The sequence below is a fragment of the Triticum dicoccoides genome, chromosome 3B (assembly GCF_002162155.2).
Source record: "Triticum dicoccoides isolate Atlit2015 ecotype Zavitan chromosome 3B, WEW_v2.0, whole genome shotgun sequence".
Taxonomy (NCBI): domain Eukaryota; kingdom Viridiplantae; phylum Streptophyta; class Magnoliopsida; order Poales; family Poaceae; genus Triticum; species Triticum dicoccoides.
The window spans coordinates 72,703,077-72,768,259 of NC_041385.1; the positions used below are offsets into that span (position 1 = coordinate 72,703,077).

Genomic DNA, 65,183 nt, shown 5'->3' on the forward strand with positions numbered 1-65,183 from the left:
CACCCTTTCGAGGGGTGAAACGATTCGGAGTTAAGGGAAAATTAGCCCTGAGGTTTGTAGGACCATATCGTGTTTTGGAAAGGATGGGAGAAGTTGCCTACAAGCTAGAATTACCTAAAGGATTGTCAGGAGTTCACGATGTGTTCCACGTCTCACAGCTAAAGAAGTGTCATGCTAAGATGGCTGATATACCTTTAAGAGATACCGTACCTTTGGAGCAATTCAGCTGGACAGTGATTTGACGTATGAGGAGAAACCAGTGAAGATTCTTGAGTTTGCCAGCCGAGTCACTCGCAGCAAGGTTATCAAATTTTGCAAGGTTCAGTGGAGCCACCATACCGAGGATGAAGCCACCTGGGAACGAGAGGATGATCTTCGCAAGGACCACCCGCACCTATTTTCTGACCAACCCGAATCTCGAGGGCGAGATTCATCTTAAGGGGGTAGGTTTGTAATATCCCAAATTTTCAATTTGGAATGTTATACATAGATCATCCATGCATATCATATTTTATTGTGTTTCTGATCCGAAAATCCTCGAAAATCCTAAGCAACTCAAGGACCCTCGGAGAGAGTTGGGGATTTCCCCGGTTTTCATATTTGGTTTCTATCAAATAGTGAAATGAGGATTTCGATTTTAATTATTTTTCTCTCCAAAAAATATATATTTCTTATAAAATATATGAGAGGAGATAATATTACTTCTCCAAAACAATTGAAATATTGGAGGAAAAATATTAAAATCATTTGTTAGATTTTATTTGAGTTTATTTGGATTTTATTTGCATTAGAAAAATATGCACATTTTCAAAATTTACATTTTAGGGCCAAGAAAATGTTCATCTCGTTCTAGATATTTTATTTAGACGGTGAAAATTTGTTTTGGAATTTTTAGATTTGAATTTTATTTTATAGGAATTTTTTCCGTCGACGGAACTATTTAAAAAAAATGCGCGTGCCCGCACCCGAGTGGGCTGCAGCCCAGCCAGGCCAGGCCGGCCCAAGCCGCGCCGCCATCTTCCTCCCGCGCGCGATCGCCGTCGCCAGAGTCCGGCTCGGACTCCGCCGCCGCCTGCCCCTTCCCCAAGGCACCAACCCCCCTCCTATAAATACTGCCCCCCTCTAGCCACTACCACCACCGCCGCTGCCTCCCGCCGCCCGGAGCCGAGCCCGAGTAGCCGCCGCCGCCTTCCGCCGCCGCCGCCGCCCGTCGCCGGAGCCCCGCCGCCCACGCCACCGCCTGCCGTAGCCCCGCCTCGCCGGACCCCTCGCCGGAGGTATCCGCCGGAATCCGAGACCGATGTTTAAAAAAATGTTTGGTTTATTTTTTTTCGAAACCCTAGTTGCATTTTTTTATATAGATCGGTTTATTTCTCCGGTTTATTTATTTAGTGAGCGTTCCCTCGATTGTTAGTTTTAACGAACGCGTTCTTCGTTTAGTCTCAGTTAACGAACGTTCGTTCGTTAAACTGTTCGTCGCTTTTCTTTTATCGGATTTATTCCACGATTTTTCTGATCACGATTCCTGATCCGATGTTCGGACTAGTATAACTTCTCGCTCGTGTATCGGAATCAGGCGATTCAAACGCCTAGAGTTTCGTCTCGAGACCCTCTTTCTGTTTAATCAACTTAAACAAAGTTTTGGTACTGTAAAATTTGACCTTAGTCTAGATTAGTAAACGGATCTTGTTTCATTCGCCGTTTGAGTTTCGTTGCTCCGTTTGATTTGATTCTTTTTGCAAACCGGAGTTCTTAAGTTGAACTTTCTGGTCAATCTCTTTTATTTGGAGTTTTGTTTTCGCATCTTAGCTAGTTGCTTATGTGTGTTATTGTTTGTTTGCGATAGAATTCCCGGAGTGTGAAGCGTGTTACTACGAGTCTCTAGGATTCACAGATCGTCAGCAAGGCAAGTAACACATTGATCATACTCTTTCCATACCCAGTTTTCATTGCATTAGTTCAAACCTCAAACACTTCATGTTTAGGATGTCTTTAACTTGTGGGTTGGGAAGTAGTTGATGAGGTAGAACCTATTGCCATGTTTATTATCAAACCCTTGGGAGTTACTTCTACGTTATGCTTATATTGCCATGCTATGCTCGTAGACGTGGATTGGGTTTGAGTGTTTTCCATGACAGATGTGAGATTTTTAGTTAATGGTTTACTTAAGGTGGAAACTTAAATACACATCTGTGTGGATTGAGGCACCTGGGGTATCCAGTGTTGCCTGTCTTTTTGGAAATCCCGGGGTTACCGTGTGATCTTCCTATGGACCACCACCCAGGCTCAAAGGGAACTAAGATTATTCATGCTAGAAACTTCCGTGTGCAGCCACAAGCTATTATGGGCTCTAGCATAGTTGAGTAAGTTACGTGAAGCTCTTGAAGAGGTAGATTAGCAGGTAGTGGGTTTTGTAGGTTTGGTATGGTCTACCCGGAGTAGAGAGTTAATGTTTCTGAAAGGTTGTGTCTCGGTCATCCGTTTCTCAAACATCACTTGATGTATGTTTTGGTGATCAACTTGCGGGTTCCGTGACCTTGGGAGTCAATGCATAGGGGTTGCCACACGTTCTCGTCTTGACTCTCCGGTAGAAAATTTGGGTCACTCTTTGAAGTACTTTGTGTTGGTTGAATAGATGAATCTGAGATTGTGTGATGCATATCGTATAATCATGCCCACGGATACTTGAGGTGACAATGGAGTATCTAGGTGACATTAGGGTTTTGGTTGATTTGTGTCTTAAGGTGTTATTCTAGTACGAACTCTATGATAGATCGAACAGAAAGAATAGCTTCATGTTATTTTACTACGGACTCTTGAATAGATCGATCAGAAAGGATAACTTTGAGATGGTTTCATACCCTACAATAATATCTTTGTTTGTTCTTTGCTATTAGTGACTTTGGAGTGACTCTTTGTTGCATGTTGAGGGATAGTTATATGATCCAAGTATGTTATTATTGTTGAGAGAACTTGCACTAGTGAATGTATGAACCTTAGGCCTTGTTTCCTACCATTGCAATACCGTTTACACTCACTTTTATCTCTTGTTACCTTGCTGTTTTTTTGATTTCAGATTACAAATACCCATATCTACTATCCAAATTGCACTTGTATCACCATCTCTTCACCGAACTAGTGCACCTATACAATTTACCATTGTATTGGGTGTGTTGGGGACACAAGAGACTCTTTGTTATTTGGTTGCAGGGTTGCTTGAGAGACACCATCTTCATCCTACGCCTCCCACGGATTGATAAACCTTAGGTCATCTACTTGAGGGAAATTTGCTACTGTCCTGCAAACCTCTGCACTTGGAGGCCCAACAACATCTACAAGAAGAAGGTGGTGTAGTAGACATCATGCCTCTACTTGACTAGCTTGTTAATCAAATATGGTTATGTTTCCTAACCATAGACATGTGTTGTCATTTGATGAACGGGATCACATCATTAGGAGAATTATCTGATGGACATGACCCATCCGTTAGCTTAGCATTATGATCGTGTTAGTTTCATTGCTACTGCTTTCTTCATGACTTATACAAGTTCCTCAGCCTATGAGATTATGCAACTCCCGAATACCAGAGGAACACTTTGTGTGCTACCAAACGTCATAACATAAAAGGGTGATTATAAAGGTGCTCTACAGGTGTCTCCGAAGGTGTTTGTTGGGTTGGAATAGATCGAGATTAGGATTTGTCACTCCGTGTTTCAGAGAGGTATCTCTAGCCCCTCTCGGTAATGCTCATCACTATAAGCCTTGCAAGCATTGTAACTAATGAGTTAGTTGCGGGATGAAGTATTATGGAACGAGTAAAGAGACTTGCTGGTAATGAGATTGAACTAGGTATTGAGATACCAACGATCGAATCTCGGGCAAGTAACATACCAATGACAAAGGGAACAACGTATGTTGTTATGCGGTTTGACCGATAAAGATCTTTGTAGAATATGTGGGAGCCAATATGAGCATCCAGGTTCCGCTATTGGTTATTGACCAGAGATGAGTATCGGTCATGTCTACATAGTTCTCGAACCCCTAGTGTCCGCACGCTTAACGTTCGATGACAATTTGTATTATGAGTTATGTGATTTGATGTACTGAAGGTAGTTCGGAGTCTCGGATGAGATCATGGACCTGACGAGGAGTCTCGAAATGGTCGAGACGTAAATATTGATATATTGGAAGGCTATATTCGATCATCGGAAAGGTTCTGACTGATTCGGGTATTTTTTGGAGTACCGGAGAGTTACGGGAATTCATATTGGGCCTTAATGGGTCATACGGGAAAGGAGAGAAAGGCCTCAAGGGTGGCCGCGCCCCTTCCCCATGGACTGGTCCGAATTGGACTAGGGAAGGGGGCCGGCCCCTTCCTTCCTTCTCCTTCTCCCTTCCCCTTTTCCTATTCCGTGTGGGAGGTGGAATTCTACTAGGACTAGGGAGTCCTACTAGGACTCCATACTTTGGGCGCGCCCTATGAGGGTCGGCCTCCTCCTCCCTCCATCCTTTATATACGTGGCCTGGGGGCACCCCATAGACACAGAAGTTGACATTGTTTAGCCATGTGCGGTGCCCCCCTCCACAGTTACACACCTCGGTCATATCGTCGTAGTGCTTAGGCGAAGCCCTGCGCCGGTAACTTCATCATCACCGTCACCACGCCGTCGTGCTGACGAAACTCTCCCTTGGCTTCAACTGGATCAAGAGTACGAAGGACGTCCCCGAGCTGAATGTGTGTTGATTGCGGAGGTGCCATACATTCGGTGCTAAGATCGGTCGGATCATGAAGACGTACGACTACATCAACCGCGTTGTCATAACGCTTCCGCTTTCGGTCTACGAGGGTACGTGGACACACTCTCTCCTCTCGTTGATATGCATCACATAGATAGATCTTTGTCAGTGCGGAGACGACACCTATGGGATCACAAGCATCCCTCCTACGATTGTGGGGCGCGGGATGGTGAGAAGAGCGGGATCAGCAGTCAGTACAAGCACACGGGTCGTTTACCCAGGTTCGGGCCGCAGAGATGCGTAATACCCTAGTCCTGCTTTGGTGTGTTTATTTGTGTTCTTGAGGTTCTTGAACTAGCTACCAGGAGCGTAACTTGTTCAAAAGTGTGAATCCTTCTCCTAGGTGCCTCGGGCCTCCTTTTATAGGCAAGGGGATCGCCACAGTGGCACACATGAGGTGGCATCGAGGCACTGTAGCTAAGCCCATCGCTAGCTATTACGGGACAAGACGCATTTAATGCGCCCCCTGACGTGTCCCCTCCACTTTATTGCCACCTTGCCCTGCCTTGACACGCGCCTAGGCCCGCGAGGCGGTCAGCGCCATGTAAGCTAGTAGGCAGCTGAGGTGACAGGGCCTTCATGAAGGTTTGCATGCCACCACGTAGGCACGTGCTGAGTTGGTCGAGGAGCCTTGCATCGACACGCAAGCGCCTGCCCAGCTGGTGGGCTGGTAGTCCCATGGGGGCGGTGGCAGAAGCTTGGCGGGCGCGGGCCTGGTTGCGGCCTCGCAGACGCCCTCGGCAAGAGCCTTGCCGGGGCCTTGGCAAGGGTCTTGCCGTGGCGTTGCGGTAGTCCCCGGCAAGGATCTTGCCGGGGGTCTTGTGTTTTTCGTCGGTGAGAACCTCACCGAGGTTCATCGTCTTCTATTCCTCCTCTGATTTGGAGTGTATTTTGTCTTCACAAAGATCTGCATGCCATCGTGGAGGGCCTCCCGAGCCTTGGTCCCAACGCGGTTGGTGGCGCTGGAGGAATTGGGGTTCAAGGGAGGTGCGCTTTGCTGGTGTGAGTTTGGGCAAGTTGCCCTGGCAAGGATCTTGCTGGGGAGAACCACCCTGCCATCTCGGCCTTCTGGTCTTGGCGTGGCTTCTGATAGTTCTGTGGTTCTAACTCCTCCCTCTATCTTGCCCAGTGTGGTTGTGGGCACGGCTCTAACTGCCCGTGGACTTAGTAAGGGGTACAAAGTAGTGCCCCTACTTTAGTGCACCGAGAGGAGCCCTCGGGCCTGGGCCACACATAAGCGCGGCGCGTTTGTTGGGCCAGGCCCAAAAATGGTGCGCGGGAAGGGGGGCGGTTTTTACCGCAGTAACTTTTCGTCCGCTGCGCTTCCCCACGACCTGCGTTGAATGTGTGATGTGGGGGTTACGCGCGCGGGTGATCGAAGCATGCTTGCATCATCCTGTGGTGAACAATAAAGAGGCACCTTGCGTGTCCCTTCGAGACCGCGGGGCCGCTGCTCATTTACTGTTCTTACCTGGGAACCATCGCTCCACGTGTCCCATTACGCCTGTTTCTTGCACCACGTATGTTGCATGCACGACGTAGGGCAAATGACAGGTGCGTGGAATGCGGGAAGGTGTGTGCGCATGGGTCGATTCCCAAGTGCCTTCAATTGGGCGGGGAGGACGGTCGACAGCCTCGCCCGCTATCACTTTAATGGGACGGATTGGCTGGAAGGGGCGGCCGAGCCCCGACCCCGTCCTTTATAAGGAGGGGCGGGAGGAACGGTGCCTCTCAGTCCTTCGTCATCTGCCTCTCCCCGTTCCTACTCCTTCCTCTCTCTTGTCATGGCGAGAGGGCGTGGTGATGCTTCATCGGTGGCGGCGAGGGTCTCCACTAGACAACGCGTCACACCTCCCCAAGAGCTCATGGTGGCGGAGCCAGCTGTTAGAGGAAGGGGGAGGGGGCGAGGTCGAGGATGTCGCGGTGCTCGGGGAAGAGGAGGGCGGGGCGGCGTGTCGGCCTCACCTCCGCCAGCGGCCCCTCCCCCGGTGGAGGGGCATGTCGGGGATAACCCTTATGAGTTCTTCATCAGGCTGCGCCGACCGACGTGCTATCGTCTTCGTCTCCCGACCCCATTTTCTTGGGAGATGGAGCTGGACCCGCCGCAGGCGCTAAGGCTGCACATGAGGGGTTGTGGAAACAGCGGCACATGGGCCGACGTCGAGTTCCCAACCCCTCACGTCATGTACCTTCGGCGTGGGTGGAAGACCTTCGCTCGCATCCACAGCCTAACGGAGGTGCTCACTCTCCATTTCAAATTAATGGAGAGTGGGCTACTCTCCGTCAAGGTCTTCGGACTCTTCGGGACTCGCGCAAGGTGCTGCTTGGAGAGCCCCTCCGACGACGAAGATTCTTCCTCGAGCGGGAGTGACGAGGAGGACAACGGCAGCGACGACGGGAGCGCCAAGCGGGAGGATGGCGGGTCCGACTAGGCGTCGGGCACGCCGCTCCAGGGCGACACCGGCGACCCCATCATCCGTGTCGCCGGCTCCTTGAACTTCTCGGGGTTGCCTCCTTGGGCGGCTGGCGTGGGGAGGCCGGAGAAGGCGAAGAAGGCGGGTGGCGGGCCATCAAGTCGGAGTACAATGGCATCGATGCCTTCGTAGCGTATTGACGGACCGCTGCCTTATCTTCCAGCCCTTCCTCCGGCGCCACTACCGCCAGCCCTCTCCTAGGCGTTCGCCAACATGTTCTCTCGGCGCCTTCTGCTGCTCGTACCTCTCCTAGGAGCTCCTTCTACCCTTTTCACCTTCTTGTTTCATTTCCTGAAGAGAGGGATAAGAAAGGGATTACGGGCACCTTATCTTTTTTTTTAGCTTGTAAGCCTACGGGCCTTGGTTAGATCTAAAACCTGTAATCTCCCTGTTCATGTTTACATTCCATACGAGTTGTACCTGTATGGAACGTATTAATGTAAAAAGGGTGCTTGCCGGGTCTTGTGTGTGTGTGAGCAAAGCCCATACGAAGGAACAAATCCATTTTATTTTCTATATAAACACTGTAGCCCGGCAGCAGACCTTGCTGTTCCCTCACTCCGTTAGTCCACACCCCCGCCCTTGGCGGAGGCAGGGACGAAGTGGGGGCGGGCCCTATGCTTGCTTCCTTGCCGCCGCGGCTACAACCATGTTCTGAACCAAGAAGTCCTTGGGTAGTAGGAACGAGGGGAGCACGACAGCCTTGGAACAAAACGAGGTTCCGTACATCCCAAATTTCTTACGGAAATGCATAACAAGGGATGGAAAAACTTATCTGGATCTTCAGACCCCGGCAGCCTTAGCTTGCCATGGGTGGACCTTCATGTCTTCAGCCCTCAGCAAGCTTGGCTTGCCGGGTTCCGAGCGCCGGCTTGTCCTATTCCTTCCGCTCGGCTTGGCGGAAACATTTATGTATCCTACGAACCAAAGAGGATGGATAGGAACAAAGAGACGCAAACTCGACCTCTATGCTAGGGGTTAGTCGCTGCTAGGCACTATCAACCCTAACCGAGGGAGAGACTCAATCTAGCATGCATGCTATAACTTAGGGTGTCAGCGCTTCGTCTATTTATGCTCAGGGTCTGTGCCTGGCTTTGTACAAAGGGTTACATGCCTTGCCGGCAAGGCTTGTACAAAAGGTGGCTTGCCGGGGGGCCCGGCAGCCGCGCCTTATGGGTAAAACTTGCGAAGGTGCTCGATGTTCCAGGAGTTGCTCACTGGAATGGCATATTTGGTCTCCAGGCGGACTGCGCCAGGCCTGGTGACCCGTGTTACCTGATAAGGGCCTTCCCACTTTGGCATCAACTTGTTGGAATTCTTGGCCGACTGAACGTGCCGAAGAAGAAGGCCGCCTTCCTCAAAGCTTCGGGCATGAACCTTGCGGCTATGATAGAGGCGCAAGGCTTGCTGGTAGCGTGCCGCTCTCATAGCCGCCCGAAGATGATCTTCCTCAAGGAGCGTCGCGTCATCTTGCTACAGTCACTCTTGCTCAAGCTCATCATAAGCGAGCACTCGAGGTGACCCGTATATGAGTTCCGTGGGGAGAACTGCTTCAGCCCCGTAGACCGGAGCAAAGGGTGTCTGGCTGGTGGCTCGATTTGGCGTCATTCTGATCGACCAAAGAACCGTCGGTAACTCGTCAATCCAGCGCCTTCCACTCTTGCGCAGCCTATCAAAAGTCTTTGTTCTTAAGCCTCGCAGAACTTCAACATTTGCTCTCTCTGCTTGGCCGTTGCTTCGTGGGTGTGCCACGGAAGCAAAACAAACCTTGCCGCCGAGATCCTCGATGTACTGCATGAAGGCGTGGCTTGTGAACTGTGTACCGTTGTCGGTGATGATCCTATTGGGTACACCAAAACATCAAACTAGCCCCTTGAAGAACTTGATGGCTGACTGCGCTGTCACCTTCCTCACTGCTTCCACCTCACGCCACTTTGTGAACTTGTCAATTGCAACGTACAAGTACTCAAAGCCCCCGACGGCACGAGGAAAAGGGCCCAATATGTCGAGCCCCCAGACCGAGAAGGGCTAGGAGAGAGGGATGGTTTGAAGGACTTGAGCTGGTTGATGAAGCTTCTTCGAATGGAACTGGCATGCTTCACACTTGGTTACTAGTGCCGTCGCATCCTGGAGGGAAGTGGGCCAGAAGAACCCCTGCCGGAAAGCCTTGCCGGCAAGGGCCCTCGACCCTATGTGGGAGCCACATATGCCCCTATGTATTTCTGCCAATAGCTCCAGTCCTTCCTCCTGGGGAATGCATTTCAATTTCACACTGTTCGATCTTTTCCTATACAGAACGTCATCAACTATCTGATACATGGCAGACCGACGGGCTACTTTCTCTGCTTCTTCCTGCTCTTCAGGAAGTTCCCCTATCTGGAGGAATTGGACGATGTGTTGTGCCCATGCCAGAGCCTGGGGCTCGACGGCAAGGACTAAAGGCATCTCTTCTGCCATGGGAGCGGCCATATCTACGGCCATGGCCTGAGGCCCTGCCGGAGTCGGTTGCCCCACGGCGGGACCGGCATCCACCGCAACATCTTCGCCGGCGGCTCCAGGGAGCTCGGTGGGGAAGTACTTGCCGGGGCCTAATCTCCTCCGCCTTCTTTGCCATGTTGATGGTTCGATGGAAGGTTGAGTTAACTGAAGCACAAAAGTACTTGGTTCCACATGTAGCTTGAGGGCAGCACGCTTTGACAGATAGTCGGTGATGTCATTATCCACCCGGGGGATATGCTCCGCTTGTATTCCGTCAAAGTGCTCCTCCAGTTTCCTCACTTCATCGACGTAAGCCTCCATCAACGGGCTCTGATAGTCCTTGTTGATCTGTCTGAAGACAAGCTATGAATCACCCCTGACGATGAGCTTTTTGACTCTGAGGTCTGCCGTGATCCTGAGACCGGCAAGCAAGCCCTCGTACTCGGCGCTGTTGTTCGTTGACATCTCCTAGGGAAAGGGCATTTGGACAACATACTTGAGGTGCTCTCCGGTGGGTGCGAAGAGCAGCACACCAGCATCGGCGCCTTGTAGCGAGAAAGCCCCATCAAAGTACATGACCCAGTTGTGGCTCATTTCCTTGCCGGGGAGAGTGGTCTCCTGGACCTCTTCGTCAGGCGTCGAGGTCCACTCTGCAATGAACTCCGCCAAAACTCTGCTCCGGATTGCCAAGGTACTTTCAAACTTTAGACCAAAACTTGACAACTCCAAGGCCCATTCCACAATCCTTCCCGTTGCATCTGGGTTATGCAGTATCCATTGTAACAGAAGGCGGGTAACAACGATGATCTCGTGTGCCTGGAAATAATGACACAGCTTCCTCGAGGCCATAAGGAGGCCGAAGAGCAATTTCTGCACACTAGAGTACCTTGACCTAGCCCATGCAAGAGGGAGCTGACAAAGTAGATCGGGTGATGCATCACCTTCTTCTTCTGCACCACTTCACCTGGCTGCGCAGGCCCTGTCTTGCCGGTATCAGACTCTGCCGAGTGCCCCGCCCTGCCGGGATCAGGCCCTGCCGGGGGGAGCTTCGACTTGCCATCCACCAAGCCTGCCGTCGTGATTTTCTCTTCATTGACCTCCCTCTGCGCCACTAGCGCAGCGCTGACCACTTGATTCGTCGCTGCTAGATACAGCAGCAACGGCTCTTGTGGTTTAGGCATAAGTAGTATCGGCGTGGAAGAGAGGTACTCCTTCAAGTCTTGCAGCGCCGCCTCGGCCTCTGGGGTCCACTCCACTGGGCCTGCCTTCTTCAAAATTTTGAAGAAGGGGAGGGCACGCTCGGCAGACCTGGAGATGAACCTGCTCATGGCGGCAACGCAGCCAGTGAGCCGACGCACATCCTTGATCCGCTTGGGTGCCTTGATCTGTTCGATGGCCTTGATCTTGTCAGGATTCGCTTCAATCCCGCACTGCGACACAAAGAACCCGAGAAGCTTGCCAGATGGCACGCCAAAAACACACTTCTCAGGGTTCAGCTTGAGGTTGATCTTGTGCAGATTCGCAAATGTTTCCTCCAGATCTTGCACAAGTGTTGCCTTGTCCTTGGTTTTGACCACTATGTCATCCATATAGGCTTCATATTTCTATGGAGCTGGGGCTCAAAACCAATTTGGACTGCTCTTGCAAAAGTCGAGCCAGCACTCTTCAACCCGAAAGGCATCCGTAAGAAGCAATACATACCACATGGGGTGATGAATGATGTCTTCTCCTCATCTTCTCTTGTCATGAAGATCTGGTGGTATCCCGAATAAACGTCGAGAAAGGATAAAAGGTCACACCCGACTGTGGAGTCGACAATCTGGTCAATGCACGACAACGGGAAAGGGTCTTTTGGGCAAGCCTTATTGATGTCTGTGTAATCAATACACAGCCTCCACTTCCTGTTCGCCTTGCGCACTACTACCGGATTGGCCAACCATGCTGGGTGGAGCACCCCTCTTACCAAACCTGCTGCTTCTAGCTTCTTGATCTCTCCCGTGATGAACTCGTGCCTCTCTAGAGCTTGCTTCCTGACCTTCTGCTTGACGGGCTGCGCATGAGGACACACAGCAAGATGGTGCTCAATCACTTCCCTTGGAACGCCAGGGATGTCGGATGCTTGCCATGCAAACACATCGACATTCGGCTGCAGGAAAGTGACGAGCTCGCTTTCCTATTTACCATCGAGGGTGGAGCTTATGGTGAAAGCTCCTCCCGTGCTATTCTCCTTGACGGACACCTTCTTGGTCTCTGGTAGCGTAGCTCTGGACTTCTTGCTCTTGCCGGTGGAGCTCTCCGGCACGTCCTCGACGGAAGCGCAACACCCCGAAGAGGTGCGCTTGCCGGAGTGGGTGCAAAGAGTCTCGCCGGTCTTCTTTCCTCCCGGGGCTTCGACGGCAAGAGCGGGCGCCTTGGCGGCAACTGACGCAATCGCTTCCCGGTAGAGTTGGCCAGTGCAAATCAACGTGTCTTTCTTGTCGGAGGGGACGGTGATGATGTTCATCGGCCCGGGCATCCTTAGTGTGTTGTAGGCGTAGTGAGAAGCCGCCATGAACTTGGCTAGCGTCGGGCGGCCGAGAATCCCGTTGTAGGGCAAGGGGATCTCGGCTACATCAAAGACAATCCTCGCCATCTTGTAGTTTAACTCACCCCCGAACGTCACGGGCAGCGTGACCTTTCCCTTCGGCTGGCTCCTCCCTGGGTTGACCCCTTGGAACATGCCCATCTCCTCGAGATCTCCGTCAGGGATCTGCAGTTTCTTGATCACAACAGGTGAGATCAAGTTCAGACCGGCCCCACCGTGAACTAGCATCTTCGTCACCTTGAGGTTGCAGATTGTTGGTGAGACCAACAACGGCAAGCACCTGACCGCAGTAGTGCAGTCAGGGTGGTCCTCGGTGTCGAAGATGATACGCGTGCTGGACCACTTCAGCGGCTTCTGTGCGTCGAGTGACGGCTCCGCTGCTGTGACCTCACGCGCCCACTGCTTGAGCTGGCGGTGGGATTCATGCAGCGAGGCGCCACCATCGACGCACATGGCCTCCGTAGCCTTCTGAAACTCGTGGTCCCCGGACTCATCGTCCTCGTCATGATCATCATCTTCCTGCTTCTTGTCGCGGCCCCGGGCGGGCCTCTCCTGTTGATTATCCTTGCCACGGCAGCCCCCTTGGCCGCCACGCTTCTTGCCGGATCCTTCGGCACCCTCTTGGCCTTTCTCCTTGTCCCGCCGCTCATACTCGGCTTTCTGCTTCTCAGCGAGCAGCTCAACTTGCCGGCAGTTCTGGAGGTCGTGGCTCTTGGTGCGGTGGATCTTGCAATACTGCTTGTCGGAGCCCCCTGGCTTGTCGGCAGTCGCCAAGGCCCGGCAAGCAGTACACCCGGCAACCTCCTTGCCGGGGTCGCTTACCTTGGCCTTTTTGGCAGTGCCGGTGTCGTTGGACCCCTGAACGGCAAGCACGGTCTTGCCCCTGTGCTTCCTGTTATAGAGCCGGCCCTTCTTCACTGGGGCGGCAGTATCATATGTGGAGTCGGTTTCCGCACTGGCGTCTTCGCCGGGTACTTCCTCTCCTCTTCAGCCCGAGCGCACTTGTCAGCCAAAACATAGAGTTCGGCCACATCTTTGACCTTGTTCATCGCCAGCTCTTCACGCATCTTGTGGTTGTGCATGTTCTGGTGGAACGCGCTGATCACAGCGGCAGGATGAACTTCTGGGATGTTGTACTGCACTCGGCTGAACCTCTAGATGTACTTGCGCAGGTTCTCTTGTTCCTTCTGGGAGATGATATGCAGATAACTCACCTGGCCATGAGCTTGGTGGCCTCCAGTAAAGGCCCCAACAAACTCATGACACAGATCCGCCCAAGAAGAAATGGAGTCCACCAGCAAGTGCATCAACCATGACATAACATTGGGCTTGAGTTCCAACGGGAAGTAATTAGCAAGCACCTTATCGTCGCGAGCCCCTACAGCTTGCATCATGATGGTGTAAATGCTGAGGAACTCCGACGGGTGAGTCTTGCCGTTGTACTTCTCGCCAACATCGGGCTTGAACGTGCGGTGGGAGGGCCACTGGAACTGCCGCAGCTCACGGGTGAAGGCCGGACAGCCCACCTCGTAGGGTAAGCCATCGTAGCCTCCCGGTGCTGGGTGGTCCATAGTGGGCCCTGCTCGCCTGTCCGACTGGTGGCGCGCATCGCGTTAGCGCTCAATGGTGGTTCGAGCATCTTCATGAGCTCGCTCCCGAAGAACTTGGCGTTGATCGCGGTGGGTTCGCGGGTCGGACGAGCTATGGAGATATCATCATGAGCGTCGTCGCGACGGATCGACATCCGCGGTGGCTGGTGTGGAGGAGGAGAATGCACCTTGGCTGCATCGCCCCCGGCCCGTCCATCGCTGGCATGCCATGGCTTAACGGAACGACGACATGCGGGACCCGCCGGTCGTGGCTCATCTTTGTTGGCGATGCCGATGAGGCTCCGGACGATGTCTCTCCATTTGTCGAGCTTCTCCGCAGCGGGAGGGAAGTCGAGGAGCAGTTGCGCGCGCGCCAGAGCTTCCAAGGGTGTGGGCGGTGGCGAAAGCTGCGTGGACCGCGACGCGCTTCGACTTCTAGCTATGTTAGAAGGAGCTCCATCACGGCCCTGCGGTCGTCTGCCATTTCCGTCAACACCTCGGCGCATGCTGGCCCTCCTCGTTATGTGAAGGGTGCACGGGACTCTTCCCAGGGCAGCGCCCAGGGTCACTAGCGGGGCGGCGCTGCTCATCGTGCACGACCTGAGAAGAGCGCGCCATGGGCGCCGGTGTTGGTGTCTTAGACGTCGTCGCCCCGCCGTCTGGCGGCATGACGACACCCCTGGAGGGCCCCGCGCTGCCTGCGGGGGGCCCAACTCTGTCTCTGGAGGTTGTGGCACGTGGCTTGTCGCCTGACGCACGAACGACGCCGCTCATCGGGCCCGGACTGCCATGATGATGTGGGTGTTCAAGGGCCTCGCCATGGGTTCTTCCCGCGACGGGCCCGCTGCTGGTCCGCACTGGTACAGGCAGTCCGGTCCCAGATGAACCGGTCGCCATGGTCGTCTTTTTCTTGGGAGCCATGGCAATGAGGAGCTGTGCTACTGGCCGCTAAACCAGATTCTCACTACTGCGCCCCCTACCTGGCGCGCCAAAGATGTCGATGCGGAGACGACACCTTTGGGTTCACAAGCATCCCTCCTACAATTGCAGGGTGCGGGGTGGTGAGAAGAGCGGGATCAGCAGTCAGTACAAACACACGGGTTGTTTACCCAGGTTCGGGCCGCAGAGGTGCGTAATACCCTAGTCCTGCTTTGGTGTGTTTATTTGTGTTCTTGAGGTTCTTGAACTAGCTACCAGGAGCGTAACTTGTTCAAAAGTCCGAATCCTTCTCCTAGGTGCCTCGGGCCTCCTTTTATAGGCAAGGGGATCGCCACAGTGGCACACAGGAGGTGGCATCGGGGCACTGTAGCTAAGCCTATCGCTAGCTATTATGGGACAAGACGCATTTAATGCGCCCCCTGACGTGTCCCCTCCACTTTATCGCCGCCTCGCCCTGCCTTAACACGCGCCTAGGCCAGCGAGGCGGTCAGCGCCATGTAAGCTGGCAGGCAGCTGAGGTGGCGCGGTGGCAGGGCCTTCATGAAGGTTTGCATGCCACCACATAGGCACGCGCTGAGTTGGTCGAGGAGCCTTGCCTCAACACGCAAGCGCCCGCCCAGCTGGTGGGCTGGCAGTCGCATGGGAGCGGTGGCAGAAGCTTGGCGGGCGCGGGCCTGGTTGCGGCCTTGCGGACACCCTCGGCAAGGGCCTTGCCGAGGCCCCGACAAGGGTCTTGCCGTGGTGTTGCGGTAGTCCCCGACAATGATCTTGCCGGGGGTCTTGTGTTTTTCCTCAGCGAGAACCTCGCCAAGGTTCATTGTCTTCTATTCCTCCTCTGATTTGGAGTGTATTTTGTCTTCACAAAGATCTGCATGCCATCGCGGAGGGCCTCCGGAGCCTTGGTCCCAACGCGTTTGGTGGCGCTGGAGGAACTGGGGTTCAAGGGAGGTGCGCTTTGCTGGTGTGAGTTTGGGCAAGTTACCTCCAGCAAGGCTCCTGCTCGAGCCGTGGAGGCTGCCCCGGCAAGGATCTTGCCGGGGAGAACCACCCTGGCCTCTTGGCCTTCTGGTCTTGGCGTGGCTTCTGATAGTTCTGTGGTTCTGCCTCCTCCCTCTGTCTTGCCTAGTGTGGTTGTGGGCGTGGCTTTGACTGCCCGTGCACTTAGTAAGGGGTACAAAGTAGTGCCCCTACTTTAGTGCACCGACAATCTTGCGTGATCGTAAGAATTTTTTTGAAATTATCGCGTTCCCCAACAGTGGCATCCGAGCCAGGTCTATGCGTAGATGTTATATGCACGAGTAGAACATAAAGAATTGTGGGCCATAATAGTCATACTGCTTACCAGCATGTCATACTTTGTTTCGACGGTATTGTTGGATGAAGTGGCTCAGACCGACATTACGCGTACGCTTACGCGTACTAGTTCTACCGACGTGCTTTGCACATAGGTGGCTGGTGAGTGTCTGTTTCTCTAACTTTAGTTGAATCGAGTGTGGCTACGCTCGGTCCTTGTTGAAGGTTAAAACAACACACTTGACGAAAAATCGTTGTGGTTTTTGATGTGTAGGTAGAACGGTTCTTGATAGAAGCCGTAGCAGCCACGTAAAACTTGCAACAACAAAGTAGAGGATGTCTAACTTGTTTTGGCAGGGCTTGCTGTGATGTGATATGGTCAAGCATGATGTGATATAAATTGTTCTATGAGATGATCATGTTTTGTAACAAAGTTATCGGCAACTGGCAGGAGCCATATGGTTGTCGCTTTATTGTATGCAATACAATTGCCATGTAATTGTTTTACTTTATCACTAAGTGGCAACGATAGTCATAGTAACAATAGGTGGCGAGACGACAACGATGCTACGATGGAGATCAAGGTGTCGCGCCGGTGATGATGGAGATCATGATGATGCTTCGGTGATGGAGACCATGAGCACAAGATGATGATGGCCATATCATGTCACATATTTTGATTGCATGTGATGTTTATATTTTATGCATCTTATTTTGCTTAGTATGGCGGTAGCATTATAAGATGATCCCTTACTAAATTTCAAGGTATAAGTGTTCTCCCTGAGTATGCACCGTTGCTACAGTTCTTCATGCTGAGACACCACGTGATGATCGGGTGTGATAAGCTCTACGTTCATATACAACGGGTGCAAGTCGGTTTTGCACACACGGAATAGTTGGGTTAAACTTGACGAGCCTAGCATATGCAGATATGGCCTCGGAACACTGAGATCGAAAGGTCGAGCGTGAATCATATAGTGGATATGATCAACATAGTGATGTTCACCATTGAAAACTACTCCATCTCACGTGATGATCGGACATGGTTTAGTTGATTTGGATCGCATGATCACTTAGATGATTAGAGGGATGTCTATCTAAGTGGGAGTTCTTAAGTAATATGATTAATTGAACTTTAATTTATCATGAACTTAGTCCTGATAGTATTTTGCAAATAATGTTGTAGATTAATAGCTCGTGTTGTTGCTTCCCTATGTTTTTATATGTGTTCCTAGAGAAAACTAAGTTGAAAGATGATAGTAGCAATGATGCGGACTGGGTCTGTGATCTGAGGTTTATCCTCATTGCTGCACAGAAGAATTATGTCCTTGATGCACCGCTAGGTGACAGACCTATTGCAGGAGCAGATGCAGACATTATGAACGTTTGTCTAGCTCAATATGATGACTACTTGATAGTTTAGTGCACCATGCTTAACGGCTTAGAATCGGGACTTCAAAGATGTTTTGAACATCATGGACCATATGAGATGTTCCAGGAGCTGAAGTTAATATTTCAACAAATACCCGAGTTGAGAGATATGAAGTCTCCAACAAGTTCTATAACTAAAAGATGGAGGAGAATTGCTCAACTAGTGAGCATGTGCTCAGAATGTCTAGGTACTACAATCACTTGAATCAAGTGCGAGTTAATCTTCCCGATAAGATAGTGATTGACAGAGTTCTATAGTCACCATCACCAAGTTACTGGAACTTCGTGATGAACTATAGTATGCAAGGGATGACGAAAACGAATCCCGAGCTCTTCGTGATGCTGAAATCGAAGAAGGTAGAAATCAAGAAAGAGCATCAAAGTGTTGATGATTGACAAGACCACTAATTTCAAGAAAAGGGAAAAGGGAAAGAAAGGGAACTTCAAGTAGAATGGCAAGCAAGTTGTCACTCCCGTGAAAAAGCCCAAAGCTGGACCAAAGCCTGAAACTGAGTGATTCTACTGCAAAGGAAATGGTCACTGGAAGCGGAAATGCCCTGAATATTTGGTGGATAAGAAGGATGGCAAAGTGAACAAGGGTATATTTCATATACATGTTATTGATGTGTACCTTACTAGTGTTTATAGTAGCCCCTGGGTATTTGATACTTGTTCGGTTGCTAAGATTAGTAACTCGAAACAGGAGTTACAGAATAAACAAAGACTAGTTGAGGGTGAAGTGACGATGTGTGTTGGAAGTGGTCCCAAGATTGATATGATCATCATCACAAACTCCCTATACTTTCGAAATTAGTGTTGAACCTAAATAAATGTTATTTGGTGTTTGCGTTGAGCATAAATATGATTAGATCATGTTTATTGCGATACAATTATTCATCTAAGAAGGAGAATAAATTGTTATTCTGTTTACATGAATGAAACCTTCTATGGTCATACACCGAATGTTGATGGTTTATTGAATCTTGATCGTAGTAATACACATATTCATAATATTGATGCCAAAAGATACAAAGTTGATAATGATAGTGCAACATATTTGTGGCACTGCCGTTTGGGTCATATCAGTATAAAACGCATGAAGAAACTCCATAAAGATGGATTTTTTGAATCACTTGATTATGAATCATTTAATGCTTGCGAACCGTGCCTTATGGGCAAGATGACTAAAACTCCGTTCTCCGGAACAATGGAATGAGCTAGTGACTTACTAGAAATAATACATACCAATGTATGCGGTCCAATGAGTGTTGATGCTCATGGCGGGTATCGTTATTTTCTGACCTTCACAGATGATTTGAGCAGATATGGGTATATCTACTTAATGAAACACAAGTCTGAAACATTTGAAAAGTTCAAGGAATTTCAGAGTGAAGTGCAAAATCATCGTAACAAGAAAATAAAGTTTCTACGATCTGATCGTAGAGGAGAATATTTCAGTTACGAGTTTGGCCTTCATTTAAAACAATGTGGAAAGTTTCACAGCTCACGCCACTTGGAACACCACAGTGTAATGGTGTGTCCGAACGTCGTAACCGCACTTTATTGGATATGGTGCGATCTATGATGTCTCTTACCAGGTTACCACTATCATTTTGGGGTTATGCATTAGAGATAGCTACATTCACGTTAAACAGGGCACCATCAAAATCCGTTGAGATGACGCCTTATGGAACTATGGTTTGGCAAGAAACCAAAGTTGTCGTTTCTTAAAGTTTGGGGTTGCGATGCTTATGTGAAAAAACTTCAACCTGATAAGCTCGAACCCAAATTGCAGAAGTGCGTCTTCATAGGATACCCAAAGGAAACTATTGGGTACAACTTCTATCATAGATCCAAGGGCAAGATATTCGTTGCTGAGAATGGATCCTTTCTAGAGAAGGAGTTTCTCTCGAAAGAAGTGAGTGGGAGGAAAGTAGATCGAGCTTGATGAGGTAATTGTACCTTCTCCTAAATTGGAAAGTAGTTCATCACAGAAATCAGTTCTAGTGATTCCTACACCAATTTATGAGGAAGCTAATGATAATGATTATGAAACTTCAAATCAAGTTACTACAGAACCTCGTAGGTCTTCCAGAGTAAGATCCGCACCAGAGTGGTACGGTAATCCTGTTCTGGAAGTCATGTTACTAGACCATGATGAACCTACGAACTATGAGGAAGCGATAATGAGCCCAGATTCCGCGAAATGGCTTAGGGCCATGAAATCTGAGATGGGATCCATGTATGAGAACAAAGTGTGGACTTTGGTGGATTTGCCCGATGATCGGCAAGCCATAGAAAATAAATGGATATTTAAGAAGAAGACCGACGCAGATGGTAATGTTACTGTTTACAAAGCTCGGCTTGTTGCGAAAGGTTTTTGACAAGTTCAAGGAGTTGACTACGATGAGACTTTCTCACCCGTAGCGATGCTTAAGTATGTCCGAATCATGTTAGCAGTTGCCATATTTTATGAAATCTGGCAAATCGATGTCAAAACTACATTCCTTAAATGGATATTTCTTAAAGAAGAGTTGTATATGATGCAACCAGAAGGTTTTGTCAATCCTAAAGTTACTAACAAGGTGTGCAAGCTCCAGCGATCCATCTATGGACTCGTGCAAGCATCTCGGAGTTGGAATATACACCTTGATGAGTTGATCAAAGCATATAGTTTTATACAGACTTTTGGAGAAGCCTGTATTTACAAGAAAGTGAGTGGGAGCTCAGTAGCATTTCTAATGTTATATGTGGGTGACATATTGTTGATTGGAAATGATATAGAATTTCTTGATAGCATAAAGGGGTATTTGAATAAGAGTTTTTCAATGAAAGACCTCGGTGAAGCTGCTTACATATTGGGCATCAAGATCTATAGAGATAGATCAAGACGCTTAATTGGACTTTCACAAAGCACATACCTTGGTAAAGTTTTGAAAAAGTTCAAAATGTATCAGTCAAAGAAAGGGTTCTTGCCTGTATTACAAGGTGTAAAGTTGAGTTAGACTCAAAGCACGACCACGGCAGAAAATAGAAAGAGAATGAAAGTCATTCCCTATGCCATAGTCATAGGATCTATAAATTATGTTGTGTTGTGTACCAGACCTATTGTGTACCTTTCCATGAGTTTTTGCAAGGGGGTACAATAGTGATCTAAGAGTAGATCACTGGACAGCGGTCAAAATTATCCTTAGTGAGGACTAAGGAAATATTTCTCGATTATGGAGGTGATAAAAGAGCTCGTCGAAAAGAGTTACGTCGATGCAAGCTTTTACGCCAATCTAGATGACTCTAAGTCTCAATATGGATACATATTGAAAGTGGGAGCAATTAGCTAGAGTAGCTCCGTGCAGAGCATTGTAGACATAGAATATTTGCAAAATACATACGGCTCTGAATGTGACAGACCCGTTGACTAAACTTTTCTCACAAGCAAAACATTATCACACCTTAGTACTCTTTGGGTGTTAATCACATCGCGATGTGAACTAGATTATTAATTCTAGTAAACCCTTTGGGTGTTGGTCACATGGCGATGTGAACTATGGGTGTTAATCACATACAGATGTGAACTATTGGTGTTAAATCACATGGCGATGTGATCTAGATTATTGACTCTAGTGCAAGTGGGAGACTAAAGGAAATATGCCCTAGAGGCAATAATAAAGTTATTATTTATTTCCTTAATTCATGATAAATGTTTATTATTAATGCTAGAATTGTATTAACCGGAAACTTAGTACATGTGTGAATACATAGACAAAACATATAGCCCCTAGTATGCCTCTACTTGACTAGCTCATTAATCAAAGATGGTTATGTTTCCTAACCATAGACATGTGTTGTCATTTGATGAACGGGATCACATCATTAGGAGAATGATGTGATGGACATGACCCACCCGTTAGCTTAACATTATGATCATGTTAGTTTCATTGCTACTGCTTTCTTCATGAATTATATAAGTTCCTCAGACTATGAGATTACGCAACTCCCGTATACCGGAGGAACACTTTGTGTGCTACCAAATGTCAAAACGTAAAAGGGTGATTATAAAGGTGCTCTACAGGTGTCTACGAAGGTGTTTGTTGGGTTGGCATAGATCAAGATTAGGATTTGTCACTTGTCACTCCGTGTTTCGGAGAGGTATCTTTGGGCCCTCTCGGTAATGCTCATCACTATAAGACTTGTAAGCATTGTAACTAATGAGTTAGTTGCGGGATGAAGTATTACAGAACGAGTAAAGAGACTTGCCGGTAACGAGATTGAACTAGGTATTGAGATACCGACGATCGAATCTCGGGCAAGTAACATACCGATGACAAAGGGAACAACGCATGTTGTTATGCGGTTTGACCGATAAAGATCTTCATAGAATATGTGGGAGCCAATATGAGCATCCAGGTTCCGCTATTGGTTATTGACCGGAGATGAGTCTCGGTCATGTCTACATAGTTCTCGAACCCGTAGGATCCGCACGCTTAACGTTCGATGACGATTTGTATTATGAGTTATGTGATTTGATATACCGAAGGTAGTTCGGAGTCCCGGATGAGATCATGGACATGACGAGGAGTCTCAAAATGGTCGAGACGTAAAGATTGATATATTGGAAGGTTATATTCGGACATTGGAAAGGTTCCGAGTGATTCGGGTATTTTCCAGAGTACCGGAAAGTTACGGGAATTCGTATTGGGCCTTAATGGGCCATACGAGAAAGGAGAGAAAAGCCTCAAGGGTGGCCACGCCCCTTCCCCATGGACTGGTCCGAATTGGACTAGCGAAGGGGGCGGACCCTTCCTTCCTTCTCCTTCTCCCTTCCCCTTTTCCTATTCCATGTGGGAGGTGGAATCCTACTAGGACTAGGGAGTCCTAGTAGGACTCCACACTTTGGGCGCGCCCTATGAGGGCCGACCTCCTCCTCCCTCCATCCTTTATATATGTGGCCAGGGGGCAGCCCATAGACACACAAGTTGACATTGTTTAGCCGTGTGCAGTGCCCCATCCACAGTTACACACCTCGGTCATATCGTCGTAGTGCTTAGGCGAAGCCCTGCGCCAGTAACTTCATCATCATCGTCACCATGCCATCGTGCTAACGAAACTCTCCCTCGGCCTCAACTGGATCAAGAGTACGAGGGACATCCCCGAGTTGAACATGTGCTGATCGCGGAGGTGCCGTACGTTCGGTGCTAATATCGGTCGGATCATGAAGATGTACGACTACATCAACCGCGTTGTCATAATGCTTCTGCTTTTGGTCTAGAGGATACGTGGACACACTCTCCCCTCTCATTGCTATGCATCATATAGATAGATCTTGCGTGATCGTAGGAATTTTTTTGAAATTACCGCGTTCCCTAACACGGGGGTGTCGGAGTCCTAGGGTTACCGGAAGGACGATAAGTGGAACCGAAAGTGACGCGGCGACCTAGTGGAGTGACGGAGGTCGTGGGGGTTCAACAAGGGCTTGACGAACGGCTGACATGGCATAACAGCGGCGTCGGACAGGGAGGAAGCGGATGAGAGCAATGGGAAGAGAAGCAGACATCGGCTCCGGGTTTGTTTTTGAGTGCGCCAAGGTTGTCAGAGTTCTACGTGGAGGAGGCCCGGATTCCCGGATACCCGAGGAATGACTTGTGTTATCAAACATCACTTCGTAACTGGGTGATCATAAAGGTGCTCTATAGGTATCTCTGAAGGTGTATGTTTGGTTGGCATGGATCGAGACCAGAATTTGTCACTCCGTAAGACAGAGAGATATCAACGCCCCTGGTTTGCTTGTGATTTGTGAAAAAACGGACGCACAGACGTGTCCACAGACTGATGCATGACAACGTTGGATGACTTGTAGCGTTCGGACAGTTCAGTCCAAACGTTTGCGGACGATTTGAGGGTCCGATTTGGAGATGCCCTCAACCTCCAAACATGTATAAATTATATTTTTAATGGTAATATGTGTCTCATTTATATCATAAGTGCTATAGTATCACATACACATCAACGTGACAAAATTGGAAAGACAACATAACGTTAGGCTTTGCGCAAAGGAACACCAAAAACACAATCAAGACTAAAGAATCTTGTGAGCTTGACACCAACGCTCGTCACCTGTTGATACGTCTCCAACGTATCTATAATTTTTTATTGTTCCATGCTATTATCTTATCTGTTTTAGATGTTTATGGGCTTTACTTTACACTTTTATATCATTTTTGGGACTAACCTACTAACGGGAGACACAGCCCTGATTGCTGGTTTTTTTTGCCTATTTCAGTATATCGAAGGAAATGAATATCAAGCGGAGTCCAAACGGAATGAAACCTTCGGGAGCGATCTTTTTGGAACAAACGCAATCCAGGAGACTTGGAGTGGACGTCAAGAAGCAGCCGAGGAGGCCACGAGGGTGGCCGGCGCGTCCTAAGGGGGTGGGCGCGCCCCCTGCCTCATGGGCCCCTCGTGGCTCTACCGACGTACTTCCAAGGCCTCTCCGATGAGTTGTGAGTAGTTTACCACAGACCTTCGGATTCATAGTTATTATCTAGATGGCTTCTCTCTCTCTCTCTTTGAATCTCAATACATTGTTCTCATTAATATTCTTGGAGATTTATTCGATGTAACTCTTTTTGCGGTGTGTTTGTCGAGATCCAATGAATTGTGGATTTATGATCAAGTTTATCTATGAGAAATAATTGAATCTTCTCTGAATTCTTTTATGTGTGATTGATTATCTTTGCAAGTCTCTTCGAATTATCAGTTTGGTTTGGCCTACTAGATTGATCTTTCTTGCAATGAGAGAAGTGCTTAGCTTTGGGTTCAATCTTGCGGTGTCCTTTCCCAGTGACATTAGGGGCAGCAAGGCACGTATTGTATTGTTGCCATCGAGGATAAAAAGATGAGGTTTATATCATATTGCTTGAGTTTATCCCTCTACATCATGTCATCTTTCTTAATGCGTTACTCTGTTCGTATGAACTTAATACTCTAGATGCAGGCAGGAGTCGGTCGATGTGTGGAGTAATAGTAGTAGATGCAGAATCATTTCGATCTACTTGTTGTGGACGTGATGCCTATATACATGATCATGCCTAGATAATCTCATAACTATGCGCTTTTCTATCAATTGCTCGACAGTAATTTGTTCACCCACCGTAATACTTATGCTGTCTTGAGAGAAGCCACTAGTGAAACTTATGGCCCCGGGTCTATCTTTTATCATATAAATTTTTAATCTACTTTTATTTGCATCTTTAACTTTCCTATCTATATCATAAAAATACCAAAAATATTTATCTTATCTTATTATCTCTATCAGATCTCACTTTTGCAAGTTACCGTGAAGGGATTGACAACCCCTTTATCACGTTCGTTGCGAGGTTCTTGTTTGTTTGTGTACGTACGAGGGACTTTTGAAGAGTTTCCTACTCGATTGATACCTTGGTTCTCAAAAACTGAGGGAAATACTTACGCTACTTTGCTGCATCACCCTTTCCTCCTCAAGGGAAAATCAACGCATGCTCAAGAGGTAGCACTTACCTCTAACGCCACCACAACAACCACCAAAGAAGAAAAAGACGAATCACCTTCTCACCCGAACTTGGCGCGACTCCATTGCTGATATGCAGCTTTGCGGACTTCCAAAGTGGCTCGCCATAGGCGAAACCATTACCGTTGAATGAATCAGACAGGGGCAACACTCCAAAGTCCGGACATAGCATCGAACTTTAGATCTGGCACCCCCGCACGACTAAGATGCCAGAGGAGGAAACCACACCTGCCAACAACGAACCATGAACCCAACACACGATCCATCATCTTCCAAATGTCGTCGATGCAGACCACAATCCGCATCTGCTTCTGGACACCTCCCAAGCTCCGCGCGAATGCTGGAGCAAACGTCGTCGAACGACGGAGCTCGAGGACACGGGTCCACCATGAGAATGTCGCCGTCATGCCATCCTTACTTGAACAGACTGGTTTCCAAATTCATCCTCAATCATATGACCGATCGCCTCGTCGGGAAATGATATGAAGAATCTTTATTCAACGTCGTCATCGTCACCGTTGAAGCAAGACGATGAACAACCTAAAAACCTAGACTACGAAGGCCTAAAAACGATCCATCCACACGTGGATCCGACAACCCTCCTCACCACCAATGATCGATATCGTCGGCGGATGGCGCCGGAGGACGGCGATGGAAGGAGACGCCCCGTCGGCTGCCGCAAAATCGCCCGGTCTTTCTTCCTGAGAAAGAAAGAGCTTGGTACGGTGCGCATAAATCATCTTTGTCCTTGCCGAGACACGTGGTGACCTGAGGTAACATACGGCTTCCATACAGTACAGCTACTAGGCTCCGACGGAATCGTCGCGACAGACACACACACCCTTCACTTTTCTCTCCTCCCCCTCCGCAAAGGCCTCGACCTCCGCCGGAAATGCTCTGCCTCTCGCCGCGCGCGCCGTGCCTCCCCGGTCCACACGCGAAGGCCCCGCCCCCCGCCGGCGCCGCCGGCAATGCGCGCCGCACGACGCTGCGCGCGGCGCCGCGGCGGTGGCGGCTCGCGAGGCCCCGCGGCTGCTCGGCCGCCGCGCCCGTGCCCGTGCCGGCGCCGCGGACGACAGCGGAGCGGTGGGGGTCGCTGCGGGAGATGCGGCGGGTGTGGTGGGTGTGCGGGGCCGGGTACTGGGTGCAGGGCTTCCGGTGCTTCCCGTGGCTGGCGCTCAACTTCCACCTCACCCGCGGGCTCGGGCTCAGCCCCGTCGCGCTGCAGCTGGTGCAGAACGCCGGCAGCCTCCCGCTCGTCGCCAAGCCGCTCTTCGGCGTCCTCTCCGACGCCGTCTACATCGGCCGCGAGCACCGCCTCCCCTACATCTCCATCGGAGGTGCTTAACTTCATCCGCCCCCCTTTTCCCCCTTCCGCTTTGCTACGATTACGACCCCTTCTTCTTCCTCATTTGTTGGAAATTGTTGTGTCTGTTTACTTTTCTTTAGATTATTTATCGAAACAAATGTGATAATTGAGGTCATCTCGGCTTAAAATTCTCAGCTCAGAAGTACTGAGAGCCCAATGAATATACCTGCCAATAGTTTCAGGTATCTGTCTGAAATTGGAAATTCTTATGAGTACAAGGGTTCAACAGCGGCAGCTATATTGTCCAATTTGACAGGAGCTGTGAAAACTAGGGAGCTCCTGAGCTCACTGATAGTGACAACGTTTGATTTCACGTATTGAAACCGCATATTCTTATGGGTACCAATTTCACTGTGTGATTGGGATTGCCATTTGTCTCAATTTCTCTGTATTATATTTCTGACCAACAGATTGGTCGAACTAATCCCTTGATAGCTGGGGGTCAGCTGTTGTAGTTTAAGCAGCTTCCACTAGAGCAGTCGGCACTTGTTCTAGAGACAGAATTGTTTGGAAAGCAACATGGGTATATACCAGAGTAGTCGGCACTTGTTCTTCCTAGAAGAAGACTTGTCTGCATCATGGGTATCTACAGTAGTCGGCACCTGCCGGAGAGAAAGATACGTTTAGGAAACACACTGCACCTTCCTGCTCAGTGTGTGTGTACGCCACTCTTATTGCTAGTCACACATTTTGAGCTTCGCCAAGTTGGTAAATCCCAGAGATGACTTACTCCTATTCTGGTGGCTCCTGATACATGCATGTTTTACTCAGAATGATTGGTGGTCACACGATCTGAGCCTTGCCAAGAGAGTTCTCCAGAGGGCGCCCCGTGCCCTCTGGGGTGCTTGTGAGAAGTTGCTAGAGGCTGTTTTGTGGTCCACTAATCTCTGAAAGCTGCCTCTAAGATTCCCCACCCCCCATGCTACGCCGTACCGTGATTGGGACAGGTTCTTTGTGATGTTTGTCCTAGTTTAGGAGGATGATCCAAATGAAATGATGCCGATTTGTTTGTTTGTTACCTGCTGGTTTCATATTTCCTGTCCGTGACTATGTAAGAATGCTTTGGTCCTACAACTTTTACTGTCAAGATATAAAACCTGCTGCTGGTAAATTTCTGACAAACTGAATAACAATCATATTCCATTTTCAGTGGTTATCTTTCTATGCAAGCAATTTGTATTCTGAAAATTAAATGTTATATACTGCACATGATTTTTTTAGGAAATGAAGCCTTAAAATCGAATGAATTCTTCAATTGGTTTATGCTAATATTGGCTACTGCTGTGAACTTTCAGCATTACTTCAGCTTACTGCTTGGGGAACACTCGCGATCATGCCAGTTACGGGCGACACATTTCCAACTCACATGATATGCATTCTGATTGGAAATCTTGGAGCATCCGTGACGGAAGTTGTAAGCGATGCTGTTGTCACGGAGTTCAGCAGAACACAGAGGACCGGCGTGCTGCAATCTTATGCCTTCATAGGTCTGGCAGCTGGAGCCCTCCTAGGAAACTTGTCGGGTGGATACGTTCTGTTGAGAACTCAGGAACCAAAGATTATGTTCACGGCATTCTCTGTCCTCCTTGGCCTCCAACTAGCACTCTCCGTAGGCACAAAGGAAACACTGCCAAGCTCCCATGGAAACTCCAGAAGCCTTCTTGTCAAAAGCTCTTTGCCGGCGAATCTTCGTAAGCAATTCTCAAACCTGATGACAGCGGTCCGCGAGGAAAGGATATTCTACCCACTTGCATGGATCATGACCTCGTTTGCCGTCGTGCCTGTTCTCTCTGGAACCATGTTCTGCTTTCAAACACAGCATCTGAAGCTCGATTCATCGATCATCGGTCTTTCGAAGGTCATGGGACAGGTCATGGTCGTCTCCCTAACCGTCCTCTACAACCGCCATCTCAAAAGGATCCCTTTGAGGCGCCTCGTGTGCGGAGTTCAGATAATGTATGCTTTCGCGGTGCTGTCAGAGTTGATCCTAGTGAAGCAAGTGAACCTTATGCTGGGGATACCAAATGAGGTATATGTGCTTTGTTTCTCGGCTCTCGCCGAAGCGATCGCGCAGTTCAAGGTCCTGCCGTTCTCGATCTTGTTGTCAAGCCTCTGCCCCCCTGGCTGCGAAGGTTCGCTCTTCGCCTTCTTCACCTCTGGATTGGTCTTTTCAGCGATTCTAAGTGGTGTGTTTGGGGTTGGACTGTCTGCCCTGATTGGGCTGTCCTCTGGGGGCTACTCAAGCTTGCCTCTGGGTATTCTGCTGCAAAGTTTGGCCGCATTGTTGCCTTTGGCGTGGCTGTCTTTTGTGCCTGAAAACTGGACTGCCGACGGGAAGATTGTAAAGCAAAGATGACGAGCGTATTGACATCAGAAGTAGATCTTGTTAGGTACTGAATGGCAATGTACAGGAATTTCTTCTAGCCCAAGCAACTCAATGTATAGGTATCCAAATGTGTTCTTCAGTGTACACAACACATACACACACACGCGCGCGCGCGCACACACACACACAGATTCCAAAATAGTAAAATACATCCAACTGCAAGGTGTAGGTACATCTATGTCAGTATATACTTTCATTGGGTATATATGGTACTCTCTCCGTCCCAAAATAAGTGTCGCTGGTTTAACATTTATTTTGAAACTTATTTTGGAATGAAGAGAGTACTTTATAACTTTGAGTATGTTCATACACTTCTATTTCTAGGATACTTCCATGGTGAGGTACATGATTTTTTTTTACAACCAAGCCCATAGTTTTTAGTGGGTTTCTAAAAGATCTTCATATTTGAACAAGTTTGCTACAAATGTGGTACACACTATGTAACATCCTGGCTTAATAATAATGATAGACTACTTGTATCAACAAGGTGCACCTTTTATTTTCGTAAGTCGATCTTCGAAGAACCCCCAAAGTTAAGCATGATTGGCTTAAATTGCGTGATAATGGTGTAGGAGTAGTATTAATTTAGTTCCGTTTTATATGTGAAATGTGTGAAGTGTGCTGCATTTAGGGTGATAAGGCCACCGTATTTGAAAGCGGCGAGTAGAACAACTACGTGCGCGTGGCCAAACAACTGTGGTTTACATCTGCTCAGCACAAACGCAGGAACCAGACAGCAGTCCTTAATATGTCCAGTAATGTAATGCATGTTAGCAAATGATGTGCACAACATGATTTTTAGCCCGCATTAGCTCAACTAGGCCCAGTTGAGTCACACATGCAATGGGCCAAAAGATTGTGCGATGGGTAACTAAACTGGCGTTGATTGGCCGACGTTGAGTGGCAAATTAAGTCACCGACTGACTTAGCCTCTCATCCACCATGCAATCTCCATCCAAGGCCAACCAGACCCCTCATCTTGTAGTCCAAGAAGTGAAAATTTTGAAGTTAAAAAGAACTCTGCGAAACAAAAACAAAAAATATATGAAATGAAAAGTGAAACTTGTGTGTGATACCAAGCGGCATCTCTGTGTAATAAAAGCCCAATTCTATTAGATTAGAGAAATAAAAGGTGAAATTTATGTGTGATAGCACTTGACATCTCATTGTTCATATTTCAGAAAATTCACTTTTTATTACTCTCTCTCCGTTCCTAAGTACAAAACGTTTGTTCAATCTGAACTGTCAAATCGTCTTGTACTATTTAGAAACGGACGGAGTACTTTATAACCTCGCTCATTGTTATTTTTCGGGAATAAACTTTCATTAATCAAACCATTATAATGTAAGGCAGAATGCAGTTTTCTGTAGCGAGTGAACCATCAAAATGCAACGCAAGAAGTTACAACAGTCGTTGGATGAAGATTGTACGGTGGATTAGAAAAAAGTTCATGACTTAGCCACTCCAAAGTCAGCGAGTCCTCTCCAGCGCTGTACATGTGACAACTCTCGGGCGTACGGACGTGCTGCGGCAGTATTTTCTCCTGGCGGATGTCGCGACCATCACCAGCATTCGCACGTCGCCCCGCATCACCGACGACGTCATCGCATGGGCCCCGGAGAAGAACGGTATCTTCACCGTTCGCTCTGCATATCGCCTCGCCATGGACGAGCGCGAGCGTTCATTGGCGACCGCAACGAGCAGGGCACCGGATGGTCATCGCGCCATCTGAAATATCATATGGGGGTGCCCTGCTCCCCCAAAGGTACGAGTCTTTGCATGGAGGCTAGCTTCCAACTCGCTCGCTACTTGGGCAAACAAATTCTCTCGACAATTCGAACTCTCTGATGTGTGTCCTCTTTGTGGTGTGGAACGAGAGGATGGTTTCCACGCCATGTGCGGGTGCCCTCTGGCAAAAGAGTTGTGGCGTCCTATGGCGCGTGACTGGCCCATACCCAAGGTGGAGGACGTCATGCACACCGGCCCAGAATGGTTGTTCTCACTTTTGGAGCCGCTATCTGAGACTACACGTATGATTGTCCTCATGACCATGTGGCGTGTGTGGTATGTGCGGAATGAAATTACTCATGGCAAGTCCCCATCCCCAACGGAAGCATCACGCAGATTTTTACAAGGCTACATCAATTCCTTGTTATGCATCCACCAATGGCCCCAAGGTAACATGAAGAAAGGGAAGATGGTGGTTCAGGTTGATGCTTTCGCGCCACCACAACATGTACAACAGAAGGCCGAAGTGAGGTGGGCGTTACCTCCAGCTGGCTGGACAAAATTGAATGTTGATGGTAGCTATGTACCGGCAACAGGAGCTGCTGGAGGAGGCATGATCCTGCGGTCAAACCGAGGAGGCATAATTTTCATTGCTTGTAGGGAAAATTCGCACATGTGATAATGCCCTGGAAGCCGAGTTGGCTCGCAAAATAAAGTTAGCCATGCTCTTGTGAACTACGGCAGGAGTACCCCCGTACTGTGGTATGGCTAGCCTCGAGTATGCGTGACATTGTAAACTGGGTTCTGGCTGATTTGCTTGGCAAATTTGACCATTTTGACCTATGGACGAAATCAATTCACGGAATGAACTGACCGTGAAACTATTTCACAGCCCTAACCTTTTTGTGTAGCGCCCGCCACGATGGTGCCACACCCTACTGTGCAGCGCCTAGCACGGGGGCGTTGCACACCAGTCCACCGTGGCAGCCCCTGGGCCCGCACCCAGCAGTGCAACGCCTCCGTGCTAGGCTCTAGCGCTCGGGCGCCACACTTGTAAAGTGCAGCGCCTAGCGCGTAGGCGCTGCACTGTGACTTATCCAGCCACTCGGCTGGGCCCCCCTCCCCCACCCCCACACCACACACTCTCCCACTCTCCTCCCCGAGCTTTGCCCCCTCTCCCACTCTCTCCCCCTCTCAAATCCTCTCCCAAATCTTGCAAATTTGAAGAATTTGTCCGTGGATTTCGAAGTCAAACCCTCCCTCAAGGTAATATTCTCCATTCCCCTTGTTTTGATCCAAGTAAAGTTCCCATTGCTCATTTGTTGCTTCTTTGGGGAAACCCTAGTTTTGTTTGGATCTAGAGATTTGCATGGAAATGTGAGATGTTTGTTTGCCAATTTCTATGGTTAGGCTTTGTTAGTATGCTAGGGTTATTCTTATGGGTGTTCTTATGTTGGTGCTAGGGTTAGGTTTAGGGCTAGGGTTATGGTTATGGTTATGGTTATGGTTATTGTTATGGTTATGGTTGGGGTTAGGGTTGTTGTTTGATATATATATTAGGGTTTCTATTCCGTGTTAATCCTTGTATTAGTACTCATGGAAGCAATGTTACCTTGTGTTATTGGAATGCTTATAGGGATGGGAAGAACATGTGTGTTTGTTCATCATGGGGACAAGGACGCCTTTTTGAAAGGCAATGTAGAACCGGACCCGGATGAGGTTGACATGGTGTTTGATAGTAGTCCTAGCTATGCGGAGCTCTTGCAACAAGTTAGGGAAGATTTGAATTGGACGGACCCTGGTGATATCATAGAGTTGGAGGGAAGGCATAATGTTGGTTTTGGAATGCACATCCATTGGAAGACAATGCGTGTCAACTCGGAGCAACGTTGGGTTGCATACAAGGAGACGGTGGCCGAATCACTAGACAATGCTCTTGAGTTATTTGCAACGAAGAAGGTTGATTCAAGTTTGCATTTGGACTTGAACCGGAACCCCTCCCCTTTGGTTGCTAGTAGCCCCACACCCTTGAAGCGAGATGAAATTGTTGAACCTCTTTTGACCCAAGAAGTGAGGCCATCATTGAGCCCGTTTACAACCAACCAAGATGAAGCTTTGCAAGAGGACAATGATGAGTATGCGGACGATGACAATGAAGTTGATCTCCATGACAACAATGTGGGTGATCTCGACAAATATCACTTGCAAGAGACAATGGACCCTTCCATCCCTTTTTCCCGTGCATATGCATCGGACTCGGATGAAGATGGTCCCGATGAACAAGTTGATGCGGAGGGGTTCACGGTGAAGGAGGCCGAAGCTTTCGAGAAGGTATTTGGTCGGGATCATCGGACTACATTGTTCAAGGATGTTAGTCTCGCGGATGAAGCCGTGGTAGATGGTGGCCAATGTGTACCTCTTGGGGTTAGGCCAAGCTCTTATCGTGATTTGGGAGACGACAAGAACCGCATTGCTAAAGGTTCTAAGTTCGACACCTTCTTGGAATTGAAGATGTGGCTCGACAACTACTCGGTTACGCATTATCGTCCACATAAGGTGGTGCACTCGGACGTCAAAGTGCGCTACATGGTTGCATGTGCATGTGAAGATGAAATATGTCCATGGATTGTGCGTGCAAGACCATGGAAAGGAGGTCCCACTTGGCACGTAGTGAGTTGTGTGCCAACTCACATGTGCCAAGGCAAAAGGGTGGATGGCAAGATTGTGTCCCAAAACCACAAACAACTCACGTCCGAGTTCATCGCTTACAGGCTCTCCAACTCAATATCCACACTTCCAACAATGAGCGTCCAACATGTCATTGACCTTGTGAAAGCCATCTTTCACTACAAGGTGAAGTACGGCAAGGTATGGAAGGCGAAGCAAGCCACATTTAAGATGTTGTATGGTACTTGGGAGGAAGCATACAACCGAATCCCTAGGTTGTTGTTAGCCATGGCCGCGACAAACCCGGGCATGGTTCATGTGGTCGAGCCTCATGGGCACCAAACAACGGTTCATGAAGGAAGGAAAGTCAGAGTATTTGGCCGTGCTTTTTGGGCGTTCGAGCAATGTGTGAGGGCTTTCGAACATTGTAGGCCGGTCATCGCAATTGATGGCACGTTCTTGACCGGACAATACAAGGGCACCTTGTTGGTTGCGATAGCAAGTGATGCCAATAACCGGGTGTTGCCATTGGCATTTGCTTTGGTTGAGGTGGAAAACAATGTCAACTGGGAGTGGTTTCTGCATCTTTTGAGGACGAAGGTGTTACTCGCTCAAAGGGAAATTTGTGTCATATCGGATCGGCATCAAGGAATTCTTAACGCGGTGGAGATTGACATTCCCGGGCATGCTCCGTTGCACCATCGATGGTGCATGAGGCACTTTTGTTCGAACTTCTATAGGGCATGTGGCCTTAAGGAGTTGGCCGATGATCTTCAAGATTGTTGTCTTGCTTTCTCCGAGAAGCGCTTCGCCACTTTGTACCACAAATTGCTCGCACACAAAAAACTTGATGCCGGGGGTCAAGACTTTCTCAATAGGCACATTCAATACCGGAACAAGTGGGCACGTGCCTTTGATGAAGATGGCCGGAGATATGGTCAAATGACAAGCAATATGGCGGAATGCTTCAATAGGGTGCTCAAAGGTGCACGTGGATTACCCGTGACGGCAATAGTTCAATACACATTTGACAAGATGAATGCGTACTTTGTAAAGTACTCGATGGAAACCGATGCACAAATAGCGGGTGAGAACCCACGGAAGTACAAGTACAAGTTCCCACCCAAAGTTGATGAATGGTTGGTATTTCAATCACGGAAGGCGGACTCAGAAGAAGCTATATTATATGACAATGAAGAGTGGAAGTACAAAGTGAAAGAGCCAGGAGGAACCACAAACGATGGCCGGCAACATGGAGGTCGGGCTTTCAAGGTGTCGTTAACACAATGTGATTGCACTTGCGGGAGGACGTTGTTGCTTCATCTCCCATGCTCACACTTGTATACCGCCGGTCGCGTTAGGAATGTGGACATCAATCACCCACGCACCGTGAGGGAGTCCGAGTTCTCAATCATGACGGTCAAGAAAACATGGGATCCCCGCTTTCACCCGTACTTTGACCAATCGCAATGGCCGGAGTATCATGGAGTTCAACTATGGCCGGATCCGGAGTTGAAGGTTGTTAAACGGGGTAGACGTCAGACAAAGCGTCTTAGAGGAGACATGGACGGATGGGGCCATGGTGGCCGTCGCGAAGCGGGCAACGACCAATTCCAAGAGCCTCGTGAGAGCTCCCGTTGTGGGGAGTGAAAAGGTCATGGCCACAACAAAAGAAAATGTACAAAACCAAGGAAAAGGTCCAAAAAAATGATGCAAGCACAAGCCAACAAGGAGCTACACAAGGGAGCCAACCAAGTGGTAGCCAACAAGTGCCAAGCCAACCAAGAGGTAGCCAACAAAAGCGAAGGCAACCTAGTGGTAGCCAACAAGTGCCAAGACAACCAAGTGGTAGCCAACCTAGTGGTAGCCAACAAGTGCCAAGCCAACCAAGTGGTAGCCAACCTAGTGGATCTAGGCAACAAAGAGGTCGGCAACTAGGACTTACAAGAGGCCGTGGTGGTGGTAGTGGCCGTGGTGGTGGTGGTAGAGCTCGTGGTGGTGGTCTAGGGCGTGGTGGTGGCAATGGCCGTGGTGATGGTCTTGGCCTTGGTGGTGGATTTGGCCATGGTGATGGACAAGGGCAAGTTCGTTATAGAGGAATGTTTGGATACCTAGATGGACCGTTTCCGTATGTTTCTCACTAACTATAATGTATCATATGTTCTTGTTTTTCATATATGCTTCCATTTGTTCTTATTGTCCTTACTAACCATTATGTTTCACCCATTGTAGGTATGGCGGCTTCCCAACCCAACAAACCAACGATGAAGGAGGATGGCGAAGATGAGATGGCGGGATGGTGGGAGAAGGCTGCGAAGAAGCTTAGAGATGAGGATGCAGCCAAGCTAGAGAAGAAGAAGGAAGAGGAGCTTGAGAAGGAGATGAAGAGGAAAGAGAGAGCGTCAAATGCGATGCGCGCTAGGGAGGCAGCGTTGGTGAGGAAATGTGAGGAGGCACAGAAGAAGCGTCTAAAGGATTTTCAAGAAAAAACCATGAAGCTTTGGGCAATTGCAGCTGAAAAAGAAGAGAGGGACAATCAGATATTCATGGAAAGGGTGGTTAAGGAGGCTCACCTCACAAGAAAAAGGGAGGAGGAAGAGGAAGAAGAGAGGAAGAAGAAGAAGGGAAAGGGGCCTTGCTCTACGCAATAAAGCTACTATGTCTCCTCTTCGATTTGGTTGTGAACTACTATGTGTCCTGAACTACTATGTCTCCTCCTCGATTTGGTTGTGAACTACTATGTGTCGTGAACTACTATGTCTCCTCCTCGATTTGGTTGTAATAACTACTATGTGTCGTGAACTACTATGTCTCCTCCTCGATTTGGTTGTAAGAACTACTATGTGTCGTGAAATACTATGTGTTATGAACTATGTGTCATGCATATATTCTCTTCACAGTTGTTAGATTGTTATGTATCAATCCTACTCCACATCATCTTATTATGTTTACACATGCTAAAAAATTCACTAAGTCCACGTGCAACGCCTAGCACAGAGGCGTTTCACTGTGGAGTGTGACGCCGCCTGGCTAGGCGCTGCACAGAAAAGGGCACGCTATGAACAGAAAAGGTATTAACGTGTTAGGCAAGTGAAGATGTGAATATTGCGAATTGAAAAGCAAAAAGGAGCACATACCACAAAGTTCATTATTGGCCCCGCAGGGATCACGGAGTTGCCTTTCCTGACTAATGTGTTGTACTGGTGCTGGGCTACCTCATCAAAGACGGTGGGTTCTTCCAAAATCTTATCATCATACGCCGGCTTGCATACCTCCACACGGGTGACGCCTAGAAACCATGTGAGATAGTTGTTGAACGCAATCGGGCAGTGCTCACGAAGCTTGGCTCGTTTTCCAGCCCTAGCTTGCTCCAAAGCAAGCGCCCACTGTATGACATACTTGTTGTGATGCTTGGCCCAATCCTTGATTTTCCGCTGCTTTTCCTATCCAACATGCAAGTTAGAAACATAATATTAGCATCATCGAAACCGCCGAGAAGCTGCTAATTGCTCAAGGTTGATTATATCTTACGCGTGTAGCACTATATCCGTGTCCTCAAACTCCGGCGGGTGTGGCATGAACAAACCAAACTGACGGTACACCCGATGTGGCATGTGAAGCTCAACCGCCCAGTTGCATATGAGTGGACACCGCATATGCCAGAGATCCCTATCCCTAGTGCACATCGGATTCAGCTTGAACTCTATAGGGTTCCCAAAACTCTCTCCTTTTCCATACGGTTCCCATTCAACCTACAAAATTGGATAGAATGAAAAATTGATATCGAGTTACGATGGAAGCATGATAATAACTTATGCAATGTCAATTCACCTGCTCAGGCGTGATGACGTCCATCTCGCTCCTGTACAGCTTGTACATGACCGAGGGATCATCCGTCATCTCATTTAACACATCCCACTTGTAAGCCCAAGTGGGGAGCCGTAGTGGGTCGTCTTTCTCGTCCCAATCCTCCAACTTCACGGTCTTCGGTCGTCCAACCGACAAACGCTCCCAGCTCCATATGGAAAGTGCGAGCAAACAACCACCAATACCTCCAGATAGCCTACAACAGGCTTCGTCCAACTGCACATAAAAGAGAACATGGTTGAATTAACAGCAAGATCGCATTCATAATGTACCAATGAATTGGAACAAAAACAACTTCATACCTGTCTATACAAGTAAGCCAGTGTCGCCGAACCCCAACTCCATTTGCTATCGAAGACGGTCAATGCCTTGAGCCACATCCATGGAGCATTCTTGCCTGTGCCATCAGCAAACATACTCCTGGATATCACGTACCACATGTAGACACGAGCATATGTCTTCACCGTGTCCTCATTAGCATCCTCAGGGCAATTACTGAAGTTCGATACAATCCACGTGAAAGTAGCACCGGCTGCGACTCTTTCCTTCTTCTTGCCTTCTACTTCTGGTTCCCGCGGCTCCGGAGGAACCATACTGATAAGGGCAAGCATTTGCTCGCGCCACCCATCAGAATCGGTGCTCATACATAGAGGTTTCCCATCGATAGGAAGACCGGTGATCATAGCTATATCCTGGAGCGTCAAGGTCATCTCCCCGGTCCGAAGATGGAAAGTGTGTGTCTCCGGCCTTCAATGATCAATAAGCGCGGTGAGTGCTGGAGCATTGTTGGGTGGCGTCGACCTGCTGACCAACTGAATGAAAGGGAGAAGTCATGTCTCCCTAACATACGGCGTGTACCGCTCATCATAGCGCATCCACCCAAGGTTGACCCTGTGAGCCCGAAGCTTCAGAGGTGCAAGCTCCTACAAGCAAACAAACAAATCATTACATATGGGGGGTATGTGTTTGAAAAAAAACATGAAATTCATAACACCGGCAACTTTCATTATTACCTGCTGCTTCACCGACATAGCGTACAACCGGTGTTGTAGATCCCAATGATCCTTGAGAAGCCAAATCATCCTAGCAATTTGCAAGAAAGCTTTCTTGTCAACACGATTATCTTTTGAATAAAAAAAAACTAAAGTACGGCTACTACATGCAAATTTCAAAGCATATGTATCCAAACCATTCTTGCCAATACAAATGTGATTTCAATAAACTAAATTAAGCCTACTTCATGCAAGATTCAATACAAATATCTTTTCCATATAAATAAAATGTCAACCTATGTATCCAAACTATATAAATAACATGTCAACCTATGTATCCAAACCACATTCTAATCTAACAAGGGTTCCCCAAATCTAATACATGCAAGATTCAAACAAAAGTTCCCCAAATCTAATACATGCAATATTCAAACAAGGGTTCCTCAAATCTCTGAAATAGCATACATTCTATGGATAGAAAGAAGGGGATCGGAGAAAAGTACCTTCTAGGCTGGATTGATGAAGGAATCCACGGGCCAAATCGTCAGATCTGAAGGATTTTGGAGAGGGGATTGAGAGGGGGAGAGGAGAGGGCCGTCGCCGCCGCTGTTCTGTAACTGGTAATGGGGTGGGTTGGGGACGGCTAGTGCGCGCGACTGCATCTAAGTCACAGTGCAGCGCCCGAGCGCTAGGCGCTGCACATTACATGTGCGGCGCCTAGCACAACACGGAGGCGTTGCACTGCTGGGTGCGGGCCCAGGGGCTGCCACGGTGGACTGGTGTGCAACGCCCCCGTGCTAGGCGCTGCACAGTAGGGTGTGGCGCCGTCGTGGCGGGCGCTACACAAAAAGGTTAGGGCTGTGAAATAATTTCACGGTCAGTTCATTCCGTGAATTGATTTCGTCCATAGATCTAAAGGGTCAAATTTACCGATTTGCTTCCTTGAGTAGACACGAAGCAGAGCAGAGCGGAGCAGCGCGGCCGGCTGTTGCTGAGCGCACCACGCGGGCGCTCTCTTTTGGCGCCAGCGAATTCCCCGAGGGGCCCAACGGACCCGATGCCAAAAAAGTCCTCTGGAATCTGATCCTGGGGAATCTTAACGCTACGATCCTGAGGACCGGAATCCCGTGAAAATTCCCCTCCAATGAACCCAAAGCCGGCCTGAATCCTTCCTTTCTTTCTCTACCCATCTGTCCGTCATCAGAGGCCGGCCCCCTCTCTCCTTCCTCCGCCGCCGCCGCCCCCCACCTCCACGCCAGTGGCCCCTCCCCCACAAGCCGGTCCTCGTCGCCCGACCACCATCCCCGCCACCACCCTCGCGCCGCTCCACCTCACAACCGCCGGGTCGGGCTGTGCTCCACCGCCGACCCGCCTCCTCCTCCCCCACCTGTCCAGGCCGCCGTCCGCCGCCCACCCCCTCCAGATCCGCCGCTCGCCTTCGCTTCCGCTTGTGTGTAGCCTGCTGATTCGGGCGGCGGCAAGATGAGGCTTCTGCGGGTGGCCACCTGCAACCTCAACCAGTGGGCCATGGACTTCGACACCAACCTCCGCAACGTCAAGGAGTCCATCTCCCGGGCCAAGGCCGCCGGCGCCGTCGTCCGCATCGGCCCCGAGCTCGAGCTCACCGGATACGGCTGCGAGGACCATTTCCTCGAGCAGGACACCACCGCGCACGCGTGAGTGCTCCTTCCCCATGTAACCTGCTCACTTACTGATGATGATGAGTTGAAGAACCTGTGAGTTGCAATACCTGTACTGCTGTCGTAGCAGTGCTAAGAACCTGAATGAACTTAACCTATATATGGAAATCACTTGTAAATTGTAATTGAATTGGTTGGAGTTCTTTAAGGTATTTATTTTCTCCTGTAAAAAACAGTAATTACATTAATCTGTTTAGCATCTTTTATTATTTGTGTCATGCAAACTTTACTGTATGCATACAGAGCCTGAATTTGTATGTTGAGTGCCCATTGGGCAACAATTGGTAATCCTAAATTGTACTCCCTCCGTCCCAAAATAAGTGTCGCTAATTTAGTATAACTTTGTACTAAATCAACGACACTTATTTTGGCGGAGGAAGTAATAAACAAAAACTAATCCCTGGTAATGATGTTCTGCCTAGGGTTTCACATTTCTATGAAATACTTGCAAGCTTTAGTTATACTCTCTGTTAATTGCTCTTCTGTATCAACAACCTGCAGATGGGAGTGCCTGAAGGACATTTTGTCTGGTGACTATACAGACAACATCTTGTGCAGCATAGGAATGCCTATTATTTTCAAGAGTGTGCGATACAACTGCCAGGTTTTCTGCCTAAATCGCAAGATAATTATGATTCGGCCAAAGATGTCCCTTGCAAATGACGGAAACTATCGTGAATTTCGATGGTTTTCTGCTTGGACATATAAAGATGAACTTGTCGACTTTCAACTCCCTAGTGATGTCTCAGAGGCTACAAACCAGGAAACTGTACCTTTTGGTTATGGTTATCTTCAGTTTCTTGACGTGTAAGTACTAATGCTAAATTGTTTTTTTATGATTGGGAACATGTGATTTCAGCCTGATTCTGTCTTGGCTATCATACCGGATAGAGCAAACACCAATACTGTCATTTCCAATTAACATTTTCTGAATCAAGATGGATATAAAAAAGGAAACATTCGTTGTCTTGGTGTTCTTCCAAATTACAATTCATCATGTGCTTCTAATTTCGAGTCCCTATCTAACTGCTACTCTGTGAGACTATATGTCTTACGATGGCCTGTGGTGACTTCATGTTAAATCAGGTCACCCCTGTCTACAAACTAGCTTAGACATTTGATCCTCACCATAGGGAAATATGTACAGCGCAACTACAATTTATTTCATACATGTATGAACTTTGAAAGTCTTGATGAATAAATTGTCCACGTATGTCACATATATTGATGTAAGTGTCTAGGATGTTCTTATTTTGTTAACCATTAATTGTAGTCCTCTAGGATCATTTTGAGCAAATATCATCCTTGCCTTGCCTTTTCCTGCCTCTTTACGATATTCAAAATGCATATCTAGTACTTGACACTTAGCTAGTCCCATTACCTAATATAAATGTAAATGTGCAAATCCTGTAAAAAATGTTAATGTGCTATTCTTCTAAAGAAAATGTAAATGTGCTATAACATGTTTATGATTTTAGCATATATGCTCAAATTGCTCTTTGCTAATATGTTTCATTTTACTACGCATTCTTAATTAGTAATTGTATATGGTATGTGATTGATGATCTTGCATTTCTTGATGATATTAGACTGCTTAATTAACTTGGTTGTTGGTTCCATTATAGCTTTTCATGTTAGTTACTAATTTTCAGATCTTTGGCTGCTGAAACCTGTGAAGAGCTATTTACTGCAAATGCTCCTCGGATTGATCTAGCATTCAGTGGCGTTGAGGTCTTCATGAATGCAAGTGGAAGCCATCATCAGTTAAGGAAGCTCAACCTTCGGATTGATTCCATGAGAGATGCAACCCGTTTATGTGGTGGTGTATACATGTATGCTAATCACCAGGGTTGTGATGGTGGCCGCCTTTATTATGGTATGCTAATATGTCAGTGTTTTCTCTATGTTTTTCTTAGCATTATCCTATATCTGTGGAACTTGAAAACTCCATACCACTTTATTATTAGTTATAGTCCGACGTTTAGGTCTCCTGTTATTCTTTCCAACATTGAGGATGCATTGGATCACGGTTCACTTCGAAGGAAGTGTGTGCGGTTGGAATTTCTCAAATGTTTGTGTGACATAACCTTTGTATTTGTATATACCCAACACATGATCACTGACAGGTGGTAACAATATTGGTATTTTGCAAAAACTGAACCTTGAGTCGTGTTTCAGTATTTACTGAATTAACACTATTAACATTACATGGTGATTTTTTCCTGTTTCGTTGCTCAAGTTGCAGTGATGATATGTAGTGCTTTTGGTTCTATTGTTTTTGACTCCCATGTATCATAGCTTTCTTTTTCAAGACTAAACCAAAGACACGGGCACCATCTATTAATAGAAGGCCAGTAAGCAAAGTACACATGCTAGAGAAAATGCCTTAAGCGATGCAACCATCACTAGCATACCCAGATTGTTAATCCAGCAGTAGTTATGTGTAAAGTTAGTTTTACACATTCATGAATCGTCTTTACCAGAGTTGTATTATTTGATTAATTTGTTCTAAGTTATCCCAAATGTTCTCACTAGATGGCTGCTGCTGCATTGCGGTGAATGGGGATGTGGTTGCCCAGGGATCACAATTCTCATTGAAGGATGTTGAAGTGTTGGATGCTTTGATAGATCTGGACGCTGTAAGTTCTAGCTCCTTTGGATCTTAGTTGCAGTCCTATAATGCTGTCAGTGATTCATATTCTTCTTTGAATTAAAGGATTTCCATAACTGAAGGCTCTTGAATTAATATTAGTGGAAGTATGAAAACATGATTTGCATTTCACGTTAGGGTAATCCAGCTACACTCACAGAGACAAACAATTTCTGCTCAATTCTGTATTTATTTTTGCTCACTTTCTTTGTTTTCGCCTGGAAATATTTGGCAACAGTTGTTGCATCATTATATGTTGTTCAGCAGTTACTGGTATCTCCACTATTGCATCATTATATTTTGTTCAGCAGTTACTGGTATCTCCACTATTGTTAATCTTATTCTTGTGTTATTTTTCAGTTGAATTATCTAAGGTCATAAGCTTTTGGTTCTTTTCTCATATTTGTTAAAAGTAACATTTCTAGCTCGTAAATTACTAGTTCTATTAGATAACGATTTATCTTTGACACAATTATATGGATCAAACTTTTGCATAACCGAACATTCTTTTGTTGAACCAGGTATCAAGTTATCGAGCATGTGTTTCTAGTTTTAGGGAGCAAGCAAGTCATGTAACAAAAGTACCTTGTGTTAAGGTACAATATAAGCTTTGCCAAACATTTCGTGATGGAATGATCCCAACTGATCCAATTGAGGTTAGTTTCTGTTTCTAGATTTGACATATTTCATTATTTCTGGAACGCTGCAGTATAGAATATTTTACTTCTTATAACCGTGTCTGAAAGAGATAGAATTGTTTTAGAACCTATCGTATTGTAGGATCACAATACTATGAGATTTTTATTTTCAAGTGATATTTATTTCGTGTATTATCTTAAAAAACCTGAGATGAATTATCTCACACAATTTTTACTAGCACCGCTGGAACGTTTTTAGTGAATGCAAATTGTGATTGTAATTCCCAATGAAAACTGCAGCCCAGCTTGACAAGTCACAGTTACTAACCCATTTTTATCACTCTGAAGGTTATGTATCACTGTCCTGAGGAGGAGATTGCATTTGGACCTAGTTGCTGGCTGTGGGATTATCTTCGCAGAAGTCGAGCATCTGGATTTTTGCTTCCACTTTCTGGTGGTGCGGATAGTTCATCCGTTGCAGCAATTGTTGGCTGCATGTGCCAGCTTGTCATAAAAGGTCAGGTCAAAAAGTCTTAATTTTCCTCCATTAGCATAGTATATTTTATAAAATGTCTTTAGAGATGTACTCTCTCCTTGCCAAATTATAGTGCATATTAGCAACAACTCACATTCCAAGGATGAGTTAAAACAGATCGTTTATGCTTCATGCATTGCTCATGGAGTCTCTGGGTCATAAATTTGGCAAGGAGGGAGTAGGTTACGGAACACAGTTAAATAGTTTATCTGCACACTGGATTTGCAACCATATGTGCTTAGAACAGAAATAGGAGGAACTACATCCCCATCGGTGCAACTATCAGCACTGATCCTCTGTACATATTCTTAGCTATAGTATTCTTATTATTTTCATTTCAGTAATAATAGGTTCCACTAAGACAATACTGCCTGAATATAAGGCGTATTTTGACTCTCCAAGTTAAAGTGTTTAATAGCTAGAAAATTCACGATCATAATCTCTTTCCAACACGAATCGAACAATACCAAATTTATGCCACATAATCTACACATTATTATCGGATTAATTGTTGGTCAAAGCTTGAACTTGGAAGTTAAAATTTTGCCTTATTTTCTGAACGAAGGGAATACCTATTTATGAGACTAATTATCATTTAATACACCCAACATGCAGATATAGATAAAGGAGATGAGCAAGTTAAGGCAGATGCTATGCGGATTGGTCAGTACAGAGATGGGGAGTTCCCCACAGACAGCAGAGAGCTTGCAAAACGTTTATTTTATACTGTTTACATGGGAACAGAAAATAGGTAATCTTTGGCTTAAGGATTTAGTTCTTTTCAGTGTACCCTTCTCTAGAGTATCGCTCTTGACATGCATCAATACATTCTCTTCGTAAATTGATTAACTTGATAATGATGATATGTACTGTGTTTTCTCTCAAGCCCTGCTCGGCTCGTATCTTTTGTATTGTATCTCATGGAACTGAAACTAGCATTTCAGACATCCTTGGCACAATATTGTATACTCTGACTTCAGCTCCATGAGAGTACTAATGAAATTTGCATTGCTTGACTGTTGGAGAGTCATCTCATGGAACTGAAGTTGGCATTGATCTCTGAAACAAGAACAATACAGTTTACTACCGAAATGGCTACCAGAATTTCACAAGGCATTGGACTTCTTCACATATGCCACTGATTGTTTCTTCTTTGATTTATATCTTTACTATTTCTCAATTTTCTTCACAAATGAGTGTAAATTATGCTTTGCATATACTTTGCTTCCCCACTGTATGTTTTTGTTTTCCCTTATTCACAGTATTGTTTCTCCACAGTTCTGAAGATACCAGATCACGCGCCAAAAGGCTGGCGGAAGAGATTGGTTCATTCCACTTTGATGTACCTATTGACAGTGTAGTGTCTGCATTTCTTTCTTTGTTTGAAAGATTAACTGGCAAGCGACCGCGCTACAAGGTATTTTGATACTATGACATTCTAATCTACTAAAGAAATTGCTTAAATGGATTCTGCGAATATATATTATTTATTTGCAAGGACTGGGAACATATATTCGGCTTCAAATTTATCCTCATTTCACAACATTTTGTTTATGCGGCCAACAAAGAATGTTGGATTGAAGCTTTTGTCCTATATTCTTAGTGGTGGGTAAATGTTACCTAGTTAGATGGAATATTTGTGAAATACAAAATATCCCAAACTTAAGTATTCATCCATTCTGAAATAGTGAAATATATGAGCAGAGAAACATTTCTTTGTAACTATGGAAATAGAAACGGAAAGAAGCCAAGAACAAGTGCTATGTGACATACAATTCTGAAATTTCATTTTCTAGTTTGAGAAACCATTTGTGATAAGTTAGATAACCTACAAAGCAAGAACTATCATAATTCACAAAGTGGCTAGGAACAGTGGCATGCTTGCATTTGGTTCATTGACATGCTGGAAGCTGTCGAGGCAAATTCTGATGATCACATATGTATGCTAATATAATTCAGGTTGACGGGGGATCACATACTGAGAATCTGGGATTACAAAATATTCAAGCTCGAATCAGGATGGTGCTGGCCTTTATGATGGCTTCTCTAATGCCATGGGTTCATAACAAGTCTGGGTTCTATCTTGTTCTTGGAAGCTCAAATGTGGATGAAGGATTGCGTGGTTACTTGACGAAAGTAAGTTTAAATGTTAACACATGTCTGCTCCCTTTTAGATATAATGTTCTCGTCCATGTTGGCCCTAGGAAACCAAGTATATATTTTCCTTCACGAATCCTTCATTTCAAATCAGCACTTGTTGGAACTCTTTGATAGTCCGTGATGGTAACTAATGAGTAACGACAATAACTATTGCTTCATTTGTTTAGTATGACTGCAGTTCAGCTGATATAAACCCCATTGGAAGTGTAAGTAAGCAAGACCTTAGGGCTTTCCTACGATGGGCAGCAGTTAATCTTCAGTATTCTTCATTGGCTGAGGTTGAAGCTGCACCTCCTACTGCAGAGCTTGAGCCAATCCGCACGGATTATAGCCAGGTGACCAAATGTCCAAATAATTCTATTCATTTCCAGTTTGGCTCTAGTTTGCTGACAGGAACTTGGTGTTCCCGGTGCTTTTGACTCTGCTCATTTTCCCCCTCTTTATTGGTACTTTGCGTGCATTATAGCTTAAAATATATATAGATGCTGCTTCTGTCTTGCGATTGGTAACAGAACATTGTTTAGCTCAATTGTTACATTGCCCTCAAAATATCCCATTAGCATATTATCCATTCAAGTTTCAGTTATACTTGTTCATAAGATTGTCTTATGCCAGCTGCTATCAACAAAAATTATACTAAGGTATCTTTACTCAAGTATTCTCATTGACCCTATTTCCATTTATGTAGTTGGATGAAGTGGACATGGGGATGACATACGAGGAGTTATCGATATATGGGAGATTAAGGAAAATATTCCGATGCGGTCCTGTTTCGATGTTTCAGGTTGGTCTACAGCTGACTTGATTATTTTGTTTCCTAACCGAAAATTAGAGTTCAAGATATCATTTTGCAGCACACTTAAAATGTATGTATGATGTCGAGCTTTTGCATCCTTTTGTTTGTAGTTACTGTCACATGAAGTATGTCTGCATTGTTACGGTTTTTCATGGATTGCAATACAGTTTCTTTCAGTTAAGCTATACTTAAAAGGGGATAGCTACACAAAGTTTGATATTTTACTCGCCTGCATGTTTTTCACCTCTCCTCTCACCAATAGTAGATGGTAGAAAAGGTCTTTTGTGAAGTAAAAAAACTGACACTTCCACAAACTTATTTTTAAACTTTAATAAAACTTACCAATAGACATCAAAAGTCTATGTACTAACAAGACTGGGAGCATCCGTTGTTGTTTCTCTGGTGTATATATGAGAAATTTTCATGACTTTTATGGGGTTTATTTTTAATTTAGGAGTACCATGAGCACCCAATACTTTCTCTTAATATGTGTTATGTATTGGACTGAATTTGTGCAGTATGCTAGATTATGCTACTTTCCATGTACACAAGAAGTTTCAGATTTTTAAAATTATTTTTTAGTAGTGCCACCGTGTCCTTCTATTGTGTTTAGTAGTGTTCCTATTTCAGTAGTCTTACTATTGCAATGATGTTGCTGAATTTTTTTTGGATTGGATACAGGAAATAACTACTCCCTCTGATCCATATTAATTGTCGCTGATTGGATCAGAGGGAGTAGTTTATCCTAAAATTATCAGTGGGATTATTGAATTTATTGTCATCAGTGCAAATATGTTTCCAAGTATTAGATGCTAAAACATTTTGCTACAGAACCTCTGCCACAGGTGGTGTGGGCGATTATCCCCCTCAGAAGTGGCCGATAAAGTGAAGCACTTCTTCAAGTACTATGCCATAAACCGGCACAAGATGACGGTCTTGACACCATCATATCACGCCGAGGTGCTCGCTCGTTTCAGTTTGTAGGCATAAGATTTGCCGCCTTATGCTGCTATAACATAAGTCTACTTTTTGCAGAGCTATTCACCAGAGGATAACAGGTTCGATCTCCGGCAATTCCTATACAACTCGACATGGCCGTACCAGTTTCGCAAGATTGATCAACTCGTGCAAGACATCGACAAAGATGGCAAATGGGTGGAAGATCGTCGTGCAGACTCGCAGCTGAGACAACGCGGAGCCGCTAGGCCTGCCCAGGGAGGTGGGATGGGAGTCGTTGCCGCGGGATCTGCCAATCCCAGTGTTGGGCTGTAACAAATAGGACGTGCCGACGGTTGGATGGATTAGGTCACGCAAGGTAAATATTTTTTTTACCATGATCTCAGTGAAGCTTTTTTACTCGGTTATTATGGCCATGTCCTCGATGTAAACTCGATGTTTGGTGGTGACTTCAGGTGTCTTCTTGGTGCTGATGGGTACTTTGGCTTTGCAGGACTTTACTGCCGCAGGTTGGATACATTGGGAAACCAGCCTAGTACATAGAATAATTGTCAAGGGGCAAACACAAGAGTTCCTCTTAGGCATGTACGATAGATGCTGATTTATTCTGTTAATTTTCTTCTCCCTGCCTCCTCCGTTCCTTTTTAATTGCTACTACTACCTCCGTACTGGTTTATAGGTCCCTTTTGTAGTTTGTGTCAAATTTTGACTAAAAATTTAACTAACAAAATGTTAATGCATGTCAAGAAAAATTATCTCATCGGATTCGTATTTGAACATGGTTTTCAAATATATAATGTTTGGTGACATGCATGAACACTTTGTTAGTTTAATCTATGGTCAAAATTTGGCACGAAATATAATGGGGACCAATAAACCCGAACGGAGGTAGTACAGTCAACTAAAATCATGTTGGTTGCACTGTTCAAGTTAACAATGCCAAATGCAGCGCCAACTAGACAGTAAGTTCCGTGAGATCTTAACTGTACAAGTATTTTGCTGGCTAGACATGTCGGAACCTAGAAAACCAAGACGAAGACGAGCAAATCAGGGAGCAGAGAGCGGGATGCCCGCAAAGGAGATTGTTCAACATTGGAGGGGATCCACCAAATACCCTTGTTGGCAAAATGGTTATGAAAGCTGTTTAATGAGTCTGGAGCTTGGCAAGAGGTCTTGTCTTGCAAGTGTTTGAGCGGGTGTGCTCTTCTTAGCCAGGTTAAGGGGGATTCCCATCTTTGGCATCCCCCTTTTTGGTCATGTTGGAGGAATTCAAGGCTGGTAATGGGGAGAAGGCTAGCTAGCTTCTGGAATGACGTCTAGATATGTGATCATGCTCATATCCTTGCAGATGCTTTCCCTAGGTAGGTTTTTCCTTCGTCCACCACTCCAGGATCTGATCCTGATAAGATGATACGGCTCTTGTCTCGAAATGGGACAGCCCACCAGCAGGAGCAGGCTATATGGCGCAGACTTGTGCGAGATCCTTTTCGCGTAAGGCACTTTATATTTTTTTCACGGGCGCTCCCATCTCGGCAGCCTTCTAACTAGTGACACAGAGAGGCCGGAATATGTTTTCATGTGTTCCGAATGAAAATGAATGTCTCATTCATTGATAATGACGGACATGTCTTTTGTGCCCGTGTATGTGTGTGCTGTTTCTGAAGGCAATGTGTTGGATACATTTTTTTCCTTGTGAAAGGCGACGTGTTGGATACGAGTACATCATAGTACATGGAATGAAAGTTGCTGTTTCTGAAGGCGACGTGCGTGTTTCCTGGAGAGACCCAAAGCAGACGGAGGATGGCCGGGGTCGCCCAGCCATGCATACCGCATCAAGACTAGACGGGCCTTGCTGCCGTGTACACAACTGTAATAACCATCGCACCGAAACGGCGATGGATGCGCGCGCTCTGACAGCGACACATGCAATGGCTGGCTTTGGTTTGTCCATTTTGTAGGAACTGCCTCGCTGAGTTTGTCAAATTTTGTACGTAGGAATCGCCGCGATTTTGTAGCCAACCATCTTCATCTTTTTTGTTTTTTTGAAGAAAAATAATCGCTGGCCTGGCCACGCTAGCCACGTGCGGTGTGCCAACCATTTCATCCGTCGATCATTACGCACGACCGGCCTTTTCAATTCCGTTCGAGTCGAAGCGGGTGTGGGTGATTTTGGTCGGAGACAGCGTCCGGTGCGGTCCGCTGTTTGCAATCTTGTCACCATCGTGCGAGGCGAAATGCATGCTAATAATTCTGTGTCGCCTGCTCCTTTTTTTGTGTGTGTCGCCGGCTTCGCTCACCCAACCACTGGACTGTCCGCTGTCACGCTCCCCATCTTAATTAAGGACGCCCACATGTCAGTGCCCCAATATCACTGTACTCCAAGCTTCAAAGAAATTCATTCCTTCCTATGGGAACATTTACGTGATCTTTGCGCACGTTTCTCTACGGTTTCATTACAAAAGTAGTACGGTGATTTGTGTTGTACGCAGACAAGACAAGATTCAGACCCAAATACAACAACAAAGTCTCTCTCAAAAAATATATTACATACAATAACAAAGTAGGTATATTTTGATTTATGTACTGTATATATATTTTTCATGTATGCTACGGATGAAAAATGTATATTGACGTATGTTTTTATGATAACTAAAAGTAAATGAAGCAACTCATTTTTCGTAGTCAATGCTCCCTTTTTTCTTTTCTTTGGCCAAGTCGATCAATGCCAAGGACCAGAGAATCGTACTACGGCAAACATGCATAGCCGATGATGCATCTAGACAGTTTTGCCGCCGTGTGCACAGAATTTATGAATACTCTCTGACATGGACCGCGACGCTTGTAATGGCTTCCTGGTTTGTCTAAATGGTGAGAGTCGCAGACAAACATACGGCCGGCGGCGAGACGGAAGAAAGAGGAGGGGGAATTGAGGCGTGGAAGGAAACACTACTACTACTACTACTACGACTGCAACTAGAACTACAAGCGTGACCTCGACACTTCGACAGTGACATCCTTCCTCCTAGTTTGCTACGGGCTACGGCCACTCTGCTCTCTGATAGAAAAACACAAAGTAATTTCCTTTTTATTTTCACTTTGTTCTTCCAAAATGATATTTCTGACATCTTTTTATTTTGAAGAAAGGGATTTCTCCCCGATTTCACTAACAAGATCATAAGGTTTTTAATGCAAGCTACAACCATCAGGCATTCAGGCTCCAACATGGAACCTGAAAATATTGCAAGCTCGGCATAAGCTAGCAGTCCTCCCTCCCTGGAAGCACAACACACAGGTACTACTCCTCCAGAGGCAAGCTGATCCAGCGCCAAGTACTGCTGCACCACTTATCTGCTTCCCTGTCCACAATGAGACCTAAAAAATACACTCGGCAAGAACGTGTCCACTAAATAAGTGTGGGCAATCCACACCGGTGCCCTGGAGCAATTAAGCAAAGGTTGCGGTTTTTTTAATGGCCAATTGGATTAGTTGCGATTACGTCTGGCCTTCCTCTTCTGAATTTTGTATCCTGAAACCCAGTCTCTGATGGGGTCATAGATATATTCACAACGAGAAAACTAACAATAAAAATGAGAGACTTGTTCGGCCAGTTGGAGGGAGCTATAAAAAAATCTCACACCAGCACAACAACAGAGCAGAGCGCTACGGCAGCACGCACCGTCGTCGGCTCTCACCATCCAAGGAATCCTCAGCTCGTTGGCTCCGTCCCACCCTTGGCCGTCCACGGAATCTCCGGCCATGGCCGCCCTGCAGAGCCCGCTCCTCGGCGGCGCCGGCGTCTCGCCGGACGCGAGCTCTCCGCGGCGCCGTGTCCGCCGTCCGTGGGCCGCGCTGGGCATCGCCGTGGCGCTGCTGGCCCTGGCCGGCGTCCTGCTGCTGCTGTTGAGCCCCGGTGCCGAGCCTGCCGCTGATCGGAGCCGGAGCTCGAGGGTGTCTGGCGCGCGGGAGAGCCGGCACGAGGTGGAGTCCGGCGCGGCCGCGGTGGCCGCGGACGACGGGCGGTGCTCGGAGGTGGGCGCCGCGGCGCTGCGCGCGGGCGGGCACGCCGTGGACGCGGCCGTGGCGGCGGCGCTCTGCCTCGGCGTGGTGCACCCGATGTCGAGCGGCCTCGGCGGCGGCGCGTTCATCGTGGTGAGGGACGCGGCCTCCGGCGACGCCGTCGCCTTCGACGCCCGCGAGACGGCGCCGGCCGCGGCCACGCCGGTACGTTTGCTCTACTAGTATTACTACGTTGCAATCATTCGTGACAGCGAAAAGCGAGATTTTTTCGCCCATGCGTTCGTTCGTTCGATCGCTCGTAGCGCTCGTGCGTATGGCCTGTGGGTCCCGTGCGTATGGTCACTATGGTTTTTTTTTTTGCATCGATGGTCACTATGGTTTGGGCGGGTGCTCAGTGGTCACCGTCTGATGGGCCCTGTATCCTTTCCTTGGCGGACAAATACACTGTACGGTGGGCCCTGTATGCTTAGGCCAATGGAACGGATTGGTTGCTCAATGAATGTCAATGAATGTGACAGGCAATATAAATTAATTACCATGACAAGGACTATGCATCTTGCTAGAGTGTCCAAGCAAAGAATATAGAGATTTTTCCCACAAAAATAATAATAATGTAGAGATTTAGTTACAATGATTATAAGGGTGCAAAACATTTGATTTAGCTTATTAATCATGCCTTCTCCTTAGCTTAGCTCATCCTGTTGACAACATTTTCATCTCTGTTTCCGGCGATAGTCCATAGAGTCATCTCGTGCTCCACGAGGGACGGATCAATACACATGGTACTCCACATCTTGTCCGTAACTGTAAACAAATCAAGAGAGGCCTTTGCGTTCTCGTACCCACCTCCACCTACCCCATCTCGAAAGAAAGAGAAAATAAATTAAGCAATGCCACCACCATGATTCATATGGTCTTTGCTAATCATTTTCTCTCATGTTAGTGAGTAGTTCACGCATGTTGGACGACAGCGAACGTGCGTGTCACAACAGTTCAGATTTTGCATTGCTAACCTAATTTGCATGGATCGGTTGCTCGTGGTTAATTCCATTGATTTGTGCTTAATTATGTAGTAGTAATTGCTAATTAGTTGACCATGTTAACTCTTGGCAAAAAATTAGCCATGCTACGTAATTAGTTCCTGTAACTCATTGCATGAATTGATGGTTGGCTCAAACTACGTGCATTGCATGTTGCCAGACCATGTACGCCGCCGACCCGACGACCAAGTTCAAGGGCGCGCTGGCCATGGGCGTGCCGGGGGAGCTCGCCGGCCTGCATGCCGCGTGGTCGCGCTACGGCCGGCTGCCGTGGAAGTCCCTCTTCGCGCCGGCGATCGCGCTCGCTCGCGACGGCTACACCATCGTGTCCTACGTGGCCAATGCGCTCAAGGACGAGGAGGTCGACGTGCTCGCCGACCCCGGCCTGCGCGCCGTGTTCGCGCCCGGCGGGCGGCTCCTGCGCGACGGCGAGCTCTGCCGCAACCCGGCGCTCGCGGACGTGCTGGAGACCCTGGCGGAGGACGGCATCTCGGCGTTCTATGGCGGCGCAGTCGGGGAGAGGCTCGCGGAGGACGTGAGGCGGGCGGGGGGCATCGTGACGCTCGAGGACCTGAAGGGGTACAGGGTGGGGGTGAGCAAGGCCATGGAAGCCGACGCCATGGGCTTCACCTTCCTCGGCATGCCGCCGCCGTCCAGCGGCACCGTCGGCTTGGCGCTGGTGCTGAACGTATTGGGCGGGTACAAGTCGACCGAGTTCCTGAGAGGGTTTCTGGGCGTGCACCGGCTGATCGAGGCGGTGAAGCACATGCTGGCCGTGCGGATGGACCTCGGGGACCCCGGCTTCGTCAACGTCACCGGCAACGTCTCCGAGATGATATCGCCGGAGTTCGCGGACAAGATCCGGCGGAGGATCGCCGACAACACCACCTTCCCTCCCGCCTACTACCTCGCAAAGTACGTACGTCCGAATTTTTTTATTTATGGATGCCATTGTCGATCATGCATCAACATTTGTGCACGTATCGTCCCTTTGCACCGACAAGTGACATGTTTTGTGTGTGTCGGTCAATCAGATGGAGCCAGCTGCGTGACAACGGCACGAGCCACCTGTGCGTGGTGGACGGCGACCGGAACGCGGTGGCGATGACGACGACGGTGAACTACTACTTCGGTGCGCACGTGTTATCGCCGTCCACCGGCATCGTGCTCAACAACGAGATGGACGACTTCTCGGTGCCGTCGTCGAACCCGGCCCCGGACAAGCTCCCGCCGGCGCCGGCCAACTTCATCGCCCCGGGGAAGCGGCCGCTCTCCTCCATGACGCCGGCGATCATCCTCAGAGACGGGCAACTGGCCGGCGTGGTGGGCGCCAGCGGTGGCACCAACATCATCACGGCGGTGACGCAGGTGTTCCTGAACCACTTCGTGATGGGGATGAGCCCCCTCGCCGCGGTGCAGAGCCCCAGGGTGTACCACAAGCTGGTGCCCAACGTGGTGCGGTACGAGGACGTCACGATGGCCGACGGCGAGGTGATCGAGTTCAGCACCGAGGCGATGGAGTTTCTACGGCGGAGGGGCCACGTGCTGGAGAGCACGTCGCCCGGGGCCGTGTGCCAGCTGATCGTGCAGGACTTGCTGGCGCCGGTCTCTGGGGCCGGTGGCGGCGGCGAGAACGTGTTCCGCGGGATGCTGACGGCGGTGAGCGACCCGAGGAAAGACGGCAGCCCTGCGGGAGTATGACGGGCATATTGTTTAGACGTGTCAGGTGTACATACATTCAAACAGATTGTTCTGAACCCAATGATCTTTCTGAATGTTACAAAGTATTTACATGTAGTTGTCACTCCCTTCAGCTTCAGCTGAGGGTTGAGCATTTTCCAAATTGTTTGAGCATTTTCCAAATTCTGAACATTGTTTGATATTACAATTCTTTTTGCAAACTTTTGAGCTTTTTAAAAATTTGCGGACATTTATAAATTATTTTTTGTAAAATAAAAACAAGAAACATAAAAACCCAAAATAAAAATTTAAAACCCAAGAGAAAAATATACTTTTCGTCCTTCAATTCTTGACATAGTCTAGATTTAGTCCCCCAACTTCAAAACCGGACAACTTGCACCTCCAACTTTTGAAACCGGGCAAATTTAGTCCCTTATCTCGGCTCACTTGGTATCGCTGCTGACTGAATGCGGTTTTGACCGGTCTTCGTCCAGGTGGCGGTATTCCCCTCTCCTACCTTTTTCCTTTCTCATTGGCTTATTTAGATATTTCATCAAACATCTAGCCTGCACTACGTGTGTCGTGCATTGCCGAACAGTGGTGGTTGCTCCCGTGGGTCATGCACGTGTGCCACGCCGTTGACGGCTGCTGAGCAAGCCCTGCGCCGGTGTGCCCGTGGTGCTGCCTCGTCCAGCTGCTATGTGCACCAGATGGAGATGATCGACGCGCTCTAGAGCTTTTCCTCGTGCGCCACCCCTGGACTGGGATCCCTCGCCCGCGCACCCGGACCACGTGCTCCCAGGCAGTAGAGAAGAGGAGGTCGAGGATGAGCACGAGGTAGCGCCACCACCCGCGTGGCTTGCCTTCATCCTCCGTGGCCACCATGCCGACGCCGCCTACTTGCCTGCATCTGCATCCTTGTCATGAAGCAAGGGTGGTCGTGGGCTGCGTTGTCTGGTGAGGTAGAACGGGACTGCGCTGTCCAGCGAGGTGCGGCAAGCTCACGGTGGCCGGCGAGATAGAGGAGAGGCATTACGGCAATAAAGAAATAAAGAAATAATCAGAAAACCCAATAAAGAAATAATCAGAAAACAACAAAAAAGAAACAGTTTAGAATGCTTCTAGAAGGTTCCCCCAAACCGGTACTAAAACACGAGCCGGAATGCCTCTGTGTACCCTAAATGGGCGGCCCACTTGCTCTCGCTGGTGCGTTCGCGCGTGCCTTCTGGTGATAATTTGCCGCAACGAGCGATACATAGGATTTGGCGGCATCTTCTGGACTCATCTTAAAAGAAAACAAGCATCTAGTGAGGCTCTTTTTTTTTGAACATATGTTAAAAGTTAAAAAAATGACATTTGTTGAAATAAATACATATGCATGTTCTTCAAGTATGTATAAAGTTTGATCAACTTTGTTTTGAGTGGGAAAACCTCCTTTATTAAGGACGTCAATAACGGCCGAACGTTCGGTCTCGAGAACAATGTGCCCGAATGTATCGTTCGGCGGGTGACTAGGTACCGACCGGACGATTTCGTTCGGTCTGGAGAACCTCCCAACCCGAACTACCCGTTCCCCCTTAATCGAGAAAACTTAGCGCTAAGGAAAAGGAAATATGGGCCAAAAATAGGCCCATATGAGATCGCAAGTAGAAGGACTTTATAAGGGCCGAAAAGGCTTAAAAAGGTCTGGAAAGAAAAATTGCCACGTGACTATATTACAGCCATTTACTAAAACAATACCCCTCAATTTGTATTTACTAAAACATGATACTTACATAACACATGAAAATTCCAAAAAAATTCCATTCGAGTTTGACCAAACTATTTCATAGTTTGGCATGATATTTTTTCTTACAATGGCAAGGTTTACAACAAAAATGGTTTCCAAGATAGCATGGCAAAAAATCAAAAATTGCCAAGGAAAAAGTTATGTTCAGAAATATGACATGGCAAAACTTACCAGGAAAAAATAATAGAATGCACAAAATACAAACAACCACATGGAACATATGAATTTTAGTTGCCATGTTCATATGTAGAGTGAGCAGTTGAAGCAGAAAAGTATGGACAAAAAATTGTCATGGCAGATTCATATAAAAAAATTGCATATTTAGTATGGAAAAAATGTCATGTACGAAGAAGTAAAACAACAAAATTGCCATGGCAAATTCATGTCAAAACTTGCCATGCTATTTTAATTGAATTTTCCATGTTCTATATGAGAAAAATGCCATCTTTGTAAAATAAAACACAAATTATGAATAAAAATTATTGACATGGCGAATTCATATCGAAAATAGCCATGGTATTTCAATTAAATTTGCCATGTTCTATATGAGAAAAATGTCATGTATGTAAATTAAAACTCAACTTATGAACAAAATTGCCATGGAAAATTCATATCAAAAACTTGCCATGCTATTTTAATTAAATTTGCCATGTTCTATTTGAGAAAAATGCCATCTTTTTTTTACCATGAAAAATGCCATATTTGTTAAGCAAACACAAATTATGTACAAAAAATTGCCATGGCAAATTCATATCAAAAATTGCCGTGGTAATTAATAAAAAATTGCCATGTTTTGTATGGGAAAAAATGTCATGTATGAAAAAGTAAAACTCAACTTATGAACAAAATTGCCATGGCAAATTCATATCAAAACTTGCCATGCTATTTTAATTGATTTTTTTTCAATATGAGAAAAATGCTATCTTTGTAAAGCAAACACAAATTATGAACAAAAAATTGCCATGATTCATATAAAAAATGGCCATGGTATTTTAATTAAATTTGCCATGTTCTATATCAGAAAAAAAAATCATGTATGTAAAACAAACACAAGTTATGAACAAAATTTGCCATGAAAGATGTATGTTATAAATTAGCATGGTCTTTTAATTATAGATGTCATGCTTTTTGTTAGGAAAAATGGCATGTATATGTTCATGTAGAGAAGAATGTCATGACCCAATAACTACATTTGCCATGCCTCATGCATTTATAATTCTGTCATGCCATGATGGTAACATCAATTTGAAACATTTTCATGAAAAAAACAAAATTCATAGGTTTGCCATATGTTCAAATCTGATGTTCATAGAGCGTACATGGTTTCTAAACTTAAGTTGACATGGCACGGGATTTGCCATGATCCATAAACTAAATATGCCATGGTCAATTACTAAATTTATTTTTGCTATTTGAACCCCAACTACAGATTGCCCGTGACATCAGTGTGTGCTTGAAAATTGTCCATGACAACTTCATATGCTAACTCCAAGAACTACAGATTGGAAGTAACCAAGGTAAATGTGGGGGTCAGATTTCTAGCACAAAAACAACATGGTAAAAACTACAGACTGATGCCATGACATCTCTACCACTGTAAGAAGATGAAATCATAAAGATCTTCTATGCAGTGGTGACAGAACATATGAAAATGCCATGGTAAATTTTGTTCTTGCTAAAAGCATATAAAAATGGAAAAATTGTAGTGGGGGTTTCCACATACAGCCACCAAACTCCTCTGCAACTACCATTCTAACAATATTATTAGTAATACTTCATACTGAACTAATAAAAATGGCTGGAAGAATCTCTGAGAACTTTATTCCAATAGTGCCAAGTTTCCTTTTATAGCTAATGTTGGGATCGATTCTCAGCCTAAGCGTAACACTATGGTGACCTCATGAACAATTTAATCGAAGGAATAGAAGTACACAAAGGCATCAATACTTACACACTACACAAGCAAACAGCCAAGCCCACCATGCCTCCACCAACGATAGCAACGTCGAGCTCATCATCTTAAACTTTCACACCGCCAACCTTCTCAGTGCGATCCTACATGTCAACACACAGATTCACCATCAGTTACACGAGTTTGGAATGAAACCTCAATCAATCTCATAACTCGCAGCGCCCTGAATGAGCCATTTCTCTTAACACTATGGGGTGACAACATAGGTGATTACAGGGGAGAAAACTACCTGTGAATTGGCCACCCCCGCCAGCGCTCCGTTGACCCACGCCTCCTTTCAAAGCAGCTGCTGGTGCACAAGCCGGAGGTGTACATGCCCTTGTCGCCGAGTTCGCCGCCCGTCGTGTGTAGCGCCGCCTCCGCTCGCCTGACTCAAGCTCAATGCTATCGTCGCCGAGTTTACCGCCCGCCGCACGTAGCGCCGCCTCCACTCGCCTGGCTCAAGCTCGACGCCCTCGTCGTCGAGTTCTCTGCCCGCCCTCGGAGACGGCACAGCCCGCTCGTCTCCGCCGCTTGACACCACGATGTTGGTCCCAGTGGAGCTGCGAGACAGTGAACTACTTTCCTGGTCTCCGCCGCCACCTGCCTCGTCTCCGACGTCACCGCCGCATGGTCGCTCTCCTGAGTGTGCTGGGTGGGATGTAGAATGGGCGGTGGGGGAAGAGGATAAGATCTGACGGGCGTTCGTGACGAGGCGTTTATTTTCCGAACAAAAAAAGGGTGACATGGCTGATCTCCCTGCTCTAATATTCGTGCTAACGATCCTACGGCGCAAAACTAAGTTACCGAGAACAAAGTAATAGGACACCGATATCTCCCGATCGTTCGGGATGGGAGGGGAGTGGACCGAACGAATTGTTTAGTGCACCAGGGCACTACGACCGAACGGGTTTCGTTCGTTACGATGTCCCCCCAGCCCGAACGATCCCGCCCCACGTTAGCCAGACCTTATGCTAGGCCTGCTGGCCCCTTCCCTTTGCAAACAGAAATTAAACAAAAGTGAAAAAAATGATCAGAAACTATTGTGTACATAAAAACGTAAAATTAACAAATGACATTGCAGTAAAAACACGAAAAAATGATAAAAAACCAGCTGAAAAAACTGAGAAGAAATTATACAATAAAAATGCCCCCAAAAAAATCAAGAATTGCCATCGATTGTTATAATTGTTAAAACTACCACACACTACCTTTAGAAAAAAGTGAAATTCCATGGCAACTAGCAAAAATTTCATGCTTTACAAAAAATAAAAAATTTCCATGGTGCAACAAAAATATAAAATTGCCATGCTACATAAATTAGAAATAAAATGTTATGGTTTGCACAGTAAAAAATGTCGTGATACATAAAGACAAATTTGTCTTGACAGTAAAACTAATATTGTCATGGGAGCATAAAAAGTAAAAGATGCGATGCTCATAAGAAAGCACGCATTGATGAAAAACAAAGATGCCAAAGTTTGGTAATGGTGGCCACAAGTGATGTAAATTTGCCATTGTTTTAATTTTACGGTTATGCACATTACCCCACGCATATGTTTTCTGGAAAGTGAATATTTTTATGAGTGAATAATTTTCATATTAGGCATGATACATGCAATGAAAATTTGCCATGATCTATAAACTAAAAATTGCCATGATCATTTACTAAATTTAGCATGATCAATTTTTTTGCCATGGTTAAGTAATGAAATTTGCCATGAAATCGCAAACTTAATTTGCCATGGTCATTTATTAAAATTTACCATCGTCTTGGAAAATAAAGTAGAATTTGCCATGGCAGAAACATCAAACTAAAATTTGCCATGATCTATGAACAAAATTTGCCATGGCAAGTTTGCCATGTTTTTTAGCATATTAGATTGCCGCATTTTTGAGCATCTTTAGTTGCCATGACAAGTTTGCCGTGTTTTTAAACATCTTAGTTAAAGAAGTTTGCCTTGTTTTTGTACAAACTTAATTATTTTTTTTGCCATTTTTGCACATCTTTAGTTTTGCATGGCAAGTTTCAAATGGTTTTGAGCATTTGTTTAAATGACATGGTAAGTTTGCCATGTTTTTGAACATCTGAAAGTTTGCCACGTTGGTCAACATCTTAAGTTGCCATGGAAAGTTAGCCATGTTTTTGAACATCTGAAAGTTTGCCACGTTGGTCAACATCTTAAGTTGCCATGGAAAGTTAGCCATGTTTTTGAACATCTGAAAGTTTGCCACGTTGGTCAACATCTTAAGTTGCCATGGCAAGTTAGCCATGTTTTTGAACATCTATAACTTTACCATGACAAGTTTGCATGTTTTTGAACATGTTAATTAAAGAAGTTTGCCATGTTTTGGCACATCATAAATTTTGCCATGGCAAGTTTGCCATGCTTTTGAACATCTTAAAATGCCATGTCAACGTTGCCATATTTTTGAACATCTATAACTTTGTCATGTTTTTCAGCATCTTAAGTTGCCATGGCAACTTTTCTGATAACTAATTAGAATTATTTTCTCTCTACAATTTTCCATGGCAACTTTTTGAGAAAAAAAGTAGAATTTGTTTTCATTTTACAAATTTGCCATGGCAACTTTTCTGATAATAACTTGTCATTTACTAAAAATTGCCATCACCCGAGAAATTTTAATTTTTTTTTGCCATGCATAGTTGCCATCGTCGTTTACTAAATGTGAACCTGAAACTGCAACCTATGCTAGCTGAAGCCATGTAGTAGTAACTTGTTTTGAGCTACAGAAATGACACTAATTGAAGTGGCACTGTCGTGAGTCCACAAGTGCATACTAGCTAGTATTGTTTTTAACTGATTACTGAAATGCGAAAAGATAAGGAGTAACATTCCAGTACCTGCCCTGAAGATCTACCAACCGGCCGAGTCGATCTGAACCAGTACCACCAACAGAAGCATTTCAATGTAGATGTCATCCTCACCTGCATGTTTGGATAGGTGGTGCACCGCTGGAGCCTTGCCGCCGGTCTGGGCGGCGTCCATCTCGCAGGACCCCGGTGTACCTGGGGACATGCCGCCTACGACGGCGCCGTCCCTCGCCCCCAGCCGCTCAATCTCTCGTGTGCCGCGGCAGCCTGCATAGCTACCGGCTACCTAGCCGCCCGATGAAGCCCTCCAGCATCCTCGTCGCTGCACTCAGATGACCCGCCAAGCGACGCCGTGAATGGGTACCCGCCGACTGCGCCGCCGGGGCCCGACAAGCGCCAGGATGTGGGCGGCGGGCGCGACCATGAGCGCCACGCTGCTCGCCCTCCCGAACGCGGCCCGCGCGCATGGTGCCGGGCGCCGCCCTGGTAGTACATCCCGCGCAGGAGGAGCTCCAATTTATACGAACAGCTTCTGCCGGCCGCCGCCTCCCTCCCGCGGGCCACAACCTCGCCCCCTCCTCCCGTGGACAGCATCCTCGCAGCCGCAGTCGCCGTCGCCTCCTCCCGCGGGCCACAGCCTCGCCGTCTCCTCCCGCGGGCCGCATCCTCGCAGCCGACAGTATCTAATGACTTGGCACCCTCAGGCTTTCTAGTTGCAGAAGAGTATCTATTTAGTTGGCACCTTTGCAATTTTAGTTGGACAACATTATCCAAGTAGTAGTTGACATCATCAGCATTTCTAGTCGCACAAGAATATCTCATTAGTTGGCATCATCAGCATTTCTAGTCTCACAAGAATATCTCATTAGTTCTCATCACCAGCATTTCTAGTTGCAGAACAAACAGGATATCAAATTGCCATCCTCAACTTTTTAATCTAGTTTTCCAGAGAACAAATATTTGTATATAATGATAACTAATCACCTCTACCTTTTCCAGAGAACAAGCAGGATAGTCACAAGTTAATTTTTTTCTTCTGTATTCTCAAAATGTATTACAAACAATATGTCTTGCAATGTATTTGACACACATTTTTTTGACTTCTTTTAACTTACTAATTTTCACAATCCGTTTACAATATTTTCTGGCACTTCTTTTGCACAGAGTGGTTATGTATGTTGCACAGTTTGCAGTAAATAGGTTGCACAGATGCAAAACAGGAGATTGGTTCAGTGTTTTTCTCACAAATTTGTTGTTCTAATGATGTGTAGGTTTATTTGTCAAGGAGCTGACATAGATTCTGCACATAATTCAATGCTACAATTCTTATACACTGCTATTTGGACGAAGAAAGAAGATTCAGATGGCAGAAAATAGTTTTCATCTTTTTCTGTTTTTTCTTTAGTATATTGACATATTTTCCCTACTGCATTTTCTGCGTGACAATACTATGTATGCTTGATGTTACTATATTTTGTGCTTTATTAGTCTGCTTTGTTTTTGTTGCACACATTGCAGCAAAAGTTGGCCTGGATCCATGTGTGGTTGCACAAATATCATTGTTTTTTGCACAGACACTACATGCAGTTTTATTGTCCTATCCACAACTACTCATTGTGTTTATTTGCACATATCCAGGCAAAAGTTGGCTTGTATTCATGTTTAGTTACACAAATAGATTGTTTTTTTTGCACAGGAACTACATCCTGTCTATTTTTGCATATGCAACTACTCCTTTTTTGTTTATATGCACACATCCAGGCAAAAGTTGGCTTGGATTCATGTTTAGTTGCACAAATAGATGGTTTTTTTTGCACACGCACTTCACCCTGTCTATTTTTGCATATGGGTTGGTTTATTTGCACACATCCAGGCAAAAGTTGGCTTGGATCCATATTTAGTTGCACAGGAAAGTGTTCTAGTGTGCAGAGGTCATATTCAACTCTATTTGCTGCTTCATGTTCCTTCTTCCTTCAACTATGGAGAAGACCGGAGAAGATTTGTGGCAGGTCCAGAGGGAAAGGGAAGGGGAAAGTGAAGAAGGATGATCTGGAGGCTAGAGGGAAGTTACCTGATGCTGCTGCCTGCTATGGCTTTGTACTCCCTCTTCTTAGAATTGAAGCTTTTCTGGCCAATTTCTTCACCTAGTTTTGCTCTGCCATGACAGCTCTGTAGGGTTTGGATCTAGGCCTGGGATCCACTTCTTTCGTGGAGAAAAAGAAGGGCGACCCGTGGGGGGAGGAAGTGTGGGCGAGGTGTGTGTGGGAGGCATGGGGACGTAGTGGTTATCACGTGACAGCGATGGGGGAGATTTTCTGTTTGTTGGGAGCGTGGGCAGTCGGTTCGGAAGGAACTTTCCTTCCTGGGACCAAGGGGCACAGGAAGTTGCCTTTTATGGTTGGCCGCTCCATCGTGCTAGTGGGCAGCCGGCCGCCCACTAGACGCGTTCATGAACATATATGTTCATGATTTTCTTTACACGTATACTACAAATATATGTCTAAATATATACTTTTTTCAGATCTTTTGAGGTATGGAAAATGTATTTTAGCTGAAAAACTAATAAAGAGCTCTATGGAGCTCGGCCTCTACTTGCACTTTTCGGCATCTACTGAATTATACTACAGGCTGTTGGGTTGGATCGATGCATGCATGTAAGTTGTTATGTGTTGAAATCAGATTAAACTGCAACAAAATTGACCATTGGGATGCTTTTGATCTTTAGCTCATAAAAAGTTGATAAGAAATAAAATAAGATTTTTAGAACGAAGGCTCAAGAAGAGCCCGACTTTGAATTAACAAAGCCATCAACCGGCCAGAATTACACGACTGCCACTTACAACAAGAAAATAAAGAGCAGAAATAAATATACAAAAATAAGATTTTAACTGGTATTAGGGACTATAGCTAATCCTCCGAGGCGATGAAAATTGTCAGCAGTTCCTTGGCCACGTCAGGGGAGGAGACGAACTCGACGCAGTATGTGGGGGTGGGCCCCATGATAGCAAAGATGATGGCAAAGGGGAATGGTCCCGGTGAACATCCCATGATCGACGCTGCTTTTGGGACATTGGTGCTGCCTGGCACAAGTTTGGCCGGCGAAGCAGCTGTACTGTACCTGCTTCGGTGATCACTCCGACTCCTCCTATCCCGCCCCTCCGGTGGTGGCTGCTTCCTCTTTGGTTATAGCATAGGTAAACCCGTGGTTCCTACCTATCCTTTGATGTCCCTCAGCCGCTAGTGTATCTCGTCATTTCTTCAACACAACATTAATGTGGATTCCTAATTCTTGTCTATTGAAAAGAACATGTACTTCCTCCCACGTGTTGTTCCTTCATATCCTGAAGTAACTGATCTACAAGTCGTAGGGTGCTGCCCGACACAAGTTTGGCCGGCGAAGCAACTGTACTGTACCTGCTTCGGTGATCACTCCGACTCTCCTCCTGTCCCGCCCCTCCGGTGGTGGCGGCTTCCTCTTTGGTTCTAGCATAGGTAAGCCCGTGGTTCCTACCTATCCTTTGATGTCCCTCAGCCGCTGGTGTATCTCGACATTTCTTCGACACAACATTAATGTGTGTCCTATTTCTTGTCTATTGAAATGAACATGTACTTCCTCCCACGTGTTGTTCCTTCATATCCTGAAGTAACTGATCCACAAGTCGTAGGGAGCATGGTAGAGTGTGTACTTGTGGTGTATGTGTATAACTGATGGACATGCTATAGGGAGCATGGTAGAGTGGTTTCCCTTGGTATATAGAACTCTATTTTTGTGTGACTTGCAATGATGATACATGTAATACTAATTGTGATTTGCAAGATTTTTTTGGCCACCATGTAGGATTACACTTTTGCCTGTGTAATAGTTAAAGGAGCTACATGTTACATTTTACTTAAGTTAAAAGTTAATTTGCCTTTTGATAATTATGATTGATTAGTGTGTGCTTCAGCATATGCTGTCGTGTTTCTTTGCTTCTTACCCGCACACTCCTAGATTTGTTAGTATCATTGTCATGGCTGTTGTCATTGCCAACATAGTGACATGGTTTAGTTAATCAGTTTTTTCGCCTTCTGTTTGTTTGTTTGTTTCTCATTCGTTAACTCACTCACTTCTAGGTTGGAGTTTTTATAATATTCTGCTCCTCCATTGGATGTAAGCCATCGAAGCTTGGGCATGAGCAAGAAACATACGACGCGGCCATGGATGCTGGATCGGTTGGTGCCCGAGGTTGATGGACATCTCTCGTCTCCATCATGATTGGCAAGGCGTGGTTCGGCCTCGGCTACAAAATGTTG

General features: G+C 46.6%; 3 protein-coding genes and 1 long non-coding RNA gene across 5 annotated transcripts; 3 read left to right on the forward strand and 1 right to left on the reverse strand.

Moving 5' to 3' along the window:
- Positions 1–25,924: 25,924 nt before the first annotated feature.
- Positions 25,925–29,193, forward strand: LOC119274785 (probable folate-biopterin transporter 8, chloroplastic). Its single transcript, XM_037555513.1, has 2 exons — positions 25,925–26,471; positions 27,796–29,193. Exons 1-2 carry the CDS (start codon positions 26,024–26,026, stop codon positions 28,854–28,856), a joined length of 1,509 nt encoding a protein of 502 aa, XP_037411410.1. The 5' UTR covers positions 25,925–26,023; the 3' UTR covers positions 28,857–29,193.
- A 10,197-nt stretch (positions 29,194–39,390) lies between these two features.
- Positions 39,391–48,234, forward strand: LOC119274786 (glutamine-dependent NAD(+) synthetase-like). The gene is made up of 14 exons (XM_037555515.1): positions 39,391–39,817; positions 40,343–40,648; positions 41,494–41,717; positions 42,377–42,480; positions 43,013–43,147; positions 43,478–43,646; positions 44,280–44,415; positions 44,943–45,081; positions 45,624–45,800; positions 45,992–46,159; positions 46,513–46,608; positions 47,452–47,580; positions 47,656–47,935; positions 48,071–48,234. The coding sequence occupies exons 1-13, from the start codon at positions 39,624–39,626 to the stop codon at positions 47,890–47,892; spliced, it is 2,214 nt and encodes a 737-aa protein (XP_037411412.1). The 5' UTR covers positions 39,391–39,623; the 3' UTR covers positions 47,893–47,935; positions 48,071–48,234.
- Positions 48,235–51,204: 2,970 nt separating this feature from the next.
- On the forward strand, positions 51,205–54,477 carry LOC119274787 (glutathione hydrolase 3-like). The gene is made up of 3 exons (XM_037555516.1): positions 51,205–51,798; positions 52,795–53,549; positions 53,669–54,477. Exons 1-3 carry the CDS (start codon positions 51,334–51,336, stop codon positions 54,333–54,335), a joined length of 1,887 nt encoding a protein of 628 aa, XP_037411413.1. The 5' UTR covers positions 51,205–51,333; the 3' UTR covers positions 54,336–54,477.
- Positions 54,478–54,617: 140 nt separating this feature from the next.
- On the reverse strand, positions 54,618–58,832 carry LOC119274788. Of its 2 annotated transcripts, XR_005135328.1 has the most exons (3): positions 58,305–58,832; positions 58,055–58,158; positions 54,618–55,589 (listed from the first exon to the last, which is right to left on the reverse strand). It is a non-coding gene; the product is annotated as an uncharacterized LOC119274788 (long non-coding RNA). The 2 variants fall into 2 exon arrangements; XR_005135327.1 differs by lacking the exon at positions 54,618–55,589 and having other exon boundaries at positions 57,903–58,158; positions 58,305–58,828.
- Between the last annotated feature and the right edge of the window lie 6,351 nt (positions 58,833–65,183).

What these genes read in the sequence shown, in the direction of transcription:
- LOC119274786 (XM_037555515.1), top strand. Translation starts at nt 39,624, where the DNA reads ATGAGGCTTCTGCGGGTGGCCACCTGCAACCTCAACCAGTGGGCCATG. An exon ending in TACATGGGAACAGAAAATAG is followed by an intron (nt 44,416 to 44,942) that starts GTAATCTTTGGC and finishes GTTTCTCCACAG; the next exon opens with TTCTGAAGATACCAGATCAC. An exon ending in TGCGTGGTTACTTGACGAAA is followed by an intron (nt 45,801 to 45,991) that starts GTAAGTTTAAAT and finishes TCATTTGTTTAG; the next exon opens with TATGACTGCAGTTCAGCTGA.
- LOC119274787 (XM_037555516.1), top strand. Translation starts at nt 51,334, where the DNA reads ATGGCCGCCCTGCAGAGCCCGCTCCTCGGCGGCGCCGGCGTCTCGCCG. An exon ending in CGCCGGCCGCGGCCACGCCG is followed by an intron (nt 51,799 to 52,794) that starts GTACGTTTGCTC and finishes GCATGTTGCCAG; the next exon opens with ACCATGTACGCCGCCGACCC. An exon ending in CCCGCCTACTACCTCGCAAA is followed by an intron (nt 53,550 to 53,668) that starts GTACGTACGTCC and finishes TCGGTCAATCAG; the next exon opens with ATGGAGCCAGCTGCGTGACA.
- LOC119274785 (XM_037555513.1), top strand. Translation starts at nt 26,024, where the DNA reads ATGCTCTGCCTCTCGCCGCGCGCGCCGTGCCTCCCCGGTCCACACGCG. An exon ending in CCCCTACATCTCCATCGGAG is followed by an intron (nt 26,472 to 27,795) that starts GTGCTTAACTTC and finishes GTGAACTTTCAG; the next exon opens with CATTACTTCAGCTTACTGCT.